General features: G+C 41.5%; 1 protein-coding gene across 4 annotated transcripts; it reads left to right on the top strand.

The window, feature by feature from the left end:
* Nucleotides 1–14,317: 14,317 nt before the first annotated feature.
* Nucleotides 14,318–66,851, top strand: LOC121291697 (histone-binding protein RBBP4). Of its 4 annotated transcripts, none has more exons than XM_041213187.1 (13): nt 14,318–14,441; nt 15,951–16,091; nt 18,190–18,334; nt 23,597–23,742; nt 24,915–25,088; nt 28,296–28,411; nt 29,268–29,428; nt 47,718–47,844; nt 50,823–50,900; nt 54,109–54,185; nt 57,408–57,465; nt 59,651–59,761; nt 66,000–66,851. In XM_041213187.1, the coding sequence occupies exons 1-13, from the start codon at nt 14,426–14,428 to the stop codon at nt 66,063–66,065; spliced, it is 1,416 nt and encodes a 471-aa protein (XP_041069121.1). In that variant the 5' UTR covers nt 14,318–14,425; the 3' UTR covers nt 66,066–66,851. The 4 variants fall into 4 exon arrangements, with proteins under 4 accessions (XP_041069121.1, XP_041069120.1, XP_041069122.1 ...); XM_041213186.1 differs by having other exon boundaries at nt 18,187–18,334; XM_041213188.1 differs by lacking the exon at nt 15,951–16,091 and having other exon boundaries at nt 14,319–14,441; nt 18,187–18,334.
* Nucleotides 66,852–72,089: the final 5,238 nt, after the last annotated feature.

Here is a 72,089-nt window from a genome sequence, read left to right as displayed (position 1 = left end):
AAACTAATGGGCATAAAGGCCGATGCATCTCATGGACCTGATGCGTGGCATCCTAGGATATTAAAGGAAGTAGCTGTAGAGATAGTGTTTGCACTGGTAGGAATCTTCCAAAAATCCTTAGATCCTGGAAAAGCCCCAGAGAATTGGAAAACTGCCAAGGTAACACCCTTATTCAAAAAGAGAGGGAGACAAAAAACAGGTAATCATAGGTCAGTTAGCGTAACATCTGTCATTGGGAAAATGTTAGAGTCCATTATAAAGGATGTAATAGCAGATTATTTAGAAATACATAATCTAATCGGGCAGAGTCAGCATGGCTTCATGAAGGGGAAATCATGCCGGAAAAATTTATTAGAATTCTTTGAGGAGGTAACACGCAGGATAGATAAAGGGGAAGCAGTAGATGTAATATTTTTGGATTTCCAAAAGGCATTCGATAAGGTACTGCTCACAAGGCTACTTAATAAGATAAGAGCCCATGGTGTTGGGAGTAGTATATTAACATGGATAGAGGATTTGCTAACTAATAGGAGACAGAGTTAGGATATGAGGGGCATTTTCAGGTTGGTAACCTGTAACTAGTGGAGTGCCGCAGAAATCAGTGCTGAAGCCACAATTACTTACAATATATATTAATGGCTTGGATGAGGGTAAATGAATGTAGTATCACCAAGTTTGCAGATGAAACAATGATAGGTGGAAGGCAAGTGACGAGGGTGACACAAAGAGTCTACAGAGGGATATAGACAGGTTAAGTGAATGGGAAAAAACTTGGCAGATGGACTATAATGTGGGAAAGTGTGAAGTTATGCACTTTGGCAGGAAAAATAGAGGAGCTGAATATTACTTAAATGGAGAAAGACTGCAGAAAGCTGCAGCACAGAGGGATTTGGGGGTCCTCGTGCATGAATCGCAAAAAGCTAGCATACAAGTTCATCAGGTAATAGGGAAGGCAAGTGGAATGTTGGCCTTTATTTCAAAGGGAATGGAGTATAAAAATAGGTCTTGCTAAAGCTATACAAGGCACTAGTTAGACCACACCTAGAATACTGTGAATAGTTTTGGTCCCCTTATCTAAGGAAAGATATACTGGCATTGGAGAATCCAATCCAGAGAAGGTTCACTAGGTTAATCCCAGGGATGGAGGAATTTTCTTATGAGGAGAGGTTGAGTAGGTTGGGCCTGTAATCATTGGAGTTGAGAAGAAGAGAGGTGACATTATTGAAACATATAAGATTCTTAGGGTCTTGACAAGGTCGATGCTGAGAGGTTGTTTCTGCTTGTGGGAGAGTCTAGGACCAGAGGGCATAATCCCAAAGGGGGCACTCATTTAAAACAGATGAGGAGGAACTTCTTCTCTTAGAGGGTAGTGAATCTATGGAATTCTTTACCACAGAGGGCTGTAGAGGCTGAATTGTTAAATATATTCAAGGCTGAGTTAGGCAGATTTTTAATCAGTAAGGGAATCAAGGGTTTTGGGGAAAAGGCAGGAAAGTGGAGTTGAGGATTATCAGGTCAGCCATGATCTGATTGAATGGCAGAGCAGACTCAATGGGCCAAATGGCTTATTACTGCTCCTATGTCTTATGGTTATGAAATAACTCTCCTCACTTTCCTGCTCAAAACCACCTCACTATCTCTGCTTTTAAATATCTCCCCATATTACATTTCCTCTTCATCCATGCAACTTTGAAGCAGCTTGATTTATTGCTACACTGAAGTTCCTATATAATTGCAAGTTGTTTTGTGAATTCAAAAGACAAGAATTTTCTTAAACTGCACCTTTACTATGGAGGTCTAACTTCTGTATTCTGTAGCATTACTGTATTAATATGCTGGAAAACTGTTTTCAAGTATCTTTTCCAACGGACATTTATGACTTTAACAGTGGCAAAAAAGGGAGCTGCAAGAAAAAGTCAGTATGTTAAAAACTGAGCTTACACTGCAGAAGGAAAAGAACAACAACATCAGGCACACGAAAGAAAGCCTATCTGAGGAATTGTGTGTTTACAAGTAAGTTTCAAATCTCTGTTTAAAAGTAGCTGTAATTTGAAAACCATGTCAAAGCAATATCTGCTTTAAGAGTTTGAAAGGTCTTTGCTATTGGGGTAAAAGATTTTATATGGAGGGTGATTCTCAAAGCTCACAGCTGTATAATTGGTGCACAATGTTACATCAGGAAGAAAATATACAATGCTGTGCCAGTTTTACAAAGAATGACACACAGCAACTGAAATTTTAAATTACTGATGAGATTCTAAGCATTTAAATAATGGCATTCCATCATCCCATCTATTAATTCCCTGGCTGATTTGTTTAAATGAGGCTCACAACTTCCAACATGCATTTGCTGAATTTACAAAATAAACATACATTATTTCTAATGGAAGAGGGCTTGTTTATAATATTCCTTTCAGGAAAAACCCCAGAAACTGAAAACCTCTAGATTCAATGCAGATGACGGATTTCAGCAGGGGAATTCCAATTTCTGTGCAGTACACAGACACCCAGCACACAGACACCCCCAGTTTCCAGATTTAGAGGACAGCTGAGCTGTGACTGTACCTCTATTTTCCTGTCTGCCCCCATAACCCTTGACCCTTTGTGGATCAAAAATCTGTCTTAACAATCCTGATCACTTTCGAGTGAATCTCACTGGAAAGTTCACGTCTCTTGATATTGGGGAGAAACATGAAATTAGCTGTGATGCAAAAACAGATCAAAATGAGTTTTGCTACAATCCTATTACAGGCACCAGTTTTATTCAGGAACCAAATGTTCATCTGATCATTAATTTCAACAGCTTCACAATTCATCAGAGAAAATTTTACAAGTTGTAAAGTCTCATTTTGAAAACACATGGTCAGGACTTCCCAGTAGCTCATTGGGGAAAATGCTCACATTGCTACTGACCAGACTGTGCCCCAGAGTCAATTGGTTGTACTGACTAATAGCAGCAACGAAGGCGCAGCAATTGGAGAGGGAGGAAGATCAGCCAGGGTCCTTAGTTGTTTTTCAGTGAACTCCAATGGAGAATGTCAGGGGCTCATGTTAAATTGAACTTAGTTGTGATCTAATCCTCCTCTAGTTTCCTTGAGAAGGAAAAAATGAGGAAAGAAATAATATGATTCTACGAAAGGTTCTTCAGTTCTAACTTTCCATTGGCAAAGTTTTTTGACAAAAGTGTTTTTCTTTGCAGGGAACGTTTAACAGCATATGGAAATCTTATTGAATCTTCAAACAAGTTAGATTTGAAGAATCCAAAGTGAATCGGATGGTTTTCAAAGAGTTCTTTAAATAATAGCGATCACATGCATTTTTCCTATTAAAGTGAAAAAGGTGCTTGCTTAGAATCCATATTCACAAAGTGCCAAATACTTAATAACAAAAAACTTGTATTAAATAACACTTTAAAGTAATAAAACATGTCAAGGTGCATCACAGAAGCGATTATAAAACAAAAAAGACACAGAGCCACAAAAGAAGATATTGGGTCAGGTGACCAAAAGCTTGGCCAAAGAGATAGGTTTTAAGGAGTGTCTTAAAGGAGGAAAGGGAGGTAGAGAGGAGGAGGGGTGTCGATTTTTAGTAACTTATTTTCTTTCAGATTTAAATAAAAATGTTTTAAATTAAAAACAAATGTTTACTATTTGCAGCATGATTGAATCTAAAATCAGAACAGTGGATCGTTGTGAATGAATTTTTAAAAAGTCACAAGATGTGGGCTTCGCTGGCTGGGCCAGCATTTACCACCCATCCCTAGTTGCCCTTGAGAAAGTGGTGGTGAGCTGCCTTCTTCAACCACTGCCATCCATGTGGCGTAGGTACACCCAGTGCTGTTAGGGAGGGAGTTCCAGGATTTTGACCCAGCGACAATGAAGGAACACTGATATATTTCCAAGTCAGGATGGTGAATGACTTGGAGGGGAACTTAGGGGTGGTGGTGTTCCCGTCTATCTTCTGCCCTTGTCCTTCTAAATGGTAGTGGTCGTGGGTTTGGAAGGTGCTGTCTAAGGAGCCTTGGTGAGTTGCTGCATTGCATCTTGTAGATGCTACTGTGCGTCAGTGGTGGAGGGAGTGAATGTTTGTGGATGTGGTGCCAATCAAGCGGACTGCTTTGTCCTGGTTGGTGCCCAGCTTCTTCAGTGTTGTAGGAGCTGCACTCATCCAGGCAAGTGGAGAATATTCTATCACACTCCAGACTTGTGCCTTGTAGATGGTGGACAGGCTTTGGGGAGTCAGGAGATTAATTACCCGTTGCAGGATTCCTAGCCTCTGACCTGCTCTTGTAGCCACAGTATTTATATCGCTAGTCCAGTTCAGTTTCTGGCCAATGGCAACCCCCAGGATGTTGATAGTGGGGGATTCAGTGATGGTAATGCCATTGAACATCAAGGGGCGATGGTTAGATTCTCTCTTGTTGGGGATAGTCATTGCCTGACACTTGTGTGTTGTGAATGTTACTTGCTACTTGTCAGCCCAAGCCTGGATATTGTCCAGATCTTGCTGCATTTGGACATGGACTGCTTCAATACCCGAGTAGTCACGATGGTGCTGAACATTGTGCAATCATCAGCGAACATCCCCACTTCTGACCTGATAATGGAAGAACAAAAGAAGTGGGAACAGGAGTAGCCCATTCGGCCCCTCGAGACTGCTCCATCATTCAATAAGATCATGGCTGATCTTGTTGTGTTTCGATTTCCACACTCCCATCTAACCCTAATAGCCTTTGATTCCCTTGCCTAACAAGAATCTATCTACCTCTGCCTTAAAAATATTCAATGGCACCACTCCACCACCTTCTGAGGCAGAGAATTCCAAAGTCGCACAACCCTCAGAAAAAAATTCTCATCTGTCCTAAAAGGGCATCCCCTGCTTTTAAAATAGTGCCCAAGGAAAGTCATTGATGAAGCAGCTGAAGATGGTTGGGCTGAAGACACTACGCTAAGGGACTCCTAAGGAACTGAAATGAGTGACCTCCACAACCACCTTCCTTTGTACTAGGTATGACTCCAACCAGCGGAGAGTTTTCTCCCTGATTCCAACTGACTCCAGTTTTGCCAGGGCTCCTTGATGCCACACTCAGTCAAATGTAGCCTTGATGTCAAGGGCAGTCACTCACACCTCACCTTGGGAGTTCAGCTCTTTTGTCCATAATTGAACCAAGGCTGTAATGAGGTCAGGAGCTGAGTGGCCCTGGCAGAACCCAAACTGGGTGTCAGTGACCAGGTTATTGCTAAGGAAGTGCCACTTGATGCACTGTTGATGACCTCTTCCATTGCTTTACTGATCATCAAAATTAGACTGATGGGGCAGTAATTGGCCAGGTTGGATTTGTCCTCCTTTTTGTGTACATAACATACCTGGGCAATTTTCCAAATAGTCGGGTAGATGTCAGTATTGTAGCTGTACTGGAACAGCTTGGCTAGAGGGGCAGCAAGTTCTGGAGAACAAGTCTTCAGTACTAATGCCGAAATATTGTCAGGGCCCATAGCCTTTGCAGTGTCCAGTGCCTTCAGACATTTCTTGATATCACATGGAGTGAATTGAATTGGCTGAAGACTGGCATTTGTGATGCTGGGGGCCTCCAGAGGCCAAGATGGATCATCCACTCAGCCGTTCTGGCTGAAGATTAGCAAATGCTTCAGCCTTATCTTTTGCACTGATGTGCTGGGCTCCTCCATCATCGAGGATGGGGATATTTGTGGAGCCTCCTCCTCCTGTAAGTTGTTTATTTGTCCACCGCCATTCATGACTGGACTTGGCAGGACTGCAGAGCTTAGATCTGATCTGTTGGTTGTGGGATCGATTAGCTCTATCACTTGCTGCTTAGCACACAAGTAGTCCTGTGTTATAGCTTCACCAGGTTGACACCTCATTTTTAGGTATGCCTGGTGCTGCTCCTGGCATTCCCTCCTGCACTCTTCATCATTGAACCAGTGTTGATCCCCTGGCTTGATGCTAACTGTAAGCAGGAGGAAAAAAATGTAATCCGAGAAATTAGGGTCAAAGAATGGCAGGAAGGTACAGAAAGAAAAAACCTAAGAATACATCAACAGTCAAGACTAGATGTTACAAAGGTAACAAAAAGACAAAACTGAAGGCTCTCTATCTGAATGTACATAGCATTCATAACAAAGTAAATGAATTGATGGCCCACACTGAAGTAAACATGATCTGATAGCAGTTACAGAAACGTGGCTGCAGGTCGACAAAGATTGGATCCTTAACATTGAAGAATCCATGACATTCAAGAAGAATAGGAAACTAGGTCAGGGTGAAAGGGTAGCATTGTTAATCAAAGAGGGCATTGGTGCAAAATTGGAGATGACCTTGGTTCAGGAGATCAGGATGTAGAATCGTTTTGGGTGGAGATGAGGAATAGTAAGGGGAAAACAGTCATTAGTGAGAGTGGTCTGCAGGTCCCCTAACAGTAGCCATATTGTAGGACAGAGTATTCAAGAGAAAATATTGTGTACTTGTGATAAAGGTACGGCAATAATCATAGGTGATTTTAATCTACACAAACTGGAAAATCAGATTGGCAGTAGTACTCCGGATAAGGAGTTATTAGAATGCTTTCGAGACAGTTTCTTAGAGCTGCACATTCTGGAACCAACCAGAGAGCAGGTTATATTAGACTTGGTATTGTGTAACGTGACAAGATTAATTACTGACCTCAGAGTAAAGGCACCCCTAGGTAGCAGCGGCTACAATATGATTGAATTTTACATCCAGCTTGAAAGGGAGAAGAGACTAGTATTTTAAACTTAAATAAGGGCAACCACGTGGACATGAAAGCTGAGCTAGCAGAAGTGAACTGGGAAACTAGGCTAGAGGGTAGATCAATAGAGTAGCAGGACATTTGAGGCTATATTTCAGAGTATTCAGAATAAATACGTTCCTACTATAAAGAAAAATTCTAAGGGGAGGACCCACCATCTGTGGGTAACTAAAGAAGTTAAGGAAAGCATCAAGTTTAAGGAAAAAGCCTATAACTCCACAAAGATGGGTGGCAGGACAGATGGATAGAATAGAAATAATGGCAGGGAATGGCTAAAAGGTTAATCAGGAGAGAGAAATTAGAGTATGAGAGGAAACTAGCTAGAAATGTAAAAACAGAAAGCAAGAGTTTCTACAGGTACTTAAAAAGGAAAAGAGTAAGTAAAGTGAGTGTTGGTCCTCTAGTGACAGTGGGGAGTTAATAGTAGACAATAAGGAAATGGCAGAAGTGAACAAAAGTTTTGCGTCTGCGTTTACTATAGAGGATACAAAAAACATTCCAGTAATAGCTGCAAATCAGGAGGTGAAAGGGAGAAAAGGGTTTGTTGAAATTGAAATCACGAGGGAAATGGTATGGAGCAAATTGATGGAACTGCAGGCTGGCAAGTCTCTGGGTCTCAATGGACTACATCCTAGGGTCTTAAAAGAGGTGGCTAATGAGGTAGTCGATGCACTGGTGTTAATTTTCCAAAATTTGCTAGATTCTGGAAAGGTTCCATCAGATTGGAAAGTAGCAAATAATGGCAGGGAATGGCTAAAAGGTTAATCAGGAGAAAGAAATTAGAGTATGAGAGGAAACTAGCTAGAAATGTAAAAACAGAAAGCCTCTATTCAAGAAGGGAGGGAGGCAGAAAACAGGAAACTATAGGCCAGTTAGCTCAACATCTGTCGTGAGGGGGTTATTAAAATCGATCATTAAGGAGATTATAGCTGGGCACTTGGAAGGCCTCAAGGCAATAGGGAAGAGTCAGCATGGTTTTATGAAAGGAAAATCATGTTTAACCAATTTATTGGAGGTTTCTGAAGGAGTAACATGCGCAGTAGATAAAGGTGTAGATGTACTGTACCTGGATTTCCAGAAGGCATTTGATAAGGAGCCACATCAAAGATTATTACAGAAAATAAAAGCTCATGGTGTAGGGGGTAACATATTAGCGTGAAAAGAAAACTGGCTGGCTGGAAGAAAGAGTATGCATAAATGGGTCTTTTCCTGATTAGCAAGATGTGATGAGCAGAGTCCCACAGAGGTCTGTACTGGGACCTCAACTTTTTACAATTTACATCAATGACTTAGATGAGGGGAGTGAAGACATGGTAGCTAAATTTGCAGATGACAAAAAGATAGGTAGGAAAGTATGTAGTGAAGAGAACATGAGGATGTTGCAGATGGATATAGATAGGTGGTGGAGGCGAGTTCATTGAATACTTTAAGACAAAAGTAGATAGATTCTTGTTAGGCAAGGGAATCAAAGGTTATTGGGCTTAGGATAGAATGTGGAAATCGAAACACAAGATAAGCCATGATCTTATTGAACGGTGGAGCAGGCTCGAGGGGCCAATATTCCTTCTATTTCTTATGTTCTTCTGTTCTTTTTAGAGTAGGGAATATCCTGGGCCATGAGGTTACAGATTGTGTTCGAGTACAGTTCTTCTGCTGTTGATGGCACGTAGCACCTCATGGGTGCCCAGTCTTGAATTGCTAGATCTGTTGAAAATCCATCCCATTTAGCATGGTGGTAGTACCACACAACACAATGGAGGGTGCCCTCAACGTGAAGGTGGGACTTCATCTCCACAGCAACTAGCGACTGTGCGGCGGTCACTCCTACTGATAGGGAAGAAATTTCCCATCGGTGAATGGGGATAGGGCCCACTCACTGAAGGGTAAAATGACCCGGGGTGACATTGGATGGATGTCCCGACATCACCGCGCGTCATTTAGATTGTCAGTTCAGTGGGCAGGCCAAAAAGTCAAAGGCCATTAAGAAAGTAATTAAGGTTGTTAAGAATGATGCCCGTCTAACCTTAAGGTTATTGGGCAGGCAAAGAGCTCAGGCAACCTTCGCATTTTTCATGAAACCTCATCCATGGGCGGGATGAGGCTTCATGAAGGGTTTGTTAAATAAGTAAAAAATTTTGAAAAAATTAATGGACATTTCCTAGCTCAAGGGACAGTTTCACATGAGGAGATTTTTTTTACCTTGATTAAATTATCCAGAACTTAAACTAATCTCTGAGCCACCTCCATGCTTCGGAGATTTCTGCGCTCTTTCGTGCGCGTGTGCAAAAAAGCACAGGGATCCCCCCCAATCCCCGCACAGGGAGCGCTCAGCGCTTTCGGGTGTGCATCACACTGGGTGGGCCTTAATTGGCCCGTCCACATAAAATGGTGGCGCGCACCCGATCAGGTTCACGCTCGCTCCCGCGCCCCCCCCCCCCCCCAAAAAATGGGTGGGGGGGACAATTCAGCCCATACTGTCATGGACAGACGCATCTGCGGCAGGCAGGTTGGTGAGGATGAGGACAAGTGTGTTTTTCCTTCTTGTTGGTTCCCTCACCACCTGCCACAGACCCAGTCTGGTTAACCAGCATAATCCTCCCTTTGAGGATATATTACCTTTCAGGACATGCAGCACAAATTTAAACGAATGAGGATAGATTGCGTATATTAGACTTGTGTTCTCGTGATTATAGAAGATTAAGGGCTTATCTAATTGAATGATTTGAGATGATTAAAGGAGTTAATTATTAAAGATAGATAAAGAGAATTAATTTTCTCTGGCAAGGAGATTCCAGAATATGGTGACATAACCTTAAATTAGAGCTAGGTATTTTAGGGAAGATATCAGAAATCCTGACAAAAGTCAGTGAAAATTTGGAACTCCCTCCAAAAAGCTGTAAATGCCAAGTCAATTGAAAATTTCCAGACTGAGATTGATAAAATTTTTGTTTGACAAGGATATGAAGGTAATAGTTAGGGATAAGGTACAAGTCACCTATAGTCAAGTTGGTTGAATTGCCCTCTCCTGTCCTTATGAGAGGAACTCAAAGCTTGAATTCTTTATGGAACAATTTTACTTTATTTTGATGGAGTCCCAGTAGCCACAAGGCTAGTGGTCAGAAACTACTTCTTACACTGCAGTAAAAAATCTGCTAGTTTAGAATCAGGTGGAAAGATTTTCTAGAAGTGAATCTCTACAAGAGGCAAAAATGAGGTGCTTTTTGACTTGTTAAATCAATCCAACTTGCCTTCTGGAGTGGTCTTAAAACCGTTAATTAAATGGTCCAAACCAATTAAACTAAAGTTTTGCAAATATGGTTTAGCTAGATCAACATTACATATCCTGAACAATTATGTAGTCTAAATATTGAAACAAGTTTGGTACCAGCAGACCAATGCTGAATATCATCTTAATACCTAAACGTATGCACATTAGTTGAAGCAACTACGTAACTGTTCAGAATCAAAATCTACATTGAAAAATTTAGAACCACAGCACAGTGGGGGCTTCAATGCATTGCACTGATCCACTCTCCAGCACCACCACTTTATAGTTCTGTGGAAGGGTCATGAGGACTCGAAACGTCAACTCTTTTCTTCTCCGCCGATGCTGCCAGACCTGCTGAATTTTTCCAGGTAATTCTGTTTTTGTTTTGGATTTCCAGCATCCGCAGTTTTTTGTTTTTACCACCACTTTATAGTTGGGATCAATAATCAATGATGGAGTAACTAATCTCATTTGGAATAAAGTTTACTAGTGACACTGCTTGGACAAGCGTGCCTTGTGTCAGTGGATGCTGGATTTCTGATTGCAACGGTATCACGATCAAATTCAATCCAATCAGATAGCCTACTCAGTTTTTGTTTCAGTTTATGTATTGAGACAATGATGGCAAGGTATTAGAGACCTGCCATGAGAGAACATGTAATGTCACACCTGAAAAGGGGTCATGGCCTTTTCAAGCAGAGACACTTGAAAGGGAAATAGGAAAGATACAAATGACTGAACTTTAATCTCCTGTGGTTGCGGACTCAGAAGACTGATTTACACGTCTCAACAGCCACCCGAAAATCCATCTTCTGCTGATTTATATCTCAGGATGTGTAAATAGTTGAGATGGATGCAGGACAACTATTTCCATTCATGGAATACAGGAAAAAAATGGGTCAAAAAGCTAGCTGCAGATCAGTGCAGTGTGTACTGGTGTGCTGTGAGAGTGACAGCAAGAAGGTCAACTAGTCACCCTTGCAGTTGCAAGCAAAGTCTCTCTCTTTCTCTCGCTCTCTGTTGCTGAAGGCAAGGCTCAGCAGAAGCTACCCTGCAGAATCAAGTGTCTCCAAACCAACTGCAAAACTGCCAAAGTAAGCTCTACCGGAACCACCCAACTTAACAGCCGCAACGTGCCACCATCTACATCTCACGGACAAGTCAAAAATTGATTGTTATTTTTTTTAAACTTTTATTTGGACTCAACTTTTCTTTTCTGATCTGTGTGTTTGCGTGTTGTGTTTTTATTATTTTTCTTGGGCTTTTAGTAACTAATAAACTTACCCTTTCTTTAACTCAAGAAAGCCTGGTTCAATTGGCTCATTCTAAAAAAATAAATACACGGACTGGGAAACGATATCCACAGGGGAAGGTATCCCTTTTAAATTAACCTTGTTGTGACTAACCAAGGGGGTTCAATAAAGAAGGGGAGCTAGCTCATTCCTCCTCAACCGGGTGCATAACAAAATTGGGGTCTCACTTGGGAAGTTAAATTGGGGAGCTCGCCCAGGGACCAGTCGTAACAAGCCCCACTCCATGACTTGAAAACGGTGATAGAAAGAGCATTCATGATATGGCCTATCAGGTTGTTAAGCAGCCTGTAAATCCTTCCAATGCTTCACACTTCCATTCACCAAAGGAAAGAGCATGAAGAAACGGCAAACAAACCAAAAAACTCTTAATTTCTTTCCTCCACAATGTATTTGCTTCCACGGTTTTTGTAAGACAATTCTTCCCCATATTCCTCCTATATAGCCTCTATGAATGATACTAACTTGAGTTCGATTTTAGTTCTTATAAAACTCAGAACTTATGTCTTCCCAGGTGTCCACTTTAGATGGCACTTGAGATCCCACTCCCTTTAAGCTTTCTTCCTACATAAAGTTAGGTCCTTGCTGGAAGTTCTGTGTATTTATTTAAGTAAACTGAACCTGTAAAATTGTGTCCAGGCTTCAGAGAGCATTATAATTGATTATATGGAAGATTCACCAATTATGGAGACCCCACAGAAATTCTACTCAAATTGTACATATTTTATATAAACTGCAATTATACAACATGCTAACCCTTAAAACATCTTTGGTGTAAAGTCTTCAATTTGTCCCAGTTGAATAGTTGAACTTGGTATTGATACCACAGTAGGTTTCTTATTCTTGCTGTAAGCAGTTCTGCCACAATTGCCTCTGCTTCTTTTCCTAATCACCTTAAATGTGTGGTTGCGCAGACAGAGCCAAGCTTCTGGCACCATAAGCAGCCTGTCTGTACAGGAGGGGAGGAAGAGCAATAGTAATAGGGGATTCTATAATCAGAGGAATAGATAGGCGCTACTGTGGCTGTCAATGTGAGTCCAGGATGGTATGTTGCCTCCCTGATGCCAGGGTCCAGGATCTGTTTGAAGGGTATTCGGACTCGAAACGTTAACTGTGCCCCTCTCCGCAGATGCTGCCAGACCTGAGTTTTTCCAGGTATTTTTGTTTTTGTCCAAGTTGCACTAAGTTAGCTGGCTTTATCTGCTCCGAAGACAAAGGCTAGCTGACCCAGTTATAGAGGAACCAGTTTCAGCTGCTTCTTTAATTAACTCAGCCCAACTGCTCATCCAGTGGAGACTCTGTTAAAACCCTGCTTAAGGCTAGGAACTTTAGAATTGAAACTGTGGATTTCAGTTAAATGCTAACTATAAACCAATTTAGATTTTTATAAAATTAAGACTCCTTACTCACTATCCACCAGCATCCAGTCATATACTTACCCAGCAATCAACTTACAGGAATCCTGTGATGTCACTTTTAGATTTTATCTACAAGCCCCTGGCTCGCTCTCTCTGAACTTCTGCTGCTTTTTGTGTTCTCCTGCAGCAAAGTAAGAGGCAGCTACTGGAGGCTGAAGAAAGATAGAAAAAGAAAGGAGCACCTCCTTCCGCTCTTCACCAAATTGCCTCACTCTTCAACTTGAGCACTCCAGTGCAGACAAAAGCATTACTGGAGATGGCTTAGTTGCCTCCTTCTGTGCTGTAACAATTCTATATTCAAGCCTTGTGCCTTTTTTAAATTATCTGGAAGCTTGAGGAGCCTATAGTTCCCTGCTGCTTTCTCCATAGCAATGCCTTAGCCAGTCAGGGTAAATTTGCCAACCAATCAGTACCACAGTATAAATTCTCCTGTAGTAATTGTGATCATTTGAAATTTGGCATTCTTGCATTTGTCTTGATAAGTACAAGACAAAAAGCTTTGACAACATGTCTCTCTACTCAGCAATATTCCATACTAATATTTCAAAAAGCTTTCCCCCCCAAATACTCACCAAGTCTCCTTATGCAGCACCTTCCAAACCAACGACCACTACCATCTAGAAGGACAAGGGCAGTGAACACATGGGAACACCACCTGGAAGTTTCCCTCCGAGCCATTCACCACTCTGAGTTGGAAATATATCAGCGTTCTTTCACTGTCACTTGGTCAAAATCCTGGAATTCCCTCCTTACCCAGCCCAGCAGGTGTACCTACACCACAAGGCGGGCAGTGGTTTAAGAAGGCAGCTCACCACCACCTTCTCAAGGGCAATTAATGGGCAATAAATGCTGGTCCAGCCAGCAATGCCCACGTCCCATAAAGGAATTTTAAAAATCCCACTGAAGTTAAACTGACACCTCAAATTGCTGGGCTTAGGCTTACAACCCTTTTTTTTTGAGCAAGGATGTAAGATTTGCAATTTTCCAGTTGTGGCCAGTGCTCGTGCAATCACCACCCTGACCTCCCTCAGGTGTCTCTGATCTGGTTCTGAGACTAACTTTAAAATACAGCCAGACTTTCACATAGCTCCCCCCCCAATTATCTTTAGCCCATCCAATATCGCAACTATCCTCTCAATCACTACGGTTTTACCAACAACTTCCATGGTGAAGACTCAGCAACTGCCATTCAGCCTCACACTGGCCGGTTTCCACGGCTTGAAGAAGATTCGCGCCTTTATTGGCAGCTCGCCGGCGCCTCTGATTGGCGGTTGAGCATCCGGCCCTCTGATTGGAGAGCTGCGCAGTTGGCACCTCCCATTGGACGGCTGTGCGGACGACCACCTCTGATTGGGTGGTTGAGCAGCCGGCCCTCTGATTGGAGAGCTGCGCAGTTGGCACCTCCCATTGGACGGCTGTGCGGACGACCACCTCTGATTGGGTGGTTGAGCAGCCGGCCCTCTGATTGGAGGGCTGAGCAGGGGTCGTTCCGACTCCGGTTTGGCGCGCAAAAGGCGGGCGCATGCGCGGGGCTCGGGGGTTGACAAAGGCGGGAGGAGGAGGAGGAGGAGAGGAGGCGGCGGCGGGGAGTGGAGTCTCGGTCACCGGAGCAACAGGAAGCCGAACCCCCTGAGCCGCAACCATGACGGATAAAGAAGGTAATGGAGATGATGCGGCCTCGAGCACCACAAACCTCCATCTTGAACTGTATTTCACGTTGACGGGCGGACATGTTGTGGAATCGCGATTGTGGCCTTGTTCACAGCCTGAGCGGCCGGGCCGACCCCGGGCCTCCTCCCTCTTCCCCCCCCCCCACCCCACAACAAACACCGGGCCTCTTCTTTCCTCCCCCCCCCCCCCCCCCCCCCCCCCCGGGCCCCTCACCCCCTTTCTCCCCGCCCAACCCCCGGGCCCTCTCCCTCCCGGCTGCAGTTTATCTGCTGTGTCTGGTGGGGGGATTGTTAGGCCCCGGCTCCTCCCCCCCCCCCCCCCCCCCGGTTGTTTTGTATGGCGGATCAGCCTGTGAATTGGAGCCGCCTTTCGGGCTGTTCAGACCCCCCCCACATCTCTCTCCGGTTAATCTCACTGATTCCCGCTGCAATCAGACAGCGGCTTCTACCAATGGGCATTTCAGCGAGTGTGCGGAGGGTGAAGTTCCGTCAACTGCGGTCTCGTCTCAGCTGGTCCTGGATTATTGAAGCAGTTCTGTCTCTTGTCGCACGATTGTTGGCCGCACTGGAATTGATAACGTTCTGATTACACGGTTTTTTTTTATATAGTTTTAAAAAGCTTGTTGGTGAAAATCTTATTTGTGCCTTAGCCACCCCATGGGAACGATTTCTTTAATCAGCATTGCGACAGATTGTGCTTTCAAATTTGAATTTGTCTTTGGTTTATGATTTGACTCTTTTCACTTGTGGAAGTTTTGGCCTCGCAGATGTTTGGAAATGGGCATAAATTTGCCTTCTGGTAATGATCCAGTGCTTGGACCACCAGACTGGCTAATTAAATGAACGATTAAGAATTTAAAAAGTCAATTTAGAACTATGTAGCCCATTTGCTAGAATAGTACTTGAATGTTTTTATTATTGTATTTAAAACTAGCTCCAAGATTTATTTGCAGGTAGCTGTGTTGCTGATTTAAAAAGTAATGTGTGTTGTGTTTTAATACAAAAATAATTACAGAATGACTTGTATGAAGATTTAGAAATAAACATTTTCCCCTGGCAATCTGTCTTCCTCCTCATTTAGGAATGTGGGAAGTTGCTGTCAGTGTCCTTCTATTCAAACTATCAGTAGGTGCACTTGATAAATGTGGAAAGGAACACCATGCCTGCCAGCATTCTCGTTTCCTCATAGTCCAAATGATTTAGTTGAAACTGACATACTCACCCAGTTTCCCTCCTGATCCTCATTCCCAAAACTAAGAAGCCTGAGCACGGATAGTGGTCTTGAATGACAGTCAAATTCTTGTGCTCCAGTTCTAGATACTGGGCCTTAGTAACACTATATTTTAAGGGGATGTGAGAAAAGAATCAATTACACTGTAAATATATAATGTATGCAAGGTACTCTGTCCTGTATTTTATGTAAATTTGTATCCCTGTAAACTGCATGTACTATTGTCAGAATGTTCAGATTATTTTTCTTTAATTTTGCACCTCTAGCATCAGATGCCCATTATGATGTTACACCTGTGACGTCACACACCCACTGTTCTTCATTACTGACGGCCGCCTCACCTGTGCAGTCCACTCATCTCGACACGACGCCAGCCATTTGTCATGAATGGAAACGAGGAAAAAAAAGTACCTTGTATATATTATACAAAATAACGGATGGTCAGGAGATGAATTAGAGACGTGCATGGGATACACCATTAAATTTTGGCCTTGTATATTCATTAGTAGCTATAACATGAAGTGCTCACATTAGCCCCAATCCAATCAAAACCCAAATACACATCTGTAATTCACCTCATGCCATTGATTACTTGTTTTAACGTAAAATGTGGCAACTATGCAGCAAATGTACTTAAATGCTTTTCAATGTTTAAAATGAACTATGTTATACATCTCCCCTTAAAATTAAGTGTTTTATAAATTTGTCACATGGCCCTCTCCAATTTGACTTGCATAAGTGACTCGTGAACAAGAGCAAGGATAGTAGTTTTTAGATATACTATTTGCACAAAGACTCTGGGTTACAGGTGCTAGATAAGTCCTTTATCCTTTGAACAGATTCGTAAAGCTAGAGACAGTCATATGTTTGTTAATTCACATTATTGACAAAGTATTAATCAAATACTGATATGGTAGTGCACATTAGTCTCATATCTAATGTCCAAGTGTGTGGATTTTAATGAGAAATTGTGAAAATGGCTTCTCTAAGCCTCTTTAATACCAGGTCCTGAAGATACCAAATGGTCTTTTAAGTGAAGTCATGACATCTCTCTGTACCATTTTCTCTATGGTCGCCTTCCTGCTGGATGTAATGCTTTGATTTTTATGACCACCCAGTTGTTCAAAGTGCCAAACAGATGAGAAGCCCCTTGCCTGTTCACGAAATGCTGTTTCTCCCTGTTATTCCTTTTCCTGAGCAAATGCTTTGTTGTACCTTTGCATGCTCTTACCTTTTGTCTTTGCACTACCCCTTTTGTCATGAAATTCCTATTTTAAAAGCTTACATCTACCAATTTTAATTCTTTAAGCTCAATATTTATCCATCTAGCTTGTTTATTTATATATATGCCTATCTTTACAATATAATGCCCTTGGCCCTGAAATTTATCCTTTGCCAATATAATCAGCATTTCAGGGGAAGTGCAGACTTTTTGAGAACATTTTAAACCAACTCTGTCCACATTGCTGTTCAGAAACAGTAATGTAAAAAATATCAATATTTCAGCAAGGTTGTGGGTTCAACCATATACTGCATAATCGAAGCTGTCACTGAATTGTAGTATCGTACTAAGGGAGTGCTGCCCTTTTTAGAGAAGAAATTAAACTGCAGCCCAGTTAGACTTGAATGGATTAGATCCTGTGGTGGAGTAGTAACAGTCTCTTGAGACTTTCAGCCAATCAATTTAATTATGGGTGATTTGTACCTTGACTCTATCTACCTGCCTTTGAACATGTGACTTGACGAAAATCTTACCAATCTATGTTTTGAAATTTTCAACTGACCTAAAAAAATTGAGGGCTTGATACGGATCCCTTGGGGTCACCGCTAGTCACATCTGCCAATTGGAATAAATGGCTATTTTTACTATTCTCCCTTCTACCTCCTCATCAATTCCACAACTTTCAATATGTTGCCTCCAATTCCATGTGCTCTAATTTTTGAGACATCCCTATGAAACCTTATTGACTGCCTTCTGAAAGTTGATGTAAATATCATCCCTTATCTGACCCATCAGTTACCTTTGCAAAAAGTTCAACCAGATTTATTGGCCATGACCTGCCTATTACAAATCCATTTGATTTAAGTTTATTCTGGTTGACAACACTTTTGTTCAGTCCTTCCCTTGTTTCCTTGACCACATCACTAATACATCAGGATTGTACCCAAGCCCTACCCATGTTGCATTCTAAATTATTTGGTCAGTAGACCTTTTTAAATGCTGTTTTGTAGGTTATTAGTGACTCTTTCATGGCATATTGGAGATTTGTAATTAATTTGTAATGTGTGTTGATCTTAATGATAGGCATTCAAAATAATAATCTGAATAGAAACTTTTAACTTCGTTTTGTGACTGCTTTAATCACAAGTTTTTTTTTCTAAATGTAAAAATGCTACTGGCTGGTAGGAAATAAACTTGGACTCAGTGGTGAAATAGGAAAAACTTGAATAATTTTGTGTTGCATTTGTGTATACTGTTAATGACAAGTTGTGCATTTGCAGCAGCCTTTGATGATGCTGTGGAAGAACGTGTCATTAATGAAGAATACAAGATCTGGAAGAAAAATACTCCCTTCTTGTATGACCTGGTTATGACTCATGCTCTGGAATGGCCAAGTCTGACTGCCCAGTGGTTACCTGATGTTTCTAGGTATGGATGGAAGAAGGGTAATTGAAGTGAATGTCAGTATTATGTTTTGCTTACTAAACAAGGATGCCTGCAATAAGTGTGTAATTAGATTCCACTTCCAGCCGAAAGGATCTGGTAACATATGAAAGGTACCTAATTTTTCTTGTGACATGTAACTGAGAGTTTAAGGCTGGGAAAAGCTTTTTCTCAATCTAGGCAACCTATCCACAGCATTCCCTTGGTGTATTTTTAATAGCCCCTTGGTCCTATTTGTTGTCAAGAACCTATTATTCTTTAAAACACATGAAGATTCCTTATTCTGCCACTTGTGACAACAGGTTCCTCCAACATTTGCAAACGGAGGACAAAAGAAAAGAGAAATGTGCTTAAATTCTGTATACAGCCGAAAGCTTGCTTTGATCCAATTTGTCCAAACTCATCATATTAAACACTTCAATCAAATCCTTTTAGTCTTCACTTTTCAACAGAAGTAAAAACCCAGGATGATTAAACTTCTCCATTGTTCATGTCCTTAAGCTCTGCAGTCAACTGCGTAGCCCTTCTCTGTGCTCCTCCATAATACTATTCTATTTGAAATGGGGAGACCAGAAGTGCATGTAGAAATCCAGGTGTTCTATTAAGACCAATTAGAGTTTTAAAATTGCCTTTCTGAATTTACATATTATCCCTTGCTAGGCATCCAATATTCTGATTTGCTTTTTTTTTCGCATAAGAAAATAGGAACATAAGAAATCGAGTGGGAGTAGGCCATATGGTCCCTTGAGCCTGCTCCTACCATGCAATAAGATCATATCTGATCTGATCTTGGCCTTAACTCCCCTTTCTTGTTCCCGATAATCCTGACTCCCTATAGTTCAAAAATCTGTCTATCTCAGCCTGGAATAGTTTCAACGTCAGGCTGCACTGTTTCTTGGATAGAGAAATGCAAAAATTCACAAGGCTGTTAAGCAAAAATTCTTCCTTATTCCCATCTTAAATGGATGACCCCTTGATATGAAACTCTGTCCCTAGTTTTGGATTCCCCATGAGGAGGAACATGTGAATTAGGAGCAGAAATAGGTCACTCTGCCCCTCAAGCTTCCTCTGCCATTCAGCAAGGTCATGGCTGACCTGATTGTAACCTCAACTGCACATTCCCACCTAGCCCCGATAATCTTTCACCTCCTTGCAAATCAAGAATCTTATCTAGCTCTGCCTTATAAACATTCAAAGACTCTGCTTCCACTGCCTTTTGAGGAAGAAAGTTCCAAAGGCTCACTACGCTCTGAGGAAAAAAAAATTCTCCTTATCTTTGTCTTAAATGGGTGACCCCTTATTTTTAAACAGTTACCCTAGATTCTCCCACAAGATGAAACATCCTCTCTACATCTGCCCTGTCAAGAACCACCAGGATCTTATGTTTCAATCAAGTCGCCTCTTACTCTTCTAAACTCCACTGGATACAACCCTAGCGTGTCCAGCCTCTCCTCGTAAGACAACTCACCCATTCCAGGTATTAGCCTAGTAAATCTTCTTAACTGCTTCCACTGCGTTTACATCGTTCCTTAAGTGAGGATACCAATACTGTACACAGTACCCTAGATGTGGTCTCACTAATGCCCTGTATAACTGAAGCATAACCTCTCTACTTTTGTATTCAGTTCCCCTCGCAATAAATGATAACATTCTATTAGCTTTCCTAATCACTTACTGTACTTGCATACTAGCTTTTTGTGATTCATGCTGTAGGATACCCAGATCCCTCTGCATCTCAGAGCTCTGCAATCTCTCACCATTTAGATAATATACTTTTTTATTCTTCCTGCCAAAATAGATAATTTCACATTTTCCCACATTATAGAAAGAAAGGGTTGTCTCATATTATGATAGAAAATTAAGCTGATACTCATTAGAGTTTAGAAGAATGAGGTGATCTTATTGAAACATATCAAAAGTCTGAGGGGACTTGACAGGGTAGATGCTAAATGTTCCAGGAGTGTGACTTTGAACAGTAGTACTGAGAGTTAGGTTAGGGTTTACTTGACTCATTCCTGGGATGGAGGGCTGAACAGGTAGAGCCTGTACCCATTGGAATTTAGAAGACTCAGAGGTGATCTTATTAAACATATAAGATCCTGAGGGGACTTTAATATCACGAGGATATTTCCTCTTGTGGGGGAGATTAAAACTAGGGGATACAGTTTAAGAGTAAGAGATTTTCCTTTTAAGACAGATGAGGAGAAATCTTGTTTGAGAGTCATTAGTCTGTGGAATTCTCAGGAACGGAAAAGCAGGAGTAGACTATTTGACCCGTTGAGTTTGCTCTGCCATTCCCCTGCACTGATCCTTGCATTACCCCGAGTGAGTGCCTGCCATTCTGACTCATTCCTCAGGGCAATACCTTGACCACTCAGCGTCCATCTGCCTGGTTTAAATTTCAAACAATGCTTGGCAGTTAACTGTCAGTCACCAACACTCATGCATTCTCCATGACAATGTCTCTGCCAGTCAGAGCCCACTTGCCAACCAATCAGCCCACTCTTCTCATACAGTATAAATTGTTGTTTTCCCCCTTATATTGGTGGTATTGCGAAGTGTCCTGATGAGTGCAAGACTTCATGTCTCTTTTGTTTCACCAGTATTCAAGTTTTGTATTGGCAAACAACTATTCATTTATATCGATTATGAATATCTGCGGCCCCAGCACTGATCCTTGTGTTGCCCCACTAGTAAATGCCTGCCACTCTGAGAATGACCTGTTTATTCCTACTCTCTGTTTTCTGTTTGTTAACCAATTCTCAGTCCATACCAGTATATTACCCCAATCCCATGTGCTCTAACTTTGTTTACTAACCTGTGTGGGACCTTATCAAGACCCTTCTTCCCCAGAAAGCAGTGGAGGCTGGGTCATTGAATTTATTCAAGACTGAGTTGGATTTTTGATAGACAAGGGAGGCAGACAGGAAAGTGGAATTGAGACCACAACCAGATCAGCCATGATCTTATTGAATGGCGGAGCAGGCTCGAAGGACCCAATGGCTCCTGCTCCTTAATCCTCTGTTTGCTATGTTTGCCACCTTTCACATTGTCATTTTTAGTGGGAAAATTCCTCTTTGCACTGTGTACATGTGCTGTGTTTTCCTTGTGATTTCACTTTGCAGCCCATATCCATTTCTTGTCATTCCTCAGTCGGTCTTTATGGAGCTGTTCCTTCCCTGAACTTTTAAGTTTTTTATATGTTTGCTCTTAACTCCTCATGCTTTTCACAACTTTGCTGGATGCTAAACTTCACCAGAATGATACCAGGTCTATGCTGAGGACATATTACATAAACTTGGCTAGGTGTTTAAGATGATTAATGAACTTGATAAGAGTAGATGGAGGAAAGACATTTTCCTCGTAGGGGAATCCAGAACAAGGGGGCATAATCTTAAAATTAGAGCTCAGTTGATCAGTGGCGATGTGTGACGTGCTTCCTATCAAGGGTATTGGAAATCTCTTTCCCTAAAAAGCTGGGCTGGGTGCTTCAATTGAAAATTTCAAAACTGAATAACAGATTATTTATTAGGTAAGGGTTATGGGATCAAGGTAGGTAGATAGAAGTAGGGTACAGATCAATTATGATCTAATTGCAAAGCAGAAAGGGCTGAAAGCTGCTTGTCCTAATTTTATTCCTGTGTTACTCTAATATTCTGTCCGTGTACTATCTCAAGGAAAAATTCCTTTTGTATCTGAAGAACTATCCCTTTGATACTGTCCTGTTTTCCTTCCAGCATTTGTTCCAATTTTACTATTCCCATATGCACTCATATCCTTAAAACCAGCATCATAATAGAAAATGCTGGAAATACTCAGCAAGCCTGGCAGCATCTGGAAAGTTAAACAGAGTTAGTGTTTTAGTTCTGTGACCTTTCATCAGAACTCTGAGTATTTCTAGCATTTTCTGTTTTCATTTCAGATTTCCAGCATTTGCGGTATTTTGCTTGTGTGCTTAAAATTTATCTTTTGGTTCCATGGTGCTTTCTTTCGCGTGAGGCTGAGTAAGTGGGTTCTGTACGCGGACCCACTTGTAGTCACCTGGAAAAAGCAGAATCTGGTAAGGAAGTTGTTTTTTTTTTTTTTGCCCCTCAAATCAAAATACTATTACCAAACAGGAAGTCCTTTCTTAATGTCGTCCCGCACAACATTGTTTCATGTTAACATTGCTCTCCAATAGAATCCTGCATTTGCATTGCTGCTGTTCCATTTGCATGTTTGTGTCACTGTATGCCTGGATGTTTTCATGTAACTCCCACATCCAACCTACGAGAGCTGGCTTTTGGGCAACCTTGAGAGTGGGTAATGAGCCTCAGACCGACAGTTTTGCATAATGCCACATTTTCCAGGAATCAATCAATGACATTAAGCAAGGACTTCTGTAACTTAACCCAGACCTGACTGTTTTGCAGCTCCAGTTCTTGCATTCGCTGCCATGACATCTATTTAAGGTATTTTTTTTTGTTTTGCGCAGTTAGTATGAGAATTGCAGTTTGTCTCCACATTTAAGAAAGGATATCCTTGCATTGGAGGCAGTGCAGCCAAGGTGCACGGTGAGGGGGTTGTCCTGTGATGAGAGGCTAAGTAAATTGGGCTTATATTCTCTGGAGTTTAGAAGAATGAGAGGCAACCTTATTGAAACCTACAAAAGCCTGAAGGGGCTTGGTAGGGTAGATGCTGAGATTGTTTCTGCTGGTTGGGAGTCCAAAACATGAGGGCAGTCTCAGGATAAGGGACTGATCATTTAGGACTGAGATGTGAAGAAATTACTTCACTCCAAAAGGGCTGTGAAGTTTTGGAATTCTGTACCCTAGAGGGTTGAATGAGCAAAGGGGTGAAAGATTTATCTGGGCGGGAATGTGGAGTTGAGGCTACAAACAGATCACCCATGATCTTATTGAATGATGAAGCAGGCTTGAGAGGCCGAGTCCTGCTCCTAATTCATATGCTCATATGTGTGAATACACTTAAGGTTAGGATAGAAATATTTGTGGTGTCTCAGCATTAAAGGATATGGGGAGTGGGCAGGAAAATGGAGTTGAAGCCCAAGACCAGCTATGATTACATTGAATGGTGGAGCAGACTTGATGGGCCATATGGTCTACTCCTACTTCTTGTGTTCTTGAGTATTGTATCTTGTTGAAAAGGAGTAGATATAGTGCAGGTCCACCTGCAGTGTCCTTTAGTGTTTTGTTTTGAAGGCAAAATGATGAATAATCTAGTAACATAATACTTAATGATCTGCAGACCCGAGGGGAAGGACTACAGTGTTCACAGGCTGGTGCTGGGAACCCATACATCTGATGAGCAAAACCATCTGGTCATAGCCAGTGTTCAACTACCAAATGATGATGCACAGTTTGATGCTTCACATTATGACAGTGAGAAGGGAGGTAAGAGTCTTTTCTTCGAAGTGCGTAGTGTTTTGTGGCTTGTATAGGTAGGTGGTCTAACAGGTGGTAGACAAGCAAAATATTCTTCTAGTTTGCTGCTCAAGTTTACAAACCTACACAGTCCTGGAATTAGGCTGTCTCTCAGAGCGAGGCAATGTTTGCAGATGTGTGACTTTCACATTTGCTCTCTTTTTTCATATCACTTAGACTTTCAAAGCCTAATTGTCTTCCTAATTGATGCGCAGCAAGTTGTACGGATCTCTCCCTCCCCCCCCCCCCAATTTTATCATATTTGGAATGTAGTTTCACAGTGGCACTCACTATCTTACTAAGTGGTTCAGCTCGTATCCACAAACATGCTCTGGATAACCAAGATTACTTGATTGTACTGAGGTATCCCGGTACTATGTGTGCTTTTAGGAGGTTGGTGGGAGTAAAAGAAAGAACTTGCAAATAAAGTCATGACATGCTAGTTTCAAGCACAGCAGATCCTTTTCCCTCCATTTCAGGATACTATTGAAAGCTTCTTTGTCTTTTGTAGTCTATTATAGCATGCTGGTACAGTTCAAGACTCTGGGAAGGAGGCATCATTTTGTTTGTGTAAGCTTTTAATTTTCACTGGATGCGGGTGTCACTGGCTAGGCCAGCATTTATTTCCATCCCCAATTGCCCCTGAGAAGGTAATGGTGAGCTGCCTTGAACCGCTGCAGGCCATGTGTAGTAGGTTTGTGGACATGAGCTGAACCACTTAGTAAAATAGTGAGTGCCAGTATGTGAAACCACAATCCAAGTATGATAATATTATTGGGGGAGGGGGTGATCCGTACAACTTGTTGGGAGTTCCAGGATTTTGACCCAGTGACTGTGTAGGAATGGCGATGTAGTTCCAAGTCGGGATGGTGTATGGCTTGGAGGGGAACTTGCAGGTGATGTTGTTCCTATGCATCTGTTGCCCTTGTCCTTCTAGTGGTAGAGGTCATGGGTTTGGAAGGTGCTGTCAATTCCTCATTAATTCTGAGTTTGAACTTCTAACAGCAAAAATAAATACGTGACATATGTCTTCGTCAGTTTTAAATCCGTCAGTTTGCTTTGTTAAACAGATTATCATTGAAGCTATTTTTTTGTGGACTACGGAACATCGTGTTTATGTTCATCAATTGTTTCTGTTGCAGAATTTGGTGGATTTGGTTCTGTTAGTGGAAAAATAGAGATTGAAATAAAAATAAACCATGAAGGGGAAGTAAATCGTGCCCGCTATATGCCTCAGAATCCTTGTATTATTGCTACAAAGACGCCCTCCAGTGATGTGTTGGTTTTTGATTATACCAAACATCCGTCCAAACCAGGTGAGCAGTGTTAACTTTGAATCAAGAGGTGGGGAGATGATACATATTAATTAGCTCCTCTTTCTTGCGTTCATGTTAAATCTTGTAAATTTTATTTTTGCTAATACCATCCTTGTGAAAGAGGGGGGGGGGTGTTCTAACTCCCTAGAATAACATAACATAATTCATCTATGAAGCAGAATATTGCCAACTTTGCTTCTTACCTAATAAGTAGTGTGTTTTTTCAAATGACTACAAGTTGAACTGGCAGGACGACAGTTAATAGTCCTGTTCCTCATAAGGAGCTAAATGGACAGTTCTCATAATCTAGCAAATTTGAAACAATCGGCAGGAAAATCACAGATTCATGACTCAAACCACTTTGATATGACAAATTAAGTAAAATCTTAATAAAATTCTCAAATCATCCAAAAAATGCTTGAAATACCAATGATTCAAAATTTTCTATTTTATGAACCTTTTTTCATTTAAAATTATAATGAAACACTTTTGTCAATGTTTAGAGTCAACCCAGTTATGGCATAGAAGGAGGCCATTTGTCCAACCAAGTTAATGCCAGCTCCCCACAGAGCAGTCTGTTCACTCCCCTTTTCAATTCCCATAGCCCTGCAGGTTTATCTCCTTCAAGTGCCCATCCAGTTTGCTCCTGAAATCATTGATTGTTTCCACTTCCACCAGCCTCGTGGGCCGAGTGTTCCAGGTCATTATCACACGCAGTTTTTAAATTTAAAAAAAAGTCCTCCCCTCAATCCTTCCTGCATCTCTTTCCTGAAACCTTAAATGTGTCCCCGTGTCCTTGTACTATCAGCTGATAGGCTTAGATAAGGTATACATGGCAAAACTCTCCCTATCTTAATCTTGTATACTTCTATCAAATCTCTCCTCATTCTTCTTTGCTCGAAGGAGAACAGCCCCAGCCTTTCCAGCCTGGGCTTGTCACTTAAAAACCCCCACCCCTGGAATCATTCTGTTACATATCTACTCTCTTAAGATGTTGACTAGAACTGAACACAATAGTCTAGTTGTAGCCTAACCAGAGATTTATATAGAGTCAGCACAACTTCCCTGCTTCTGCCTCTAGTTATGACACCCAAGATCCCATATGCTTGGCTAACCACACTCTAATATACCCTGCCATCGTCAAAGATTGGTTCGCATGCATCCCCAGGTCCCCCTGATCCCGCAATACTCTTTAGAACTGTGCCAGTAAGCCTGTATTGCCTTTGCCTATCCCTATCCCTTCTATAAAAATGCATCACCTCACACTTCTCTTGTATTAAATTCCATCTGTCTGCCTATCCTGATAGCCTGTCTGTCTGTTGGAGGCAATTCGTATCATCCTCACTTGCCACTCTTCCAAATTTGGTATTGTTGGCAAATTTTGAAATTTGGCTCTGTATTTCAAGATCAAGTCATTAATATATAGCAAAAAAAGGCAATACTGTTAGCACTGACCTTTGGGAAAACACCGCTGCAGTCTGAAAAACAACCATCTACCACAACTCACTGTTATCTATCCTTAAGCCAGTTTTTTTAATCCAATTGGATACTGGCCCTCATTCCATGTTTCTCAATTTCATTACTAAGCCTTTTATGTACTTTGTCAAATGCTTTCTTAAAACTAATTTAGACAACATCCACCACATTCCCTTCATCAACCTGTTATTTCAAGGAAAAATTCACCGTGTTTAAACTATTAATTTAAATGCAAACCTCAATCTGCTCTGTGTTTATACACTTATCCACTTACTGTTATAATAACCTCGATTTAAATATTTTTTATTTCTCAACTTCTAATTTGAACGAATACCAAAAGTTGAGAGAGAAAAAAGAATACTCACAACCAGTCACTTACCTTCTTCGCTGTGATGTCACACTTTGATTTTCTTTAGAACAAAGCTGATTGGCTCTGAATGTACAGGCCGCCTCTCCTGTCTCGCGCTGCCGCCTCTCCTGTCTCGCGCTGCCGCCTCTCCTGTCTCGCGCTGCCGCCTCTCCTGTCTCGCGCTGCCGCCTCTCCTGTCTCGCGCTGCCGCCTCTCCTGTCTCGCGCTGCCGCCTCTCCTGTCTCGCGCTGCCGCCTCTCCTGTCTCGCGCTGCCGCCTCTCCTGTCTCGCGCTGCCGCCTCTCCTGTCTCGCGCTGCCGCCTCTCCTGTCTCTCCGTTCTTAACATTAGACATAAATATATTTTCATACCTGACTTCTATGTTGAGAATAGGAATGGCTTAGTGATGAGCATTTTCTGATTTTTGAATTGAATAACAGGGAGCAATTTACAGGATTGACTCTCAAAGGTATCTGCTAAATCCAGGAACTGACATTAATGACTTTTAGACTAGCTTTCTCCAGAAGAAAAGTAAATAGCTTCCTTTGAAGTAAACAAAGCACGTTCAACCTTTTTAAATCTATTTTGCAGGGCAGCTGCTGTTCTTATGTTACAGCATTGACGCTATTCCCTCAACTGTCTCTTCCTCTGTCTTCCTGACCTTTGGTATACTGAGCATCTTTGACCCCCTTTTCATTGTCATTGCCATTTGGTGATATCACCTGTAAACCATGGGGTCATCTTCCACTGGTATACCGATACCCAGCTTTCCCTTTCCTCCTCCCCTTTTGCTGTCACAGCTGTTGCAAAATCCAGCTACCTATCTTGCATTTTAAGAATTTCATCCTAATATTGCCTAAAAGTACTGTTACACTTCCATTCTTAATTTCACCATCTTACCCTGACTTCTGTTTTAGACTATATCTAAACGTACGGAACCTTGGCTTATAGCTGAGCCTTGGGCCCAATTTCCTTTCCCATATTTGATTAGCTGTTAAGATCAGGTTCATCAGAATGTTTTATGTATTCAGCTCCTGGCTAACCAGCAAACTGACCATTTAGTTGCTGAAGTTTCTGCTCATAGCCAGGAATATTTCCAAAAATCTTGATGTTGCTCCAATATAATTAAAGAAAAGACCTCTGAAACCATATTTAAAAATCCAACTTTGCTCTGATCCCCAAACCTGGATAACTGTTTAACCTCTTGCAGATATTTAAACTCCAGTGTTAATGAAGGTTTCAACAAGCTCTTTATTTAAATAATCTAAAAGCTCTTTAGTACTCTGCTTACTGACTAATTCACCAAGAATCATATGTTGTGAAAAAGTTCTGTCTGGTTTATTTCGATAAAAGTGGAGGAATGATTCCTTTACAACTACACAGATCCCTCCGGTGAATGCAATCCAGATCTTCGGTTACGTGGGCACCAGAAGGAAGGCTATGGGCTCTCATGGAATCCCAATCTCAGTGGCCATCTACTTAGTGCTTCAGATGATCATGTGAGCATTGTCTTGTCACTTATATGTTGTGGATTAGAGAAAGCAAAAAATCATCTTGAACTAACAGTATAGCTTCATATAACTTGTCACTTTTTAAATAATTCCTATGAAAATTATGTTGGCCCTTTTTATCGTTCAGTTGGACAGTTCATAGAGTTACTCCATGTAAACTGAGGGCGTGTCATCATGTAAGCAGAGAAGCTGGTGGTTCCATATTTACTGATTATATTAATCTTGATTCATAAGCATGAGTGCTTTTATCTTTGCAGCTAATAATTTTCAGTTTGTTTTGGAGATAGCAACACTGGTCACTATGTACTTGATGTTTGTGGTGGTCATTTTATACTTGTTTTAAAAGCAGTATACCATTGATATAAAATAGCCAATCAAAATGCTGGTGATGATGTATGTTTTTGAGCAATCAGTCCATTTAATTTAGGATGCCGTGATAATTTCACTTGGTTACAAACAGATTTTCTTGAAACTGGTTCGTTTGCTGCTTTGGAACAGTAGCACTTTAAAAGAGGCATGCACTTAATACACATTGGTTATGAATAAATATGTATCCAACTTTTAAAAATTAGTAGAGCAAACTGCAAGCAAGATTTCTTATCGTGTATTTTGAAGTGAATTGTGAACATTTCTGCACAGAATTCATGTTTTTATTAATGTCAGTTACATATTGCCCTTTTTTTTACTGGAATTTGTTTTCTGGGTTAAAATGTGACATGCAAATAATTTTCAACATTAATGGGATAAATTGGCACATCTGTACAGCAGAAATCAATACTCACCCAAGTACAAGGTAACATGCATGTTGTAGAAATGATCCGTAATTGTTTTTCCTTCTCCCCAGACCATCTGCTTATGGGATATCAGTGCTGTACCTAAAGAAGGCAAAGTAGTTGATGCAAAAACTATCTTTACTGGTCATACAGCAGTAGTGGAAGATGTGTCATGGCACTTACTGCATGAGTCTCTGTTTGGTTCGGTGGCAGATGATCAGAAACTAATGATGTAAGTTAATGAATTTTTCCTGGTCATCTAAATAAAACTTCCAGAGAACAAAAGGCAAATAACTGCAGATAATGGAAATCTGAAATGGAAACAAACTGCTCGCAACATTAAGGTGTAGCATCATCTGCAGAGAAAAAGTAAGGCTAGCCTTTTGGGTCCGTGAGCCACTTAAGTGAAATGGGGAGAGAAGAGTTAGTGACTAGTTGGAAGCCAAGAGATGATTAATAACAGTATAAACAAATTTGACACCAAGTATGGTTGAAAACTAAACCTTTCGTGTTCATGTGCAACCACATATTTGACACGGTCTAAACATCTGAGTCTAAGCCCCAAGAAATAAATGTAGCTATACCATTTTTTTCCCTCCTAACTAACTAAAAATGTCACCATCATGGGACATTTTGTCCTTGTTCCTTCTACAAATTGTGAAAGAAAGCTGAAGGTCATTATAAATCTTTAGCTGTGCACACTGCCCATGTACTTTGCTTCCTTACTATGGCTTGACAAGTTTCTTGTAAACAAGCACTCTGCAGAAATGAGTGATTTCCTGTCAAAACACCTGATACTAACTTGGGCCCATTGTTCCGTTACCTATATCAAGACTTATCTTGACTATCTTCTTTCACAAGGTTCTTAATTCGTTCCTGAGATGTGAAAGTTGCTGGCTGATAAGGCCAGCATTTTTTGCCCATCCATAATTGCCCCATAGGTAATACTGAGCATCATCTTGAGCTGTTGCAGTCTGTGATATAGGTACATCTGCAGTGCTGTTAGGAAGAGGTTCTAGGATTTTGACCCAGTGACTGTAGGAATGGCGATGTGGTTCCAAGTCAAGATGGTATGTGGCTTGGAGAGGAACTTGCAGGTGGTGGTGCTGCCATACATCTGCTGCCCTTGTCCTTCGAGGTGGTAAGAGGTTGTGGGCTTGGAAGGTGTTGTTGAACACCTTTGTGAATTGCTGCAGTGCATCTTGAAGATGGTACACACTGCCACTGTGTTGGAAAGAGCAATAAGATGGTGGGCAGGGTGCTGATTGAATGAGCTGCTTTATCCTGGATGGTATTGAATTTCTTGTGTTGTTTGAAGCTACACTCATCCAAGCAAGTGTAGAGTATTCCATCACATCCCTGACTTGTGCTTTGTAGGTGATGGACAGGCTTTGTGGAGTTGGGAGGTGAGTCACTCACTGCAGAATTCCCAGCTTCTAACCATCTCTTGTAGCCACAGTATTTATATGGCTAGTCCAGTTCAGTTTCTGGTCAAAGGTAACCCCAAGCTGTTGATGGTGGGGGATTCAGCAAGTTTCTCTTGTTGGATGTGATCATTGCCTGACACTTGTGTAGCATGAATGTTACTTGCCACTTATCAGTCCAAACCTGTATGTTGTCCAGGTCTTGCAAATGTGGACATGAACTTCTTCAGTATTGGAGGAGTCACAAATAATACTACTGTGCAAAAGTCCCCACTTCTGACCTTTAAGATGGAGGGAAGGTCATTGATGAAGCAGCTGAAGAGGTTGGATCTATGACACCACCCTGAGAAACTCCTGTGGTGATGTCCTGGGGCTCATATGATTGGCCACCAACACCCACGAGCATCATTCTTTTGCGTTTGCTATGACTTCAACCTGTGGAGAGTTTTCCCCCAATTCCCATTGACTTTAATTTTGCTAGGGTTCCTTGATATCAAGGGAAGTCACTCTCTCCTCCCCTCTTAAGTTCAGCTCTTTTGTCCATGTTTGGACCAAGGCTGTAATGAGGTCTGGTGCTGTGGCCACAGTGGAACCCAAACTGAGCATCAGTGATTGCTGTGTAAGGGCTGCTTGATAACATCAATGACACCTTCTGACAGCATTTTACTGCCCCTTCACTTTAAATTCAAACAGCAGTTTGCTGGTTTGAATTTGTCTTGCTTTTTGTGGACTGGACATACCTTGGCAATTTTCCACATTGTTAGGTAAATGCCACTGTTGTTATACTAAAACAACTTGATTATGGGCATGGCTGGTTCTGGAGCATAAGTCTTCGGTACTAGGATGTTGTAGTATCCAGTGCCTTCACGCGTTTCTTGACATGATGTGGAGCGGAGTGAATTGAATTGGCTGAAGACCAACATTTATGATGCTGGGAACCTCAGGAGGAGGCAAAGATAGATCATCCACTTGTCATTGCTGGCTGAAGCTGATTGGGCAAGGCTGAAGCATTTGCAATGTGCTGGGCCTCCCCTTTGAGAATGGGGATGCTTCTGGGGCCGCATCCTCCAGTTAGCTGTTTAATTGTCAAACACCATGACCAGATGTGGCAGGATTGCAGAGTTTTGATCTGATCCGTTGGTTGTAAGATCGCTTGGCTCTATCGAATACATGTTGCTTGAACGTCAAGGGGAGATCATTAGATTCTCTGTTGTTGGAGATGATCATTGCTGGAACTTGTGTGATGTGAATATTACTTGCCACTTATCAGCCCAAACCTGAATGCGCAAGACTTTCTGCATGTGCTGACTGCTTCATTATTTGAGGACAAAAACAGATTTACCTGGAAAAACTCAGCAGGTCTGGCAGCATCGGCGGAGAAGAAAAGAGTTGACGTTTCGAGTCCTCATGACCCTTCAACAGAACTGAGTGAATATTAGGAGAGGGGTGAAATATAAGCTGGTTTAAGGTCGTGGGGGGGGGCGGTGGTGTGGTTGTAGGGACAAGCAAGCAGTGATAGGAGCAGATAATCAAAAGATGTCACAGACAAAGGAACAGAGAGGTGTTGAAGGTAGTGATATTATCTAAACGAATGTGCTAATTAAGAATGGATGGCAGGGCACTCAAGTTACAGCTCTAGTGGGGGTGGGATGGAATGACTAGCAGGGCATACAAGATTTAAAAATGATGGAAATAGGTGGGAAGAGAAAAATCTATATAAATTATTGGAAAAAACAAAAAGGAAGGGGGAAGAAACGGAAAGGGAGTGGGGATGGAGGAGGGAGTTCAAGATCTAAAGTTGTTGAATTCAGTATTCAGTCCGGAAGGCTGTAAAGTGCCTAGTCGGAAGATGAGGTGCTGTTCCTCCAGTTTGCGTTGGGCTTCACTGGAACAATGCAGCAAGCCAAGGACAGACGTGGGCAAGAGAGCAGGGTGGAGTGTTAAAATGGCAAGCGACAGGGAGGTTTGGGTCTTTCTTGCAGACAGACCGCAGGTGTTCTGCAAAGTCGCTTGCAGAACACCTGCGGTCTGTCCGCAAGAAAGACCCAAACCTCCCTGTCGCTTGCCATTTTAACACTCCACCCTGCTCTCTTGCCCACATGTCTGTCCTTGGCTTGCTGCATTGCTCCAGTGAAGCCCAACGCAAACTGGAGGAACAGCACCTCATCTTCCGACTAGGCACTTTACAGCCTTCCGGACTGAATACTGAAATCAACAACTTTAGATCTTGAACTCCCTCCTCCATCCCCACTCCCTTTCCGTTTCTTCCCCCTTCCTTTTTGTTTTTTCCAATAATTTATATAGATTTTTCACTTCCCACCTATTTCCATCATTTTTAAATCTTGTATGCCCTGCTAGTCTTTCCATCCCACCCCCACTAGAGCTGTACCTTGTGCCCTGCCATCCATTCTTAATTAGCACATTCGTTTAGATAATATCACCACCTTCAACACCTTTGTTCCTTTGTCTGTGACATCTTTTGATTATCTGCTCCTATCACTGCTTGCTTGTCCCTACAACCACACCACCCCCCACCCTACTTCTCTCCCCCCACACCCCCACCCCACCATCTTAAACCAGCTTATATTTCACCCCTCTCCTAATATTCATTCAGTTCTGTTGAAGGGTCATGAGGACCCGAAACGTCAACTCTTCTCCGCCGATGCTGCTAGACCTGCTGAGTTTTTCCAGGTAATTCTGTTTTTGTTTTGGATTTCCAGCATCCGCAGTTTTTTGTTTTTATCATTATTTGAGGAGTTGTGAACGGCACTGACCACTGCAATTATCAGCGGACATCACCGTTTGACGTTTTTTTTTAAATGCAAGGCTAATTTATTTGACTTTGATCTAGAGTCTGTAACTGGGCTGGAGTTTATTAACATCAGCAGAAACATACTCTAGTGAATATACTTCAGACAAGAATATCATTAGGAACTAAATCCAAGCCGAGCAGTTACTTGTGAACTCGCTGGTGTGACAACAGATGGGATGACTGAGTGAATCCCTCTCCACGCTTGGAGCAGATGAATGGTCTCTCCCCAGTGTGAACAAGACACTGCCCTGAGGAACTCTTGCAGTGATATATTGATAGTGTTGTCAACTGGTACATCCTGTGCCTTAGCACAAAACAACCAATGCAGATATATTAAATCCTAAAGTATTCTGGGAATGAAAAATGTAATTCCTCCTTTCTAGCTACAATACAAGCTCACAAATTAATAGACAGTGACCGTGATTATGATATTATCCTACATATACAGTACGTAAGTAGGGTGTCTTGTAGTTTCCCCTCCGAGTGAAGAAATTACATTCTGCTCTATCACTTATTCAACAGCTCTACTATTAATAATTGTTCATTGGACGTTTGAGCTTCTTGCTAACCTTCAAATACACCAAATATGAATCAGGAATGCCCCAATTACCACCATCTGGATGATGAGCGTAAGACAATAGACAACAGCCTTGCCCAATGTGTTTCTCCTGCGTTGTACCCAATTGGCCACCAGGAATGAGCTCCCAATGTTTGTAACCTTCTTTGTATCATTTGTAATTAATTTAGCATGTTCAAATTTTTTTTTTGTACTTTTGAGTTGACCATTTAAGTACGTACTGGTTTTATTGCAAAATCTACAGCCATCTGCAGTGTTACCTCTGATTTTTTTCCCGTCCATTTGTGGGATGAATTTTATGTGCACCAATGTCACGGTGATGTGTGCCCCCAGTAGAAACAAAAAAGTATATATAATATATACTTTTGAAAGTTATCATAGGTAGGAAGAAAGTATCTCACCCCTCGCCTTTGACAGTGACATGCTTGTCCACAAATTACTAGATTGCTGAATTCAATTTTAAATTTACCACGATAGCCTGTGAACTCATGACCTAATAGGATTTAAGTTCAGCACCATAACCACTACGCCACCATACATGAAAGAGACACTTGTTTAGTTTTTATATTGTAGCTTGTATCTCTGTCATTTGACAGAAGAAAAGTTGAATTGATAGTGATGGCGCAAGACAAAGACCCTTTGTTTCAATTTGATAAGCTGAAAATGAGCTAATGATGTAAAATGCAACTTCTATGTTTTCAGCTTGTGTTTCCTTTAAAGCTACTTTGAATAGTGAGGAAAATAGCCCAGTTATCTCTTTACATAAAACATAAATCAGGCAGAAGTGAAATGTCTCTGTGAATTTGGAGAGGGGTTGGTTCTTCTGACTATAAGGGCGAAGGTCAGAGAAACATAGGGCTGGATTTTCCGGCCTCATCTGCTGCCAGGCTCATCCAGTCCTACTGAAAGTCAGTGGACTTTTGGCTGGGCCACTGAATTTCCCACCATGATGAGGCCATAAAATCCCAAAAGGCCATAGTGCCCGTGTAATGTAAGTGAACATTGAAGTGGAAATGATATCTGGGAACTGGGGAAGAGTTATTTGTGGCAAAGAGAGAATGACTGACTGTTGGCATCATTTTTGAGGAAGTATTGGCCCTCATTCCACCTAGTTTTTTTAGATTAAAAATCTATGAATTGTGAAGTAATAAACCGGTTCACCATTTTTAAAGTAAATGGCCTCTCAACGCATACAGAAGTGAATTGGGGAGAAAGAGTTCTGATATTTATAAGTATGTACATTTTAAAATGTTCCATGACAGAATCTCACAAGAATCTTTGGATTATTATTTGGAGATCTGGGCTCGGAACCCAGAACTTTTCATAAACTCCCTAGAAACACTCTTAATATGTCGAATGTCTTTGGGATCATTCCTCCTTTAAATCTACAAAAGTAGCTGCAGCAGAATGACTAGATCAGTGGTATTAACTGGCCCACAAATCCCCTGACTGTTAATAGCTTACTAACTCTTAGCTTTCTCTTAATGACATGCTAACTCTTTCAGCTTGCCAACTCCAGCTCACCACCTCTCACAACTCTTTTTTGCCCCCCGCCCTGCTTGCCACTTCATAGTGAGCAGAAGGGCCAGGGAGGCAAGTGGGCTGCAGGAAAGACAATTGCTGGTATAGCTTCAGCTCCAGGAACTGACAAGTGAATTTCAGCTGTTAATTCCTCCTGATTAATTATGTTGTGGGGGAGTCTTATAAGTTCCTTGCTTGTGGGCTAGAGTGGCAGTAAATCTCATTCGTTCATCAGGATGTGCATGGCTATAATTAAGTTCACTGCACTTGATGGGCTATTGCACAGTCACGCAGCTCAGATGGAACACTGCTTAACTGTAAGGCTGAGTCTGAAGGGTAATAGTTACTTGTGTACCTAGTAGATCTTGGCTAGCTAGTGTTTTATCACCCATATAATTGATCTTGGCTTTTGTTGGTGTAAGGCAAAATGTTATATAACATTTGTATGGCTCGGTGGTTAACACTGTATCTCCCTCACTATGAAGATGTATTTCTTTAAGTTCTCTTGATCAACCTGTTTAGGGATCCTTCATCCGGGGTGAAACCACATACTGATAATGAACTCTACAGATCACAGCTTCATAGGCAGGCTCCACTTATCTTGAAATAACAATGGGTACCTGAGGCTGTCTCCTTTATTCCCTATAGCTATCATTCTTGCCTGCCTGTTTATACAAGCCTTATAATTATTTGGCCACTGATTATATCATTTTGCCAACATTTATGTCAATTAATGACTTTTCTTCCCAATTTGCATTGTAAAATCATGTACCATTTCTGTTGGGTGATTAAATTTTACTTATGTGGGACTCAGTTAGCTAGATGATTGGAGTGTGGTGCATAATGATGCCAATGTCGCAGGTTCAATCCTCAAGAGGCTGTAGTAGTTTGTGGAGGCCTGCCTTGCTCCTTGCTTGATGCAGTGTAGTACCCCTCAAGCTATACAATCACTTGTCTGTCTAATAGAGAAATGCCTATGGTCTGTTGTGAACCACAGCTGAATACCCAGAATTATACAAATTGGGAAATAAAACAATAGGAAAATTCCCAAATCTTAAATTACTACCAGTCCATTTATTTCATCCTTTTCATTGTCTCTAGACGTTTTATTGGACCAGGATGAATCGATTTAGTTTTTTTTAAATCATTGGGATCTTGCCTTTGTCCTCTTTGACATGAGTCCATAGTTCAAACAATACCACAGTTGATGCGTTAATTTATTTACCTTCATGTTATTGCCAGAAATATGAAACATTTAAGTTTTGGTTGTATTGTTCAGCCAGATAAATATCAACTAATTTGAACTTTCAATTGCCTTTAGTAAGAGAAAAATACAGGTACTCTCTCATTGAATCCGAGGAAAATTATAAAACACAAGGCCAATCAGTCTGTCAAGCTCATGTTAGCGCTCTGCAAAAACAACTCTACTAGTCCCACTTTCCCACCCTTTCTCTGTAGCCCAGCAACTTTTATCTCTTAAGCGCTTATGCAATTCCCTTGACCCCTCTCCTCCGTGATTTTGAAAACTTTCATCAAATCTCAACCTTCAAAGGAGAACAACCCTAGTTTCTCCAATCCATCCATGGAACTAAAGACTCTCCTCTAGAACCATTATTCTTGTACCCCAAAATAGACAATAATCTAGTTGAGATCAAAAGTGTTTTATAAAGGTTCACTTTACTTCCTTGCTTTTGTACTCTGCCTTTTTATAAAGCTCAGGATCTCCAATACCTTTAACCACTTTCTCAACTTGCCCTGCCATTTTCAATGATTACGCATATATACATCTAGAGGTCTCTGTTTCTGCACTCACTTTAGAATTGTACCCATGAAATTATATTGCCTCTCCTCATTCTTCAACCAAAATACATTACTTCTCACTTTTGTTAAATTTCATCTGCCATGTATCCATCCCCTGCACTAGCCTATCACCATCCTCCTCAAGTCACAATACCTAAGTTTTTTATGTCATCTACAAATTTTGAAATTGTGCCCTGCACACCCAAGTCTAGGCAATTAATATAGATCAAGAAAAGCAGTGGTCCTAATAGTGACTGTTACTCACAGTAAGGAAGGATGAGTCCAAGCTAGTCTTTCACCTCAAGCTGGTTTATTCTCAAGACAGCTCTGCAGTGTAGTAGACTCTCCCAGTCCCTTCCACAATGGAGTATTACTGCTGTATCCATTTATAGGTGAACCAATGCCCATCACCTGTTTTAAACAAGCAGTTGTCTTAATGTAATTGCCATATAACGTAGTTGCCAGTCAACAAGAAAATTCTTGTTGGACCTTGACAAGATACATTGACGGATTGCCCTCTTTCTTTTAAATTAATGTCTTTGAAAAAGTCTAGAATGTTCTTTTTGAATCAAACAGAAGGAAATAAAGTCACTTCCACTTTTTTATTCATTCATGGGATGTGGGCTTTGCTGGCTGGGTCAGCATTTATTGCCCATCCCTACTGGCCCTTGAGAATGTGGTGGTGAGCTGCCTTTTGAACCGCTGCAGTCCATGTGGTGTAGGTACACCCACAGTGCTGTTAGGGAGGGAGTTCCAGGATTTTGACCCAGCGACAGTGAAGGAACGCTGATATATTTCCAAGTCAGGATGGTGAGTGACTTGGAGGGGAACTTCCAGGTGCTGGTGTTCTATCCATCTGCTGCCCTTGTCCTTCTAGCGGTTAGTGGTTATGGGTTTGGAAGGTGCTGTCCCTTAGGAGGAGTGCATCTTAGAGATGGTACACACTGCTGCTATTGTGTGTCAGCAGTGGAGGGAATAAATGCTTGTGGATATGGTGCCAATCAAGCAAGCTGCTTTGCCTTGGACGGTGTCAAGCTTTGAGTGTTGTGGGAGCTGCACTCATCCAGACAAGTGGGGAGTATTCCATCACAATCCTGACTTGTGCCTTGTGGACAGGCTTTGAGGGGTCAGGAGGCGGATTATTTATTGTAGGATTCCTAGGCTCTGACCCGCTCATCCAGTTCAGTTTCTGGTCAGTGGTAACCCCCAGGATGTTGATAGTGGGGGAATTCAGCAATGGTAATGCCATTGAATGTCAAGAAGCAATGGTTAGATTCTCAAAGATAAAAGCAAAAAACTGCAGATGCTGGAAATCCAAAATAAAAACAAAAATACCTGGAAAAACTCAGCAGGTCTGACAGCATCTGCAGAGAAGAACACAGTTAACGTTTCGAGTCTGTATGACTCTTCAACAGAACTAAGGAAAAATAGAAAAGAGGTGAAATATAAGCTGGTTTAAGGGGGGTGGGATAAGTAGAGCTGGATAGAGGGCCAGTGATAGGTGGAGATAACCAAAAGATGTCATAGACAAAAGGACAAAGAGGTGTTGAAGCTGGGCACCTCTTTGTCCTTTTGTCTATGACATCTTTTGGTTATCTCTACTTATCACTGGCCCTCTATCCAGCTCTTTCCCACCCCCAAACCAGCTTATATTTCACCTCTTTTCTATTTTTCCTTAGTTCTGTTGGAGTCATACGGACTCGAAGCGTTAACTGTGTTCTCTATGCAGACTCAGAGACATGCTGAGTATTTCCAGGTATTTTTGTGTATGGTTAGATTCTCTTGTTGTAGATGGTCGTTGCCTGGCACTAGTGTGGTGCCAATGTTACTTGCCACTTGTCAGCCCAAGCCAGGATATTGTCCAGGGCTTGCTGCATTTGGACATGGAGTGCTTCAGTATCTGAGGAGTCAGGAATGGTAATGGTGCTGAACGTTAATCATCAGCGAACATCCTCACTTCTGACCTTATGATGGAAGGAAGGTCATTGATGAAGCAGCTGAAGATGTTTGGGCCAAGGACACTACCTTGCAAAACTCCTGCAGAGATGACCAGAGCTGAGATAACTGACCTCCAACAATCACAACCATCTTCCTTTTGTGTTAGGTGTGACTCCAACCAGTGGAGAGTTTTCCCCCCGATTCCCATTGACTCCAGTTTTGCTGGGGCTCCTTGATGCCACACTCAGTCAAATGTGGCCTTGATGTCAAGGGCAGTCACACTCACCTCACCTCGAGTTCAGCTCTTTTGCCCATGTTTGAACCAAGGCTGCAATGAGATCAGGAGCTGAGTGACTCTGGCGGAATCCAAACTGGGCATCAGTGAGCAGCTTATTGCTAAGCAAGTGCCACTTGACAGCACTGTTGATGACCCCTTCCATTTATAGATCCCACATTTCCTTTACCATATATAAACAATTATAAAGCCAAAATTAGGTTTTTCATTTTGTCATTAAGACATAAGATTCCACCCCCCCCCCCCAATACATTTAGTAATTTCTTGAAGCAGGTATGTAAAACAGCCTGATACACTGGGTTGACAAGTCACCATCTATCTTAGATCTCTTCTCTTTACTAGCTAGGTCTATTCTTAGCCTATTTCGTACCCGCTAGGTCTATTCTTAGCCTTTTTTCAGTGATACTTTTCATTGAGTGAACACTGTCCCAAAGAAACTGGTTATCAAAACAACATTCTATGGGCAAAGTTTTCTCACATTGCGTTTTATATAATATTTCTATCAGTATACTGGATTATTGGCCCCCATATCTATCGCTTCTACTAATGCCAGTGTTTCAGCAGCTAAGGTGCTTTTCATTACCCTTTTTAATTTTCTTGGCCTCCCCAGCCTGTGGGCAACATTTATCATTTTCCCTCAACCAAGAATATGATAAAGCCTGCTGTGCTAGAATATCCATCTGGAAGATTGACACATGAAGCATTGCTAAAAATGACTAACCACCTCCACCTGTTTCACCCAAGGCTGGAAACTTGTGTGCATTTCTCTGAATTTAATTTGTGTTTTATTTGCTGTCAGAACTTCCTCCACTGTAGCATGTTTCATCATAATACTCAATTTTAACACATTATAACTGGCATCAGGTCTAGCCTGAGTGCACAACCAGTTCAACTGCCCAATCAAACTTCTTAATCGGCCTGTTTATTCCTGGATTCAGGATCCTCATTGTGAGAATATAACCTGATTTATTGAATGCGGTTGACATTTTCTAAATAAGATTGTTGATTCAGTGTCACTGATTTGTTCTGCTTAATGCCTAAACCAATGTATTTTAAGGCACCTGAAGCCTCACTTCCAACCTTGAATTCCTTCTTTATCTTCTCGATTACCCATTGCCCAAATTCTACAGAGCCTCCCCACAAAAAAAATCATAAAGATGCACGATAAAGATTCCAGCTAGTTTCTGCTTATGATACCAGCAGAACATCACAGGGTCTGCCTTTAACTGAATGTAACTGGTTTTCAACAGGACAGACTTCACAGAAAGCATACCAAACTCTTGATGCATCATTCAATCCATAAACACGTTCAATTTCCACAGCTTTCCTTCCATATCACCAGCTTCTTTAGATGGCTTCAAAAAACTTTGAAATTTCTCACCCTGCAAAAACGCAGTCTTTTATATCAATTGATTTGTACTCCCAGGAATATGATGCTAAAATAGCTTTTAAAAAATCTTCAAGTTCACTTTCCTTGCAGTAGGGGAGTCCACCCTGACATCTTGATCCCCAAGTCTTTCTTCAAAGCCTCAGGCTGCTAGTCTCACCTTAGCCTTGTACATGCCATCAGGAAGTACCTTTTCTGTACAGATCCACTCGTGATAAGAGGCTGGCTGTCCCCCGCCAGGTATTTTAGTATATATCAAATTCTTTCCAATTTTTGTTTAACTTCTTTTATCAGCTTATTTTCCAGTTTATTAGCAGCTCCCAAGACCTCGGTCATAAGGGCTTCTACTTCTATTGGCATTTCTGGATTGTTTTGTAGCCCTCATTCTTGTCAAGCTATGACCTCTACTTGCATTCATGTCTCTCTGTACTACTATTATGATTTTTTCCGCATGCAAGCAGAATCCCTTTCGCAAGTCCGTTAACCTTTCCTTGGGTCACATCCACTTTCTGGTCTGCTGTCTGAACTCATACTGTGCTTTCTGGACTTTTACACTGTCACCTCGTTTTGCCAGTCCATGAGTCTTGTCTCCTGTCCTTCATCCTGTACATTGGCTAATGTTTGTATTTACCAGTGGCCTTTCCTGCACTCCCTATGATGGTGGCATCCCTCTACACACTGGCCCCTTCTGGCATTTACGTTACCTTTGTTCCTACTTTGAGTAGTTTCCCTTTTGGACAAATAGCCTTATTCTGTGCTTCACTGTTACTTTGTTCATAGTCAGTTGACACAATCTGCTGTAGTCTGCTCCTCATAACTGCTCAGTTTGTATGTGAAGTGCATGGTGCCTCTATGCTTTCAATGTCCAGTTCAGAATCTGTAAAAGGTATAGTTATTAGCAATTAACCTCAAAGAATGTAACCTAACAGTTTGACTCCTGTGTTGGAAAAGTAGTAATTTTCCATCACTGCCTATCACTTTGCCAGGGCCTTCTCTCTCTGTCTGGCCTTCTCTTTTGTAATATACCATGTCTCGTCTAAACTGTATTCCTGATGGTCTTATGCGGTGCTGTAAGGCTCACAGAATTTTCTCCGAAATCTCAGATTTAATGACAGCTTTTCTGCCTGCATGCAAAGCCTTTAGATGAGCAGGAAAAATGGAGCTAATGCTAGTCCCTTCAAGAACAGGGGGAGCATCTGATAGCACCAAATGCAACATTGAATTTCTTCTGTACACCAACTGGTACAGACCGAACCCCCGCCCCTACTTTCATTATCTGTTGGGAATTTCATTGGTGTTCCTAATCCTGTTCCCACCCATTTCTCCATGATCTTATCAACAATGGTCAGTTTGTCCTCACTGTGTATTACAGTGGATAGGCCAAATCTGGTCGCCATCTCTATAAAATGTAGCAAAAGAAAACCCTAACCTTGTCCATACTTTTAAGTTCATTGCCACTGCATCATTAATTTCCCTGGCTAGTGGCAAGTTCTCAACAGGACGTGGTGGTGTCTTGATATTTAATACAAATTTCACACTGAATCATGATTTGCTCAATAAGTTTATCCTTTATCAACAACTCCAGCATCTCAGTGTAGAGTTTTCAGTTTCTATGGTGCGGATGTGCAAACAGCTCTGTGCAACTTCTGAATAACTTTTTGCCCACCAAATCCTTATTCCCAGGAGTTAACGAAACTTCATGAACTTTGAGAAATATCTGGCTTCCTTAGTGGCAGGCAGTAATGGCCTGACAGAGTAAAATGTAGATCCACATTTTTCCTGAACACAACCATTCTAACATTCTTCATGTCTAGTGTCATCTGAGCCTTTTTCATCGCAGATTAACTAAACAATAGAGGCATCTCGCTAGAAACCACATCAGTACTGATGGACAGATTGATCGCCGCTACCTTGCAAGGGAGGACTACCCTTTTGGAAGATGTTGAAGTGTTGTCATCTCCAAACCTGAAGCAGGTGGAGCTTTCAACTCCTTGATCTTATATGCTGGTCCGGCTCGGAGAGACTCCAGGTAGCAGTTAAGCTAATTTATCCCACACACTGTGGAAGTGCAACCGCTGTCCAGAATTGCACAGTTGAAGGAATCTACCATCAAGATAGTCACTGGATTCAAACTCTGACCAAGACAGTTCCATCGTGACAGTCATCATCATCGTCATAAATTTCAGCCTCAGAAGAATCCTTCTCACGGGTAACTTCAAAAGTCAGATTCTTTCACTGTGGACAATTCGTCATGTAATTATACCGAGAATCACACCGATAAACCATTCCCAGTGCCTTTTTTGGGTTCACTTAGTCACCGTCCCAGACCCACTTTTTGTCTGCTCTCAAATTGGTTAAAGTTATGACCATTTCCAGAACCGCCTGTCAGTAATCCCATCTTGGTATTGGAATCCTTGTCTAATATTTGGTTGCTCTCGAAACTCGGCCACCATCGAATCATCCATATTTGTTTCACAGCATAGTTGTTTGTGTTTGCTAAGAAAGGGAACGACTTTTCCCAGAAATTATTTTAGGGCAGCAGCCGAGGGTGTCTTTCCCATGGAATTGAACCCTCGTCAATACTAGAAGTCTGTCAACCTGAGATGTGTGCGCAATCGAGTAATTAAATGCCAATATAGACTCCAGGATTTCAAGTTCAAATCTCATTCCATTTATCAAAGTCCATAATATATTCCTCCATGGACTGATCGTCTGTTTTCTTAAATCTATCAAAGGTCAACCATGCTTCATATGCTTCCAAAAAATCATCTATGTTCCATTCTGAAAATACTTTACTCCTAATCTTTTTACTGGTAATGATAAAGCCAAAGCCATACCTTGCTTCTTTCAGGGTAATGAAGTAACCCAGTTCCACATCTCATCTTCAGCTTTCCAATGCCGATATGGTTCAGACTCAAAAAAAAATTGATGATCAAAGCCACCCTTCTGCCATTTTGGGATTTAAGCTGTCGTCAGCAGTGTGCTGCTTTTTCTTCCAGAGGATTGAGACAAAAAACTTCATATACAGCAATCAACTGCCAAAGCTTAAAGTTCATCCTCTGCTACCATGTTACTCGCCATAAGTGCTTGTCATGGAGGAATAAGTCCAAGCTAGTCTTTTACCTCAAGCTGGTTTATTCTCAAGACAATTCTGCAGTGCAGTTGACTCTCCCAACCCCCTCCACAATGGAGTGTTACGGCTGTATTCATTTATAATGTTTCTGAACGGTTTCAAACCAGGGACCTTTTGTGTGTGAGGCAAACGTGATAACCGTGAACCAATGTCCATCTGTTTTAACAAGCAGTTGTTTTAATGTAATTGCCAGTCAACTGGATTGCGATTGGACTTTGACGAGATATATTGACATTGACCCCACAATATGCTTTTCCTCTAGCCTGGAAAAAAAATCATCCACCGCAACTGTTTTTAGTCACTCAGCCAATTTCTTATCCATGCTGCTACCGTCCCTTTTATTCTACTTTGCTGACGAGCCTGTTATATGACATTTTATCAAACACCTTTTGGAAATCCATGTACATCACATCAATCCTCTGCTTAATCAAAGTAAATTAAATCATATTGAACATGATTTGCCTTTAACAAAACAGTGCTGTTTTTTTAAGTTAAACTACACTTGTCCAAGAGGCTGTTAATTTTGTCCAGGATTATAATTTCTAAAAGCTTTCCCACCACCAAAGTTAAACTAACTAAAAGGGCTTCATTACAAAAACATTTGTATACTTAAGAGGCAGGGAGGGGTAGGTCATTCAACCCTTTGAATCTGCTCTGCTATTCAGTAAGATCATAGTTGATATTCTACCTCAAGTCCATCTTCCTGCCCTATCCCCATTTCAGTGTTCCCTCTAGAATGTGCGGTCGTGCAGCGATCAGAATGTGCCATGCAGGGAACAAACAGGCTGTGCATGAGCAATCTTCCCTGTTAAGATGAGCAACTGCGCCTAAATCTTAAAGGGACTGGGTAGTGCAATAAGTCAGCCTCGTGCAGCAAATTGATGTTACAGAATTGTTACAGGAGGCAAAGGCGATTCAGCCCAAGTTGTTTGTGTCTGCTCTCTGCAAAAGCAACTGAGCTAGTCTCATTCCCCTACTCTTTCCCCGTAACTTTGCAGATTTTTTACGTACAGATAATTAACCAATGCTTCTATTTTTGAAAGTCATCGTTGACTCTGCTTCCACCATCTTCTTGGACAGCACATTCCAGATCCTAACCATGCCCTCTGAAACTGTTTTTCCTCATGTCACTATTGGTCCTTTTGCCAATCACCTTAAATCAGTGACACCTCCTGCCAATAAGAACAGTTTCTCCTATCTACTCTGTCCAACTCCCTCATGATTTTGCACACCTCTACCAAATCTCCTTTCAACCTTCTCTTTTCCAAGGAAAACAGTCCCAGCTTCTCCAGCCTATCCATGTAATAGAAGCCCTTCATCCCTGGAACCATCCCCAGCTAATCTAAACCTTATACTATGATCACTGTCCTGTAACTATTCCCCTACTGACACTAGGTCCACTTGACCCACCACATTCCCTGGAACCAGATCCAGCAATGCCTCCTTCCTCATTGGACTGAAACTTACTGATCTAGAAAGTTTTCCTGATCACTTCAGAAACTCTCCCTCCCTACCGTTATCCTAATATAAGCTGGAATAATAATGGCGGAATTAAAACCCCTATTATAACTGGCACCTCCCTATAATTTCCTTGCAAATTTGTTCCTCTTAGCTTTCCCACTAATTGTCTACAAAACACACCGAATTGGAGGAAGCATTGCTTAATTTCCATTGTATCCAAAAATCTATCAATTTCAATGTTGAATATACTAACAAATGAGAATCTACCACCACCTAGTGTGGAGAGTTCCAAAGGTCCATAATCCTGTAGAGAAATTTCCCCTCATTTCAGTCCTAAATGGCTGACCCCTTATTCTGTAGCTAATCCCATGTTCTAGATTCTGTAGTGATGGGGAAACATGGTCCCAGTACCTATACTCAAGCCCCTTAAGAATTGTAGGTTTCAGTGAGATCACCTTTCATTCTTTTAAATTCTAGGGAATATAGGCCTAGTCTATTCAATCTCCCATAGAACAATCTTCTCATCCCAGGAATCAGTTTAATTAACCTTTGTTGTACTCCCTCTAAAGCAAGTATCCTTGCTCAGGTAAGCAGACTAAAACAGGACACTATTCCAGTTGTGATCTTCCCATCTGTATAATTCTAGTAAAATTTATTCACTCATACTGCAAAACTATTGTAATAAATATGAACATATCATTCATTTTCCTGTCAGTTTATTATCCTGCATGTTAACTTTGTGGTTTGTGTTGAAGGACATCCAAGTTCTTTTGAATACAAACTTCTGCCAGTCCCCCTCCTTTTTAGGGAAAATAAGAATTTGTTTCTATCAAAGTAAATAACTTCATATTTCTCCATCATTTTCCATCTGCCTCATTCTTGCCCACGCATTTAACCAACCTACTTTCCTTTCCGCCCTCCTCATCGCTTACTTTCTCAGCAAACTTTGATACATTAAGCTTTGTCCCCTCATCTAAATTGTTGATAATAGATTGTAAATAGCTGAGGTCCAAGCAATTGATCTTTGCAGTACCTTACTTACAACCTGCCAACCCAGAAATGAGCTGTTTGTTCCTATTGTCTGTCCATTAACCAATCCTTAATCCATGCTAATATTATCCACCATTCCACAAGCTCTAATTCTTTTTGTAATAATCTCTTGGGTGTAACCTTTGATGAATGCTCTTTCAAAATTTAGGTTCACTGCATCCACTGGTTTTCCTGTTTTCCACCTTGCAAGTTACAACCTCAGCAGCATATTCAGAGAGCCATGAAATGCAAGTCAGCATATGCTTACAGGAGAGATACTGATCAAAATGGTTACTTCACAGTTAATTGCAATAGTGGGGAATACAGAGGGTTAAACTGCTTTTAGTTCTGAGACTAGAATGAAACAGTAGGAAGCTGAATATGTGCTTAAAGAGACAACACATGCTACACAAACAGCCTGTTATTTATCCCATTTTCTCAACAATTTCAACCTGATATTTACTGTGGGCTTTTAATTTCTTTCTCTTCCTAAAACTGTTATTACTCTTTGTATATCTAAAAAGAGAGTGCTCTTATGCCGCCTAATATACACAATTAAAGAACACCAATTTGTGCTCCACCTAGCAGTTTGAATCTTTAGAATTTTCTATCCCCATAGAGTTATGATGCTTTATTGTTGATTGTATTCTTGGCTGAGAGAGATTTTTGGTGAGCAAACTGTAAAGTGGAATTGAAGCAGAATGTTGGCCGTGCTCATTTTGAACAACAGAGCAGGCAAAGGGTTATATAGGCTACTTTTATTATGTTCTTGTATTTATTTGCTTTGGCTAAGATTTCTTTTGTCTCTTTTCTCCCCCTTCTGTTGATTCTAAGCACAATGCATTATCCTGGAATGATAGTGGACACAGCATCTGCTACTAGAGTCTCTGTCAATGCCACTAAGTGCCCATTTAAAATAATTGTCATGAATTTCTGATTACGTTGCAGTTAGAGAAAAGTGCTTATTTTAACTTGTAATTTGTGTCCTATCTGGAGTTTTTCGTGTATGTAACCAGCCCCATATTGCTAGCCCTGTGAAATGTCATGTAAAAATTCCTAGTTAATTGGTGCAGTGTTTGCAGGTAAGCATAAAGTCTTGCTTTCCTTTTTGCTTTCAATTCAAATTAATCTTTTTTTTTTCCAGCTGGGATACCAGATCTAACAACACATCTAAGCCAAGCCATTCCGTTGATGCGCACACAGCAGAAGTGAACTGTCTTTCCTTCAATCCTTATAGTGAATTTATCTTGGCAACTGGTTCTGCTGATAAGGTAAGACATTTGTGAGCTTGTGCTTGCTTTTTTTTCTGTTTGTTTTAGAATGTTAAGTTTACATTGGTAATGTGAAGACACATTTTATATATTTTTTTAACTGGATTTATGCATGACTCTTTGAACATCCTACCAATTCAACTTTTAAATCAATCTATTAATTACCAGTTGTGTAATTCATTTTTTTGCTGCTGTCTTCATATTGCTATCTTTACAATGTTTATTGGTCAGATTGGGAGAAATTGAGCATAAGTTTCCAAAAATGGTGATGTATATTTAGAGGTACCGAGCAAGGCTAGAATACTTGAGGGGTATTTTCTGTTGATGCTTACTAAGGAAGCGAAAGCTGACAAAATAACAAATGATGATGAAATTGTAGAGGTAATGGATGTAGTGAAAATTGATGTACTGAAAAGGGTGGCTACGCATAGGATGGAGAAGTTGCCTGATCCAGATGACTTGCATCCCAGGATGCAAATGGAGATAATGGAAGGCCTTGCCATAATCATCCAAACTTCCCGAGATATGGGAGAGGTTCCAGTGGATTGGCGAGTGATAAGCGTCACGCCCTTATTCAAAAAAAAATGTAGGGGTGAGTTTTTCCTATGGCGGGCAGGCTGTTTGGGAGTGGGCGCGGACAGGCGCATAGCCAATTGCCACCCGCGATTGGCTGCGCGTCGCCATTTTATGCAGGCGGGTCAATTAAGGCCTGCCTAGCATAACACATGGCCGGTTGTGCTCAGTGCTACCTGTGGGGGAGGAGGGATAGTCGGGGCCTGCACTCTACCGCACAAGTGTGCAAAAGAGCACAGAAATCTTCAAGGCACAGAGCTGCCTCGGAGATTAAGTAGATAATAAAATTTTTTCATAGATAAAGTATAAATTATTTAAACATGCCCCCTCAGTGAGCTGGGACATGTTTGTGAAGTGTGGAAAATTCTATTTTATAAAGCCTTCAGGAACCCTGTTCAGGAAACCTCATCCCGCCCTTGGATGTGGTTTCCTGGAAAACGTGAAGGCCACTTGGGCTCTTCGCTTGCCCACCAGCTTTAAGGTTGGACAGGCAGCGTTGTTAACGAGCTAAATTACTTTTTTAATGGACTTAATAGGCAGTTGACAGTTCAGGCGCCCAGCTACCTCCGGTGCGCGCCTGCAGAGCGAAATATTGAAATGATGTACAATGATGTTGGGAAGCACGCCTGACGTCATCACACGTCATTTTGCACATTGGCATGTCAGCCCCGCCCCCACATGCCGATGGCAATATTCTGCCCGTAAGGACATTTCTAATAACTACAAGTTGTGTCAGTTTAACATCAGTGGTGGATAAGATTTTAGAAATGATAGTCAGGAACAAAATCAACAGGCATTTGACAAGGATTTGATTTAATTAAGGAGAGCCAATGCAGATTTGTATAAGATAGATCATGCTTGACTAATCTAATTGATTTTTTTTGATGAAGTAACAGAGAAGGCTGATGAGGGGAAATGAGGATATTGTCTACACGGATTTTAGAAAAGCATTTGACAAGGTACCACATAAAAGGCTGATTAATCAAATTGAGGCTTATGGAATAGGAGGGCCAGTGTTAGTTTGGATTTTTAAAAATTGGCTTAAGGATGGAAAACAGCAAGCCGTGTTAAATGATGGAATTTAATGCAGAGAAGTGAGGTGATGCATTTTGGTAGAAGGGATAGGGAGAGGCAAAAATACTTAATGGCATAATTCTAAAGAGTGCGCAGGAACAGAGGGACCTGGGGATGCACGTGAAGATGACAAGACATGTTGAGAGAGTAGTGAGCAAAGTATAATAGGATCTTGGGCTTCATAAATAGTGGTATTGAATACAAAAGCAGGGAAGTTATGCTGAGCCTGTTTAAAGCCCTGGTTAGGCCATAGCTAGACTATTATGTTAAGCTCTGGCTACCACACTTTAAGAAGGACATAAGTGTCTTTGAGAGAATGAAGTGGAGATTTAACCAGAATAGTTCCAGGGATGAGGGATATTAGCTACAAGGTTAAATTGGGGAAGCTAGGGTTTTTTCTTGGAGCACAGGAGATTGAGAGATTTTATAGAAATGTACAAGATAATGACAGGTTTAAAGTGAACAAAGTAAAGATGTTCCATTAGCTGATGATACAAGGACTAGGAGACAGATTTAAGGTTTTGAACAAGAGATGTAGGGTGATAAGGAAGTACTTTGTTAGAGTGATATTGATGACCAGGAACCTGCTGCATACGACCCTGGCCGGAGCGGAGATAAGTAATTTCAAAAGGAAATTGGGTAACTACTTGAAAATAAAGCTGCAGGGCTACGGGAATAGAAGAGGGGAATGGGACTTAGTGGATTGCTCAACAAGAGAGCTGGAATGGACTCGATGGGCTGCCTCATGTGCCATTATGACTCTGTGGGCTGTATGCCTTTATGCTGGAACAGAGCAGGTGAGATTTAACAATGGAAGGTGGAACCCAATCCCAAATTCCTGCCCCCATTTCTGGTATGTGGGATTTTTAAGGGTGCAGTATAAGGATAGTGAGTTTGGCCATAGCACACTCCACCTTGCCTACTCCATTGTGTATGTGGGCATTTTTGACCCCCCCCCCCCCCCCCACTTTTTTAATGCAGTTTGGTCCCTCTTGGAGCTGTGGAGACATGGTTTATGACATCTCCAAAGGAGTTGTGAATCATGGGGGGGCCTAGCCTGGAGTGTGGAACCTTTTTGACTGGTAAGTTCAAACGGTGTTGACAACTTCCATGTCATAATGTAATGCTGTATGAAGAGCTAACTATGTTTTTAATAGTGATTAATGACTCTTTTGTTTAGAAAAGTGACCATTAAATTGACCAACACCACCCCCCCCCCCCCCCCCCCCCCCCCCCCCCCCCCCCCATACTTGGATATCTTTTATCTTGTTTTGTGAATCCTTTTCTCCAGCTGCTGATTGCTAAAAAATGGACTTGTTATTTTTCCCCAGACTGTGGCATTGTGGGATTTAAGAAACCTGAAACTGAAGTTGCATTCCTTTGAATCACACAAGGATGAGATCTTCCAGGTACAACTGTTACTCTTTCCTCCCACACCCAAAACTGCAAAACACATTGCATAATAATCGCTGTGATTGTGGGCTACAGACATTGTGATTTAGGCAACTCTCCTTTACCTTTGGCCCTGCTGGGATCAAAATTGCCACCTTGTCTTGGTCTGTAATTGGTACATCCTGAAAGATTAAATTTGGCACATCTGAATCTTGCTGCTGGATGTGCAATGGTGTTAAATGACAGTGTTGCACAGTGTCCATGTAATGTGTAAAATTAAAATTCACATTAATGCACTTAAAGGTGATCTAATGACCATGAGATTAAAGGCAATTGGGGCCCTATATATAACAAGTGCTGTACCAAACACTGATGGCATTCACCTTGATGAATGTCAAAACTGTATTGAAAAGGTGCAGTGATTTAAAATTTGAGTTGATCCTTCCTTGAAACGTTTGTTAAAAGTAGCAGCTTTTAATTAGATATGCTATTAAGAGTTAAAAATAGTGAGATTTACAAAATAGATTGCATGTAAGTTTGTCGTCAATATAAGTTTACATGTACGAAAACCTATAGCTTTTTTTTTGAGGATTGTCTAGCAAATCAGTTGGAAGATCAGTGGTGATGCTGCACTCATGCTAGAGCTTTGAAGCACTAGCTGGTAGGAGAATTAAGTAAGGGATTGATTGGTCAGACTGAAGAAATATTCTGCTTGGAGTTATAGTAAGAGAGAAATAAAACTCATTGAGGTGTTAGCTTTATTCTACTAAATGACCTCAGTGTAGAGGGAACTAGGCAAAATTCAGGAATGTGACTTGCCCTTTTTGCACCTGGTTGTATATTGAAAAGCTATTCAATGCAGCAAGACTGCAGAGTATTTATAACAGGTGCTAAGATATGTTGGGGCAGATTTTCTACTTGGAGCGAAATGGACAAGAAGTCAGCAGTGTTGAACATGGCAGTCAGGAGGCCTGAATAGCTTTCAGGTTCAGATCTCCGTGTTTTTCCTTCAAGCTGCGGCCATGAAATGGGCACTCAGCTCCAACTCGTCTGCTCCATGTGGTGGATTATCAGCCGGCTGTAGCACGCAGCCAGCCGGCAGGTAACGTCTCTAGCAGGATGGAGGTGAGTGAGAACGGGCCAAAAGATTTTAGTCTATAAATTCAGGATCTTCGTACAGTTGGTGTTTTTTATATTTCACAAGCACACAGCAGATCCACTTGAGGTAAGGCTGAAAGAAAATATATTTTTTTCTCTTTAATTTTGAATTATTACATCTTTTTAAAATAAGCTTTCTGTCTTTTTTCTTGTGGGCTCATTTTGTTGCAGATCATGATTTATTTTTTAAAAATTGTTGCAAAAATTCTATTTTGTGACCACACTAGCTTTATGTTAATCATCATAATTTGTATGTGTCCTTGTATTTGGTACACTTTGTAAATCTACAAGGATAGGTAAGACTGGAAAAATGGGCATAATCTTTTAAAGGCTTAGTCCATTTTCCGTGGGTTCTCAGGATGCGGTGTAGATTAAGTTGATTTATGTTAGGCAGTTGGTCACCTAACTGACGTTGAATAGGAAATGAAATGTTCATTGGAGAGAATTGCTTCTTGGGCCAGTTGTCATTACAGGTTCCACAAAGAAAGACTTGCATTTATATAGTGCTTGTGCTTTATATGACCATCAGACATCTCAAAGAGCTTTACAACCAATGAAGTACTTTTTGAAGTGAATTCACTTTTGTAATGAAGGAAACATGGCAACTAATTTGCGCTCAGCAAACTCCCACAAAGCAGCACTCGAGTGTCAGCCTTGACTTTTGTGCAGTAGCCCTGGACTGGAACTTGAACCTGGAACCATATGATTCAGATGCAAGTGTACTGCTAACTGAGCTGACACTCGGCATACAGTGGCTGACTTTCTTTTTGATTTTGATTTCATTTGTATAATTTTGATATCATTATTGTGAGACCTGTCTTTTACTTTTTAATACCTTGGAAAATTCCTAAATTGTTGTACTATTCTAGGGAAATCTTGTTGGACATTTTCTGTTTTTAATTATTGTTTAAATGAAAAATGCCAGTACTCCATACCCACATTGATGTGGCCATAGACAAAAATGATTCATCCAGAAGGTTTCCCCCCAATGCTCCAAGGAGCCTAATGGCTTTGGCTCTCAGATTTGTATATGTGCCCATGCCTCTGTGGGCACCTCCTGGGTTGAGGTACACTTGCTGTCCCTAACCTGCTTAGCAGCACTCACCTCTCCTGACAGGTGCCGCGGCTCTAGGGCTGCTGGTCCTTTGAACCAGCAGCATTAAGAGAGCACCCCCCCCCCCCCCCCCCCGGTTACCCTTTTAATGGGATGTCGGAGGCTACTTCTGGGAATATTGCTGCTGGCAAGTGCAGGCTCCAGATACCCGTTTGGTCATGACATTGGGTTCCAGAGCCTTTGGGAAAATTCAGCCCACTGTTTCAGGTTGTTGACCTTTTATCAGATCTGACAAAAGGCCATGGACCTGAACTATTAGTTTTGTTTCTCTTAACAGGAGCTCAGCTGAACTGCTGAGTATTTCCAGTATTTTCTGTTGTTTCAGGTGTCCAGCATCCAGAGCATTTTACTTTTGTAAACAATACAAGAGTCAAGGTTTTCAACTATCCACCTGTATGAGCTTGAAATGAAAGCCCTATGGGCTAAATCTATTCATGTCAGATGTAATGATGGCTTTTGAAGTAATGTCTCAGTAGAAGGTCCGAAAGGTTTTGATTTTGTGTAAGTCTGAATTCTCCTCTACATTCACTTTTATTATAAATGAAGCACTGGCATGTAATGTGAAAACTTTAGTGACCAACACAAAAGGGGATGTGAGGAAGAATTTTTTCACCCAGAGGGTGGTGGGAATCTGGAACTCACTGCCTGAAAGGGTGGTGGAGGCAGAAACCCTCATAACATTTAAGAAGTATTTGGATCTGCACTTGCGAGGCCATGGCCTAGTGCTGGAAAATGGGATTAGAATAGTTAGGTACTTGTTTGACCAGCGCAGACTCGATGGGCCGAAGGGCCTTTTTCTGTGCTGTAGATCACTATGACAATCTTTGATGAACCTTCCCTTTCTCCCCACCCCACCAATTCCACAAAAAGTTGATCTTTTGAGTTTCATGAGAATGGGGTAATTTTTCTCTTGCAAAATTGTATCCATATAAGGCATCTGTTAATACCAACAGGTTCAATGGTCTCCTCATAATGAAACAATCCTGGCATCAAGTGGAACAGATCGCAGACTGAATGTATGGGATTTGAGGTAGGAGTTCCCCTAACCTAATGCAATCACTGATTCCAGAGTTACAACTCTTATAATTTTGGGTTATAGGTTCATATCTCTGCTTTGCCCTAGTGGATATGCTCTGGGTTTTATAGCTATTTTAGGATGGCAAAGTACTATGCACGAGAGCTCTAATCAACAGGAGGAACGGATAAGGCTAATAGACAGAAAATTGAAGCTCTCTGAAAGTGCAACTTTTTTCCAGCTGGGCTTGTCAGGCTGTTGGCAAAAATCTCAGTTCTCTGTTCCCTTTGCTGAAAATAACTCGGAGAATTTTCTAACTAGGAATTGAAGACAATCCCTTATAATGAATATAGTAATGGCTTGAGAGAGTGGAGATTGGGCATGAGCATTTCTGGTGTGGCTGTTCTGAAGGGATAAAAGCATCCTGTGTTGTAAAGGTCCTAATTTAAATGAGTTTGGGTAACCTCAGTAAACACTGAGCATGGCCCAATTGCACAAAAGCTGCAAATTGGCAAACTCCTGCAATTGCTGGCTTTGCTCCAGAGATCGTATGGTTGCTAATGTTGGGGATGGGGATTGTCTCTGTTATTAAAGTTTAAAATGAACATTTTCCCTTTGTCAATTTTAAAGCTGAATCCTTCACTATCGCTAGGTCAAAATCCTGGGATTCCCTTCCTAACAGCAGTGTGGGTGTACCTACACAGCTGACTGCAGCGACTCGCCACAGCCTTCTCGAGGGAAATTAGGGATGGGCAATAAATGCTGGCCCAGCCACCAATGCCCATGTCCCATAACATAAGGACATTAGAAATAGGAGCAGGAGGAGGCCATTTGGCCCCTCGAGCCTGCCCCGCCATTCAATAAGATCATGGCTGATCTGCCCCAGGCCTCAACTCCTCTTTCGTGCCAACTCCTCATAGCGCTTAACTTTCCCCATATTTCAAAAATCTGTCTACCTCTTTAAATACTTTCAGTGATCTAGCCTCCACAGCTCTGGGGTAGAGAATTCCAGACATTCACTACCCTCTGAGAGAAGAAATTCAATCGCATCTCAATTTTAAATGTGCCCCTTTACTCTGTAACTATGTCCCCTAGCTTGAGATTCTCCCACTATTGGAAACATCTTCTCAATATCTACCCTGTCAAGCCCCCTCAGAACCTTGTATGTTTCACCCCTCATTCTTCTAAACTCCAATGAGTAAAGGCCTAACCTTCATTCTTGTCATTCTTGATAAGTCAACCTCTTCATCCCAGTAATCAGCCTAGTGAATCTCCTTTGAACTGCTGCCAGTATATCCTTCCTTAAATACAGGGACCAAAGCTGTACACAGTACCCCAGGTACAGTCTCACCAACACCCTGTGCAGTTGTAACAAGACTTCCCTATTTTTAAACTCCAGCCCCCTAGCAATATAGGCCAAAATTCCATTTGCCTTCTTAATTATTTGCTGCACCTGCATATTAACTTGTGTTTCATGCACAAGAACACCCAGATCCCTCTGTGCTGCACTTTTTTGGAGTCTCTCTCCAGTTAAATGATAGTCTGCCTTTTGATTCTTCCTACCAAAGTGCATGACCTCACACTTTCCTACATTAAACTCCATCTGCCAAGTTTTTGCCCACTCGCTCAACCTATCTATATCCCCTTATAGATTCCTTATGTCCTCAACACAACATGCCTTCTCCCCTAATTTTTTTTTTTATCGCCAGCCAATTTGGATACATTACACTCTGCCCCCTCCTCCAAGTCAAATAATATAAATAGTAAATAATTGAGACCCTAGGACTGATCCTTGTGGCATTCCACTAGTTAGGTCTTTCCAACCCGAAAAAGATCCATTAATCCTGACACTGTCTTCTGTGTGTTAACCAATCCTCAATCCATGCTCATACTTGACCCCCAATACCATGTGCAATAACCTTTTATTGGCACCTTATCAAATGCCTTTGGGAAATCCAAATATGCTACATCTACCAGTTCCCTTTTTATCAGCTCTGCTTGTTATACCCTCAAAGAACTATAGCAAATTTGTCGAACATGATTTCTCAAATTAGTATATTAAAAAAAATCTTGAACAGGTTTGTAGTTTTAAGAAGTTATTAGACTATCCTTAACAAATCCTTACTTTTAGCTATGTTAATTTTGGTGCCTATTGTCTCCAAGTGCTGTTTTAATTAATTTTCATTTCGAAGTAGCAGCACTCTGGTCCAGTCTACAAAGTGGACTGTCCTGGTAGAGCCATTGTTTCAACCTGCTCATGACCCACTGAACTTATTTCTTCTGCTTTAGCTCTATTTTTTCTCAATTTCCCCAGCCTCTCCCCACCTACATCTGTGATTCTTCTGACACCCTCATCATTTCAACAATTTCAAGTTTCCCAGCCCTAACTGCCTTCTCGTCACTATAGCCATACAACCTCTACACCTCCATCCCCCACCAGAACAGTCTGTGAGCTCTCTGCTTCTACCTTGAAAGGAGGCCCAAACACTGCCCATTGACCAGAATTTTTTTTTATATTTAATGATCTGTTCATTTTTTTATCCTTTTTCCCCCCAAACCCACCCTCCCCCCCACAGGGCTACCTGTCACTAGTTTTTATGTTTTGCTCTCACCAGTGCTGAGCCTTGTTCTGCTATTAACACCTTCTGCTACTTTACCTTCATGCCAATCTAGCACCTTCTTTACTCTTCACCACTACCATTAACATGCCCTTTGTCTTGTGTCTGTTACATCTTTGCCAATCTCTCCTTAGCTGTCATCTATCCCTGACCTTCTATTTTGTTCCACCTGCTCCACCCTCTCTTAAACAGCATAAATCCATCATATTTCTACTTTAGCTCTGAAAAAGAGTCATACAGATTCAAAACGTTAACTGTTTCTCTCTTCACAGATGTTGCCAGACCTGCAGAGTTTTTCCAGAGCTTTCAGTTTTTGTTTCAGCTTTCTAGCATCCACAGGATTTTGCTTTTATTATTATGGTCTGTGTTGGGGATGATTGGAAATAGGAGAAGAAGCCCTGCATCTGTTTGTGCTTTTGTCAGCCACTGTTAGGACAGTTGACTCTATACTGCTCACTGCTTTCAAGATTTTGCCTCCTTCTATAGTATGTGCTGTTGGTTGCAGGTGGACTGTATATCTGCTACCACCAGCACACCAACATCATGAAAACCTTTTGGTTCCATGTGTACTTTTTCCCCAGTATGAATATTTGTAATGGATTCTTATTTTCTTTTCTAGCAAAATTGGAGAGGAACAGTCACCTGAAGATGCAGAGGATGGTCCTCCAGAGCTGTTGGTAAGCGATTACATTTCCAATACACAATTTTTTCCCCACTTCTGATTTTTCTTAAGCAGTGATTTGTTTTAGAATTCACTTCCACAGGTAGGTGCAGCCGTTTGAAGCCTTCTCCCAAAGGACTTATTTATGTGAAAGTCTAGATAGTGTGGCTATCTTGAATTTGGGAGGCATCACAGCTGAGCACAGTTCTGTTCTTCAGTGCGCTTAATAATATGTTTCAGTGGATACCTATTGTGGCAGTTTTCTTTCCCTTGTTGCAGGTTGTCAACACTTGAACCTTCTTCCTCACTTAGTGCAGACTGGAAGACCTAGACTTAAACCTTCCCTATCTACCAATGTGCCCATTGCCTTCAGAATTGCATTCAGAACTCTGATCCCTCGTGAGCCTACAGACAGCTGCCAGAAGACAGATTTGTCCTGAATCTCTCTCTCCTGGCAATTCCAGTATGGCTGATTACCAGCAGAATGCACAAAACAGAACACATAGGCCAGAATCTTCTGGTGGGTGGGCCCTGCACCCCGACACATAAAATGATGCAAGGTGATGTCAGGCATGCGTCCCAATGTCACTGCACGCCATACCGATCTTCAGTTTGGTGGGCGCACACCAGAGTCGGCTCTGTGCCCGCCAAACTGCCAAAGGCCTGTTAAGGCCATTAATAATCTAATTGAACTAATTGTCAGGGCTGCCCGTCCAACCTTAAGGTTGTTGGGCAGGCGAAGAGCCCAGGCAGCCTTCGTATTTTTCATGGAACCTCAACCACGGGCGGGATGAGGTTTCATGAAGGGTTTATAAATTCAATAAAAGGTTTCAACAAAATTCATAAATATGTCCCAGCTCAATTGGCCTGCCCACGTAAAATGGCGGCACACAGATGATCGTGGCCGGCAATCAGCTGCGCTCCTGCCCGATGGGGAGAAAATTTGCCCTGTAATTTCATGTGTACAGGGCTCGTTTTAATTTTGTTGAAATGAATCGTGAAGAATTTAAATAATTGACTTTAACTCAAAAATTTGAGAGCATTCTATGATACGGAATTCTGGAACGTGCTTCATTTCGAGCTTGAAGTTTTAGTGTTAACTCAGTGTGTAAAGGCAAATTGAATAATTTCATACAATCAAAGAATGGTATTAGCACAGGAGGCCATTTGGCCTGTCGTGTCTGTGCTGGTGGCTGAAGATGGCCCCACCTCTGGTGCCCTCTCAGACACGCGTGATCTTACTCCCTGCATACAAAAATGTTTCCTTACTATGCTCAAGAGTATTGTTCCTAGGATTATTTAGCTTGGTACAATACATTACAGGCGAAAAAGTCAAATCATATGTAGGCTCTTTCACCCAGCGTTCTACAACTCCAAATTCATTCTCTTTCACTTGAGTAAAACTCAGTGAAAAGAACTAGCTCCAAAACTGTGCACCTTGGGCCAGAATTTTTGACCTTGCCGGGCAGGCACGGGAGTGGTTACAAAGCCAATTAACAGCCAGCCAGCAGCGCTGCCGGGATGGGGGAGGGCAGGCGCGGAAGTTGGTGCATGCGCTCAGATACACGCATTGAAAGCTCCGTGAGGCCCAGAGCTGCTTCAGGGAGCTGAAGATTGCTAACTTTCTTATTTTTCATGTTATAAATGTTAAAAACGTCCCCTCATGTGACCCTGTCGGATGTTATGAATTTTTAAAATTTTGATTTAATTTTTAATTGCTGTTGGAAACCTCATCCCATCTGTGGATGAGGTTTCCTAAAAAATCCAAATGGCCTTTTTGCCTGCCTGCCTGCCAACCTTAAGGTTGGATGGGCAGTGAAAACTTTCATTCAATTAGAACTTTAATGACCTTAATAGGCCTGCCCACTTCCATGCATGCCCGCTGACTGAAATATCGCCCAAATGCACAATGACATCGGGGTGCCTGCCCACTCAGCGCAAATTTCTGCCCTTGGTATATTTTATAATTCAAATGCACAAAGCATGAAAATACCACTTTTCATTGTATGTTGTTAAAATTCAAGTGGTGGGAGGACAAAAAGCAGCTGCAGTGTAGCTGCAGTCAGACCCTTTCTCCTGCTCAATCCCTGCAGAAAAAGGAAATTAAAGTCTTTGAAAAATTAAGACAGTGTGGCAAGCTTTTAGATGTATTAATTTAGATTGGTAAAGCAGAGGCAAAATAACCCTTTTTTGTATTTCAGTTTATTCATGGTGGTCACACAGCTAAGATTTCAGATTTTTCTTGGAACCCAAATGAACCATGGGTAATTTGTTCTGTATCTGAAGACAATATCATGCAAGTGTGGCAGATGGTGAGTTTTGACACATTGCTACATTATCTATAACAACATTTTCCTTCTTCCTTTGTCAAGTGAAAATGCCTCAGTGATGTAAATAAACACAAATCGAGCATTGTGTTTAGAAAGTGCAGTGAATGGACTTCAGATGCCTGGTTATATTGTACCTGCTCAAGATACGGTGAAATTATTGATGTTATATATAATCCAAAAACACAGCTTTAGTTTTCACATGTATGCTGATGACATCCAGCCCCACCTCACCACTACTTCTCTTAACACTTGCACTGTTGGTAAATTATCAGACTGCTTATATCTACGTCTTGTACTGGATGAGCAGACATTTCCTTCTGTTAAACATTGGGAAGATTGAAGCCATTGCTTTCAAACCCTGCTTGAAAGTCTGTTCTCACGCTACCAGCTCTCCTTGGCAACAGCCTGAGACTAAACCAAGCTGTTTGTAACCATTGTGCCATGTTTAATCCCAAAATGAGATTCCAGCCACATATTGGGCCATCATCTCCATAGGTTTGCCCTGTCTTAAGCTTATCTACTGAAACATTTGTTTCATGCCGTTGTTACTGCTAGACTCGCTAATCCAATGTACTCCTGGCTAGCCTCCCATATTGTACCCACCATAAACTTGAGAGATCCAAAACTCCACTACCCAAGGCTTAACTTGCACCAAGTCTTGTTCACCTATCATTCCCTGTGCCCATGACCTACACTGGCTTTCAATCAACCAACATCTTTGTTTTCAAACCCCTCCATGGCTTTGACCCTCCCTGTCTGTGTAATCTCTTCCAGCTGCACAACCCTCTGATACCTGCGCTCTTCAGGCCTCCTGAGCATCCCAGATTTTAATTGCTCCACCACAGGTGGCTGTGCTTTCAGCTGCCTAGACCCTAAACTCTGAAATTCCACTCCCTACGCCTCACCAGCTCTCTACCTCGCTTTTCTCAGAGAACCATGGATGACCAGAGATATTCAGGTTATGATGAGAAGGAAAAGAGAGGCTTTTAGCAGGTACAAGGGAAGCAAATCAGCAGAGGCATTAGTGGAGTACAGACAGTGCAGGGTGGAGCTTAAGAAAGCAATTAGGAGAGCAAAGAGGGGATATGAGAAAGCTCTGACTGGTAAAAGTAGAGAAAATCCCAAGATATTCTATAAGTATATCAATGGGAAGAGGATAACCAGGGAAAGAGTAGGGCCCATAAGGGACCAAGGGGGCAATCTATGGGTGGAGTCAGAGGACAAATCTAGTGTTGAATGAATACTTCACGTCCGTCTTCACCCAAGAGAATGAGGATGAAAGTATCGAACTCGGGGAGAGAAAGTGCGAGGTTCTTAAGCAAATTGATATTGGGAGTAACAAGGTATTGGAAGTGATGGCTGGCTTAAAAGTGGACAGATCTCCAGGTCCGGATGATTTGTGTCCCAGACTGCTGAGGGAGGCAAGGGAGGAAATTGCAGGGGCTCTGACCCAAATTTTTAATTCCTCTCTGGCCACGGGGGAGGTGCCAGAGGACTGGAGAACAGCTAATGTGGTTCCACTATTTAAGAAGGGTTGTAGAGATAAGCCAGGGAACTACAGGCCAGTGAGTCTCACGTCAGTGGTAGGGAAACTATTGGAGAAATTTCTGAAGGAGAGAATCTATCTCCACTTGGAGAGGCAAGGTTTGATCAGGGATAGTCAGCATGGCTTTGTCAGAGGGAGGTCGTGCCTAACAAATGTGATTGAATTTTTTGAGGAGGTAACCAGGTGTGTAGATGAGGGTAGTGCAGTTGATGTAGTTTATATGGATTTCAGCAAAGCCTTTGACAAGGTCCCACATGGGAGACTTATAAAGAAGGCAAAGGCACATAGGATACAGGGTAATTTGATAAGGTGGATTCAAAATTGGCTTAGTTGTAGGAGGCAGAGGGTGATGACAGAAGGATGCTTTAGTGACTGGAAGTCAGTGTCCAGTGGTGTACCACAGGGATCTGTGCTGGGTCCCCTATTATTTGTCATTTATATAAACGACATAGATGACTATGTGGGGGGTAGGATTAGTAAGTTTGCAGATGACACAAAGATTGGCCGGGTGGTTAACAGTGAGGTTGAGTGTCTTGGGCTACAGGAAGATTTAGATGGGGTGGTCAAATGGGTAGATAAGTGGCAGATGGAATTTAACCCTGAAAAGTGTGAGGTGATACACTTTGGAAGGAGTAATTTGACAAGGAAGTATTCAATGAACGGCATGGCACTAGGAAGTTCTGAGGAACAAAGGGACCTTGGCGTGTGTGTCCATAGATCTCTGAAGGCGGAGGGGCATGTTAGTGGGGTGGTGAAAAAGGCATATGGGACACTTGCCTTTCTCAATCAAGGCATAGATTACAAAAGTAGGGAGATCATGTTGGAGTTGTATAAAACCTCAGTGTGGCCACAGCTGGAGTACTGTATGCAGTTCTGGTCGCCACATTATAGGAAGGATATGATTGCACTGGAGGGGGTGCAGAGGAGATTCACCAGGATGTTGCCTGGGATGAAACATTTAAGTTATGAAGAGAGGTTGGATAGACTTGGGTTGTTTTAGTTGGAGCAGAGAAGACTGAGGGATGACCTGAACAAGGTGTACAAGATTGAGGGGCATGGACAGGGTAGATAGGGAGCAGCTGTTCCCCTTAGTTAAAGGGTCAGTCACGAGGGGACATAAGCTCAGGGTGAGGGGCAGGAGGTTTAGAGGGGATGTGAGGACAAACCTTTTTAACCAGAGGGTGGTGACGGTCTGGAATGCACTGCCTGGGAGGGTGGTGGGTTGCCTCACATCCTTTAAAAAGTACTTGGATGAGCACTTGGCACATCATAACATTCAAGGCTATGGGCCAAGTGCTGGTAGATGGGATTAGCTAGGTAGGTCAGGTGTTTCTCACGTGTCGGTGCAGACTCGAAGGGCCGATTCCGTGATTCTCCTGTAAGGCTTCTTAAAACCGACCTTTGATAAGCTTTTGGCCGTCTGAACTAATGTCTCCTGATGTGGCTCAGTGCCATTAATTTTAATTGATATAAAGTATTCTGTGTGAAGCACCTTGGCACATGTTATTACTGTAACTTTGTTGTATAGTGCTACAATATAATACTGGCAGGCACAGTATTTGAATGTACATCAGTTTCAATGTGTTTGGCTGTACATATTTAAATTTGTAAGTTAAAAGCAAAATACAGCAGATGCTGTAAATCTGAAACAGAACATGCTGGAAAAACTCAGGTGTAGCGGCATCTGTGTAGAAAGAGAAACAGAGTTAATGTTTCAAGTCTGTATGACTTCTTCAGAGCAAAAAGTTTTAGCAGCATGCTACACCTGAGTTTTTCCAGCATTTTCTGTTTTTGTCAAAGTTTGTAAGTCTTGGATCTCTGTGATACGTATAGACAGGTATTGTTTTTAAAATACCATTTGGTTGTAATTGAGACTTTTTAAAATTGGAACTTGGCTTATGCTTTGTGTACACCTGAATTGATAACAGGATGAAACACACTTTTAAACTGATTATTTGCTGCTGATTTTTATGTGTTTTTGATGCATAATAGAACAAGCGCTAGGAGCAGGAATAGGCTATTCAGCCCCTCGAGCCTGCCCCGCCATTCATTACGATCATGATTGATTTAATTTCGGCCTCAACTCCAATTTCCCGCCCTCTCCCCATAACCTTTCAACCTGTTACTAATTAAAAATCTGTCTATCTCCTCCTTAAATTTATTCAGCGTCCCGGCATCCACTGCAGTCTGAGGTAATGAATTCCACAGATTCACGACCCTTTGAGAAAAGTAATTCCTCCTCATCTCTGATTTAAATCTACCACCCCTTAGCCTAAAACTATGGCCTCTCATTCTAGAATGCCCCAGAAGGGGAAACATCCACTTCACATCTACTTTGTCTATTCCCTTTAGCATCTTATCTACCTCAATTAGATCTCCTCTCATCCTTCTACACTATAGTGAGTATAGGCCTAAACCGCTCAATCTCTCCTCATAAGACAAGCCCTGCATCTCTGGAATCAATCTAGTGAACCTCCTCTGAACTGCCTCCAATGCAAACACATCCTTCCTCAAGTAATGGGACCAAAACTGTGCACACTACTCCAGGTGCGGTCTCACCAATGCTGTGTACAGTTGCAACAACACTTCCCTTATTTTTAGACTCTGTTCCTTTAGCAATAAATGCCAAAATTCCATTTGCCTTCCTTATTACCTGCTGTACCTGCATACTAGCTTTCAGTGATTCATGCACGAGGACACCCAGATCCCTCTGCACTGAAGCGTTCTGAAGTTTCTTTCCATTTAAATAGTAAGTCGCCTTTTTATTCTTCTGACCAAAATGGATAATCTCACACTTATCCACGTTAAACTCCATCTGCCAGATTTTGGCCCATTCACCTAACCTGTCCATATCCATTTGTAAATTTCTTATTTCTTCATTGCAACTTACTTTCTCACCTATTTTGGTGTCATCTGCAAATTTAGCTATAGTACCTTCTATCCCTGAATCCAAGTCATTAATATAGATTGTAAATAGTTGGGGCCCAAGGACCGAACCCTGTGGCACCCCACTAGTTACAGCTTGCCATCCAGAAAAAGACCCATTATCCCCACTCTCTGCTTTCTGTTGGTTAGCCAATCCTCTATCCAAGCTAATATATTACCCCTAACTCCGTGTGATCTTGTGTATTAATCTTTTGTGCGGCACCTTTATCAAAGGCCTTCTGGAAGTCCAGATATACTACATCTGCAGGATCCCCGTTATCCAATTTGCTTGTCACATCTTCAAAGAACTCTAGCAAATTAGTCAAACACGATTTATTCTCCATAAAACCATGTTGACTCTGATGGATTGCATTTTGACTTTCCAAATGCCCCATTACTACTTCCTTAATAATGGATTCTAGCAATTTCCCTACGACAGACAAACTAAGTGGTCTATAGTTTCCTACTTTCTGCCTCTTCTTACCCCACCCCCCCACCATTTTTTTGAATAAGGGTGTTATATTAGCAATTTTCCAATCCACTGGAACCTTTCCAGAATCCAGGGAATTTTGGAATATTATAGCCAATGCATCCACTATCTCCGCTGATACTTCCTTTAAGACCCTGGGATGTAGGCCATCAGGTCCTGGGGACTTGTCACCCTTTAATCCCAATAGTTTGCTCAGTACTTTTTCTCCAGTGATGGTGATTGTTCTAAGCTCCTCCTTCTTTGTACTCTCTGCACTACCTGTTACTATTGGGGTGGTACTAGTGTCCTCCACTGTGAAAACTGAGGCAAAATATTGATTAAGCGTCTCTGTCATTTCTGCGTTCCCCACTATTAACTCCCCAGTCTCGTCCTCCAAGGGACCAACATTCACTTTAGCTACTCTTTTTATATATTTGTAGAAGCTTTTGCTATCAGTTTTTACATTTTGCGCTAATTTTCTTTCATAATTTACCTTTGCTCTTTTTATTTTTTTTTTTGGTAACCCTTTGTTGATCTTTAAATGTTCCCCAACCTTCCAGCCTGCCACTGGCCTTTGCAATTTGGTATGCCTTAGTTTTTGCCTATGTTACCTTTAACTTCCTTGCTTAGCCATAGATGCTTTTCCCCCTCTTACCATCTTTCTTCCTCATTGGGATATATTTTACTTGGGAGGAATTGAATATCTCTTTAAATATCTGCCACTGTTCATCAACTGGGAAATAGTCAAAAGTTCAAGAATGATTCCACTTTTTGCTGTTAATGTATAAAACTGTCAAAATGTGTGCATTATTTTCCCATTATGCATTTATATTCCTATAGTCTGAATATACAAAAAGGTGACTGATGTATAACATTGGGAGAATCATTCCATTCACATTTCCATTTAAAATTTACATGTGTTCACTTTTTTGCTAGTTTTATGCACCTGGACTGGAAAATTTAGCCCAGTGCCTTGGTTGACTTCCTTCATGACTCCTCCCACACGTACCTCCGCCATGTGCAATTTGGATGTTGTTTATAGCACTTTTTATTGTAACCTTAGATGAAATTTGCTAACGCAGCCCAGGAATCAAATGTGGCTTAGCACCACACACTAGCAGTGCTGTTGTTTGTCAGGCCCTGTTACTATTTTGTTAATGCTTCAGTTCTTGAGATAGAATTGATTAGGGACCATCCAAAATGGATTGTTCTTCCAACTTTTTTTTAAGCTTATGACGTTTTTAAACAAGACTTTCTTAACTATTTTGTTTTTCCACTAGGCTGAAAATATTTACAATGATGAAGATCCTGAGGGAGCTCCTGATCCAGAAGGTCAAGGCTCATAGTCGGTTCTAGTTTTCAATTGTACTTTTTCTACACAGACATGAAATTCTGCTAATGCTGTTTTGGGAGAGCTGGTTGGTGTGTAACCACCACCTCCAACTCCAGGAGTTTGGATAAAATGTATGTCCTCCAGTAAGGACTTAAAAATTTTTATGATTGCCTGTACCCCACAAACCCTTTGCCCCATTATGTGCCCATCACGGTAATGTGCTGACATGTCTACATTTCTACAAAAGCAAAATACTCCGGATGCTGGAAATCTGAAATAAAAACAAAGTGCTGAAAATGATCAGCAGGACAAGCAGCATCTGGACAGAAAAGAGTTAATATTTCAGGTCTCTCTGTGACATTCATCAGCATGGTTCTGATCATTTCTCACAGACCTGAAGCATTAACTATGTTTTTCACTCCACAGGTGCTGCTTGACATGCTGAGTATTTTGAGCATTTTCTGTTTTTTGCCTGCATTTCTATTTTGCTAATAGGAAGTAAAGCAGCTTGTTGTCCTGTTGTGTACCATACATATTTAAAGGCTTACCCCCTGACTATCTGGATGCTGCAGTCTGTTGTGCTCACTGTTTATTTTGAGATACAAGTCAGTTAAACCAATTGAATATTCTCTATGAGAGGGTCTTACTAAATAAAAAAGTGCATCAGTCCCAATAAAATAGATGTTTTTCTACATAAAATGTTAAATGTGGATTTCTTTATCTGTCTTTTATTAAATTGCTTTGATGTAGTGGTTCATCATAAATAAAGTTACTGCGGTAAAATGGGATTTGAACTTTACATGGGTTGATGAGTAAAATGTTCTGCCTGCCTTTGGGGAGGAAAAAATGTCTGGTGTGAAATCCCACAACAAAAAATTTGTCTTTGTTTTTCACGTACAGCAGGCTTTACACCTACCTCGTTTGGTTTGGATGATAAATTGCAAGTAAAATTGTGATCCAATTTATCGATGGGGAATTTTAAAAACATAAAGAGGAGGCCAAACAAGCTCTTGAGCCTACTCTGCCATTCAGTGCAATCATAGCTGATTTTCTGCCTCAACTGTACTTCCTGTCCACTCCCCAAATCCCTTGATTCCCTGAGATCAAAGATCTATCTTTCACAGCTGTGAATAAATCACTAAATCAATGACTGACCATCCATAGCCCTGTGGGGTAAAGAATTCCGAACATTTGAGTGAAGAAACTCCTCATTCAGCTTTGAATGATTGATCCCTTATCGTGAGACTATGCCCCCTAGTTCTAGATTTTCCAGCCAGGGGAAACAGACTTTCAACATCTACCTTGTCAAGCCCTCAAGAATTTTGTTTCAGTGACATCACCTTTCATCCTTCTAAACTCCAGAAAGTATAGGCCCACTGTACTCAACTTCTCGTTATAGAACAACCCTCATAACACTGGAGTCCAATGTGGTGAACGTTTACTGCACCACCTCCAAATCAAGTGTATCCTTCCTGAAGTTGGGAGACCAAATTTCTGCAAATTACACAGGTATGGTCTCGCCAAAGCCCTGTACATTGTAGCAAGACTTCCTTACATGTATAGACTAATGCCCTTGCTATGAAGGTCAACATGCCATTTATCTTCCTAATTGCTATCTTTGTTTCTTGTACAAGGAGACCCGAATTGCTCTGAATATAACAGAAATTTTTCACCATTTTAAAAAAAAATACACTGCTTTTCTATTCTTCCTACTAAAGTGAATGACCTCATATTTCCCCACATTATACTCCACCTGCACCTTGTTGCTCAGTAATTTAACCAGTCTGTGAGCCAAAACTTCTGAGGAGTGGCAGTCAGTCAGGTTGCCACTCTGCTCATTTTTACTTACAGCAGTTGCACATTTCGCTCCTGACCTTCCAACTTGGACCTGGTGAGAAAAGCGCAGCACAGTGGTTTCCCAAGGCCTTCGGTACAGGCAGCAGTGTTGGTGGAAGTGAAGTCATGCCTCCCTCTTTACGGCACTAGATGCTATAAAGCAGGCAAGTTTAAAGTTCCCCAGGGAGAAGGTAAGTGAGTAGGATGGATCGGGGGCAGTGGTGAGCATGGGTGGTCAGTCGGGCGTAATGGGAAGGGTAGTCAGGTGGGGGGGAGGAATGTCAGTACTATTGTTACCCAGACATTAGAGATGGTTTTATTTCTTCTATTTTTTTTTCCTGGGTAACTATATTCTGCTAAGAAAGTTGGAACCATCTGAAGTCTCTGATTTGAATCAGAGTATCAGATGGTTCCCTGAGCAGAGTAGTTGCCCATCAGAAGTTTGAACTTCCTGTGCAGTCCTTGCGAGGGGAGTGTCTTCAGTGCATCTTCTGTGGTACCTCCTGAGCACGATGACCCCGCCCTCCTAAGATCAGAAGATCTAGGTGTTATAGATTTGATTGTCAAGGCAACTTTTCTTGGCTGGACACATTTTACTTACAAGACAGCAACTGCATGTGTGCATCAAACGATATAACTAAAGAACTTTCTCTTAGAGGATCCCCATGCTGCTAACCAATTGGTTTACACAGATCATGTGATCTTACAGCACAGGATTATTCTTAAAGCTACAATCCTACGTACATCAGAACTATAATTACAATAGGCCGGCATCTTTGTATCCTCATCACAGCATCCATTCCCAGATTCATTAGCAATGTTGGATACATTACCCTTAGCCAGAGGCTTTCTATAAGGTCCGATACAGGAGGTTAGTAAGCAAAATTAGAGCACTTGAGATGGGGGTAATACACTTGCATGGATTGAGAATTGGTTAATGGGCAGAAAATATTTAGAATAAATGGGCCATTTTCAGGTTGGCACGCTGTGAATAGTGGAATGCCACAAAGATCAGTGCTTGGGGCCCCAGCTATTCACTATCAATGATTTGGATGTGAGGACCAAATGTAATATTTCCAAGTTTTGCTGATGACACAAAACTAGGTGGGAATGAGAGGTATGAAGAGGATGCAGAAGGGGCTTTAAGGGGATTTAGACAGACTAAGTGAGTGGGCAAGAACATGGCAGATAGAATATGATGTGAAAAAACATGAAGTTACCCCCTTTGGTAGGAAAAAGACAAAAATGCAGAGTATTAAATGGTGAGAGATTGGGAAGTGTTGATGTCTAAAGGTACCTGGGTGTCCTTGTTCGTGAGTCACTGAAAGCTACTATGCTGGTTTTTTTAATTCATTTGTGGGATGTGGATGTCGCTGGCTTAGCCAGCATTATTGCCTTTGAGAAGGTGATGATGAGCTGCCTTGAACCACTGCAGTCTATGTGGTGTAGGTATACCCACAGTGCTGTTAGGGAAGATGTTCCAGGATTTTGACCAATTGACGGTGAAGGAACAGCGATATATTTCCAGCAGGCAATTAGGAAGGCAAGTGGTATGTTGGCTTTTATTGCAAAAGGATGTGAATACAGGAGTAAAAAAGTTTTACTGAAATTGTATAGAGCCTTGGTGAGACCTTACCTAGTGTATTGCTCTCCACCCAAGGAAGGACATATTTGCCATAAAGGGAGTGCAGCAAAGGTTTACCAGACAGATGCTTAGGATGGTGGGATTGTCCTATGAGGAAAGACTGAGGAGACCACTTTATTCTCTAGCGTTTAGAAGAATAAGAGGTGATCATTAAAGCATTCTAAACTCCTACTGGGCGCGACAAACTGGATACAGGAAAGATGTTTCCCCTGGATCTAGGGGGGACAGCCTCATAAGAGATAGACCATTTAGGACTGCAATGAGGAGGGTGGTGAATCTTTAGAATTCTCTTACTCCAGAGGCTGTGGAGGCTCAGTCACTGAGTATATTCAAGACAGATGAATAGATTTCTGGATACTAATAATATCCAGGGATGTGGGGATAGTGCAGGAAACTGATGTTGAGATGGAAGATAGCCATGATCTAGTTGAATGGCCTACTATCTCTCATGACCCTTTCTTAAGTTATCTATTAATAAAGAGTTTACATAGCTGAGGTCACAGAACTGATCCTTGCAACATCCCACTTCTTGCAGTTTTCCACCTTGGAAATGCCCTTTTTTCATTCTGTCTTCTGTGCATTAATCAATTTTTAATATATGCTCATATATTAGCCCATTCCCAGGAGCAATTTGTTTTGTGCAATGTTAATGTGGCGCCTTTATCGAATGCCTTTTGGACATTAAATTATCGGCACTGGTTCCCATTTATCTCCCCTACTAGTTATATCCTCAAAAACTAATAAATTTGTCGAACATTATTTCCCTTTCATAAAACTATGTTGACTCTGCCTTGTTAACACCTCCTTAATAATGGAATCTAGCATTTTTGAGTGTTGACGAGTTAACTGACCTGCTGGTCCTCCTTTTCCTTTTTTTTTAACTAACTTGCAATCTGCTGGGACCACTCTAGAATCCAAGGAATTTTCAAAGATCATGATTAACACATCCATTATCTGCAGCCATCTCTTAGAATCCTAAAATGTAGGTCATTCAGATTCAGGTAATTTGTCAGATTTTAGCTATAGTCATTGACATAAGTCATTGGGCTCATCAAGCCCATGTTGACTCTCTGCAGATCAATCCCTAACCCTCTCCCCACTATCCAAATAGCCCTGCAAGTTTATTTCACTCAAATGCCTCTCCAATTTCTGTTTGAAATCATTGAACATCTCTGCTTCCACCACCTTCATAGGGAGCAAATCCCAGATTATTTCCAATTCACTCTGCAAAAAAAATCACATTCACCTGTATCTCTTGCCCAAAACCTTAATTTGCCCCTAGTCATTTTACTATCAACTTTTCTTTGTCCATCTTATCTGTCAATTTTGTATACCTCTATCAAATCTACTCTCAATCTCCTTTGCTGTAGGTAAAAAGACCCTAGCTTCTGTCATATAACTAATGTTATGTTCTGCCATAATATAATGTAGCTAAAATCTCATGCATTACTAACTACTTGACAATGGGCTGGTTTTTCATCCTTGAGGTAGGTAGCGGGAATCGGGAAAGCTCCCGGCTCGGCCCACCTGCCTTGGGAGAAAATGCCTGCGAAGACACAATTTTTATTCCTGGGGGCAGGTGCCAGCCAACCCTGGAAGATTTCATGTGCTGCCAGGTACTGAGGCAGGCTGTTTGCAAGGCCTTCATCCCAGTTGTAATAAAAATAGAGAGGCCCTCCAGCCCTCACTCCCCACACACTTACCTCCTATGCCAAGATATTCCCTCTCCCACCCCTGACTGCTTCTTGCAACCCCACCCCCCCACCCCCCCCCCCCCCCCCCCCCAACATGCCAAGCTATGGCACTTACATGTCCGTTCACCTAATACTGTATAGAGCCAATGAACCCAATAGTGACAATAGAAAGTTTTCTTTTAAGGAGTCATTAAAAATGTCATTAATAACTTTCCACTTTCTTAAAAACTGCAACACTTGAAACTGCAGAACAGAAACTGCAAGCACTTGAAACCTCCATCTTTTGTGTAAAAAAAGAAATGCTGTCAATTGACAGCATAGATCAGAGAGTCAGACCCGTCAAGCAATATTTTCCCTAAAACTCAGATGTTTCAAAATGCTAGTGGATGCCTGGGCTATCAGCCAAGAATATACAAGCTCAAAAATTCACTAAGAGTATTGAAACACCTGGGCCCCAGGGGAAACGCTGCTTCATTAACAGGTCTGGCTCTCTGATCTATGCTGTCAATTGACGGCAATGTTTTTTACACGATGGAGAGTTCAAGTGCTTGCAGTTTCTGCTATTGATACTTTAAAGAGCCTGGGTGATTATCACTTTTATTGGCCTGTAATCAAAGGAAGTTTTTAAGCAAGTGGAAAGGTATCAACGAATGACTTTTTAAAAGTTTTTTTTGCATAACATATTGTCACTATAGGGTTCATTGGTTCTGTACAGTGTATAGTGTGTGAATGGCCATGGAAGTACCATATCATGGCATGACGAGGCAGAGGGGTTTTGTGGGGGGGTGGGCATAGCTTGGCATGGGGCTTGAGGACATCCTTTTGAACTTATCTTTCAAAAGGTTCCCTCGTGCACACTATG

Source organism: Carcharodon carcharias, chromosome 19 (assembly GCF_017639515.1).
Source record: "Carcharodon carcharias isolate sCarCar2 chromosome 19, sCarCar2.pri, whole genome shotgun sequence".
Lineage (NCBI taxonomy): Eukaryota > Metazoa > Chordata > Chondrichthyes > Lamniformes > Lamnidae > Carcharodon > Carcharodon carcharias.
Note: the sequence above shows the minus strand (reverse complement) of the source record. Positions and strands in the feature narration are given on the sequence as shown.

What these genes read in the sequence shown, in the direction of transcription:
- LOC121291697 (XM_041213186.1), top strand. An exon ending in ATGGAAACGAGGAAAAAAAA is followed by an intron (nt 16,092 to 18,186) that starts GTACCTTGTATA and finishes GTGCATTTGCAG; the next exon opens with CAGCCTTTGATGATGCTGTG. An exon ending in TGGTTACCTGATGTTTCTAG is followed by an intron (nt 18,335 to 23,596) that starts GTATGGATGGAA and finishes AATGATCTGCAG; the next exon opens with ACCCGAGGGGAAGGACTACA.